This window comes from Periophthalmus magnuspinnatus, chromosome 7, assembly GCF_009829125.3.
Source record: "Periophthalmus magnuspinnatus isolate fPerMag1 chromosome 7, fPerMag1.2.pri, whole genome shotgun sequence".
Taxonomy (NCBI): Eukaryota; Metazoa; Chordata; class Actinopteri; order Gobiiformes; family Gobiidae; genus Periophthalmus; species Periophthalmus magnuspinnatus.
Genome location: NC_047132.1, coordinates 12,786,973 through 12,847,920, shown reverse-complemented (window position 1 = coordinate 12,847,920; position 60,948 = coordinate 12,786,973). Strand labels below are relative to the sequence as shown.

Sequence of the window (60,948 nt, the reverse complement as noted above, 5' to 3'; positions counted from 1 at the left end):
CGCACAGGACGCTCCTCACGTGATTTAAACCTTAAAACCTCGTAGCGCGTTTGGAGGTGGCGCGGGGCCTCAGTCCTCCTCCTGTACATGTTTATAAAGTGTAAACACGGACGTACGGCCCGGGCCCGTGCAGCCGTGAGACCCGCGCGCCTGCAAAAAAAAAAAAAAAACTTTGTGAAAGTGTGACGTCACTCTCCCACAATGCTCACCGCCCAGAAGTGCGCCGCAGCCTGAGCTCCGCAGGCCCCGACCGAGAAGAGACCCAAAAGAACCGAGAAAAGCCCCCGAACCACCCCCGGGACATACGCCGCGGGCCCCGGGAGTCACACGGCCTGTCCCCCCGCGGAGCAACCGGGCCAGAGCGGGACCATCCGGGACAGATCCGGGACAGATCCGCGCGGAGAGGCTCATGCGGCGCTGGAAACTTTTCGGTTGGTAACTGCTGCTTTTCTGGGCTCGTCGTGTCGCTGCAGTGGCTCCGCTGCATGTGGGGCTGCGCTGGTCTGCTCTGCCCGGGTTTGGTGCTCTGTCCTCGGCCTCGCGGCTCCTCTCGCCCCGGGGCCACTCCGCGCGTTATGAATGTGTCGTTACCGAAGTGGGTCGGTGTGTGCGTAACTGTGCGAGTTTGTGGAAGTTTGTGGACGTTTAAAGCATGCGTTCACCGTCCACGCTCGTGCTTTTGTCGCGCTGTTTGTTGTTTTGGCTCGGCTAAAGTGGTCGGTTAAAGTCGGTGAACGTGGAGCTGCGGTCCCGGGCCTCGCGCACCGTGACACCGCGTGTTTGTGAGTTTACGTTGAGGGGATGATTTTGGAGAGATTATTTATCAAAGGCTGTGCGGCAGTGGAGAGGGAGATAGAGAGAGAGGGGGAGAGAGGGGAGCAGATAGAGAGAGGGAGAGAGAGAGGGGGAGGAAAAGAGGGGGGTAGAGGGAAGAGAGGGGATGAGAGGAGAGGGAGAGAGGGGAGATAAAGGGAGAAAGAGAGAGGGGGGGGGGGGGGGGATAAAAGTTTGTGTAACTCCCCGCGCTGTGAGCGAGCTGTGGCCGGGACAGAGGGCACATTTTCGGGCTCATTTTCGGACACGGCTCGCTTCTGTCCCACTGTCTCTGGTTCTATCCGCGGAGCTCGTGCCGTGTTTTGAGCTCGCGGATGTTTTGTACGCGTGCGTGTGGGTGCGCGCGCTTGTGACATAAGTGCGTAAAAAACACTAGGACCCTCCGCAGACCTGAGCGCGCGGGAGGGGGCGGGGGCAGGGGGGACTTGTTGTTGAAGCTTCGCCTTGTTTTTGTCACGAGCACGTGGGCCGCATATATTAGGCCCGGACCAGGCCTTTTACTCCGCACCGTCCCGCGGACGCGCAAAGGCTTTGGACCGAAGGAATGTAGAGAAATGTACACACAGAAAATACAGTACTGAAGGAGTGAAGTACTGCAGTACTGTAGGAGTGGGGATTGAGGTACTGAATATTTAATTCCAGAAAATTTAATGCTGCATTAAAATGTATTTTGTAAAGTATTCTGTAACATGGGCCAATCAGAGTACTGCATTCTGAATACTTTGAATACTTTTACACAGAGTCATAGTTTATTATAGTGTAAAAACATGACATTTCATTACAAACTGATTTATTTTTGTTAGTTTTTTTTGTTATACAGTAATTTCTGTCTAATTAGAGACAAAAGTCAAATGTACACACACATGCACAAAATAAATAAATATCAAAATAAATAAATAAATAAATGCAGCACTTGAGCAGTGAGTTTGTGTTTGTAATGAGCCACAGGAGTTTATTATCGAGTTTGTCAAATTTATAATTGAGTTTATCAAGTTTATTATCAACTTTGTCATTGACTTAATCGAGTTCATAATTGAGTTTGTCATGGAGTTTATCATTGAGTTTATCATTAAATTTATAATTTATCATTGAGTTACCGAATTTATCATTGAGTTTATTATTTAGTTTATAATAGAATTTTTGGCAAGGAAAGGCAAGTTTATTTGTAGAGCACAATTCATACACAAGGTAATTCAAAGAGCTTTACAAAATAAAAAAGACATTAAAATCACAATACAACAAATCAAAACATAAATAATCACAAATAATCATCATAAAATGAACATTAAAGGAGAAAAGTGCAGAATAAAAACCTTTCAGTCATATGCACAGCTGAACAAAAGTGTTTTGAGTCTGGATCTAAACATTGTCAAAGTAGAGGCCTGTCTCACATCTTCAGGAAGACTATTCCAGGTTTTAGCTGCACAAAACTGAAATGCTGATCCCCCATGTTTCATTCTGACTCTGGGCACCAGCAGGAGGCCGGTCCCTGAAGTCCTCAAAGTGTGAGATGGTTCATATGGCACTAACATGTGGGAGATGTACTTTCGTGCTGGTCCATGGAGAGACTTGTTCACAAGCAGAGCTGCTTTAAAGTCTATTCTCTGAGCCACAGGAGCCAGTGCAGAGACCTGAGAACAGGACATGTGCTCGTACTTCCTGGTTCTAGTCAGGACCCGAGCAGCAGTGTTCTGGATGTACTGCAGCTGTGTTAAGGCTCGTTTGGAGAGGCCAGTGAGCAGGACGTTACAGTAGACTAACCTACTGGAGACAAATGCATGGATAAGTCTGAGTCCATTATTACCCCTAGATTTCTAGCCTAATTTGAAAGTTTTAGAGAGAGAGACTGGAGGTGACTGCTGACACTTTCTCCATGTTTCTGTGGCCAAAGATGATGACTTCAGTCTTGTCTGAGTTTAGCAGAAGAAAGTTGTTTCACATCCACACACTGATCTGTTGGATGCAGTGGCAGAGTGAATCCACTGGTCCATATTCACCTGCTGCAGTGAGACATAGATCTGAGTGTCATCTGCACAGTTGTGTGTGACACATTATTGCTGTGTATTAACTGTCCTAACAGCAGCATGTAGAGACTGAACAACAGGGGTCCCAGGATTGAACCCTGGGGGACCCCACAGGTCAGGGACATTTTATTTCAGACACATTTTCCAATTTCAACAAAGACCTCCCTGTTTGTAGATAGGACTTGAGCCAGTTTAGTGCAGTACCACAGATGCCCTCCCAGTCCTCTAGTCTCTGTAAGAGGATCCCATGATCCACAGTGTCAAAGGCAGCACTCAGATCTAACAGGATCAAGACTGAGACTTTGCCTGCATCAGTGTTGAGGCAGATGTTATTTGTCACCTTGATAAGAGCAGTCTCAGTGCTGTGGTGGAGTCTAAAACCAGACTGGAAAAAATTTAAGGAGTTGTTCATGTAAAGAAAGTTAATAAGCTATCATCGCATTTATCATCGAGTTTATAATCGAGTTTATCATCAAGTTTATTATTAAGTTCATCATTGAGTTCATAATTGACTTTATCAAGTTCATCATCGAGTTTATCAATGAGTTTCTCTTAGATCAGAAAAATTAAAAAAATACTTCCCACTAGAGAAAAAGTCCCACGATAAACACTCACCCCAGAAACTACTGTTCCATCTGTTATGTGATCGATATAGTGATGATCGCTACAGTGCTGATTGATACAGTGCTGATTGATACGGTGATGATGGATACAGTGATGATCGATACAGTGATGATGAATTTAATGATAATCGACATAGTGTCAGAGGCAGAGTAGTGGAGAGAGAGAAAGAAGGAGGAAACAAACGGGAGAATGGAGGAATATAAGGTGGAGTGGAGGAGGAGAGAAAGTGAGAGTGAGAGAAGAGGAGGAGGGGAGGAAGCAGTGATAAGATCTGTTGCCATGACGCCACTGTGAGTGTGTGCAGGTGGAGATCAGCCACATGAGGAACTCCAGAGGAAACAGAATTTAGATTATGAGTATGTGAAAGTACTGCACTGTACTACTGTGTGTACTGCAGTGTAGTGTGTATACTGTGTGTACTGCATGAGCTGCTGATACAGACGGCACTGGTCTAATTACTGGAGTTTTATTTGAGACTAAAGGCCTGAGTCACATTAACTCTACATTTTAGAAGTAAACTCAGGATTGAACAGTTACTTCAGACATGTTTTGAGCAGTAAAGTTGGACTGGATTGTACCTGATATGGTCCTGGTTTTAAATCCTGGCTTAGTTCTACTAAACAGCTTTAGTCCTGGTTCAGTCTTGGTTTAGTCCTGGTTTAGTCCTAGTTTAGTCTCGGTTTAGTCCTGGTTCAGTCTCGGTTTAGTCCTGGTTCAGTCTTGGTTTAGTCCTGGTTTAGTCCTGGTTTATTCCTGGTTTATTCCTGGTTTAGTCCTGGTTTAGTCCTGGTTTAGTCCTGGTTTAGTCCTGGTTTAGTCCTACTTTACTTCAGCTTTACTCCTGGTTCAGTCCTGGTTTAGTCCTGGTTGTTGACTGTAGTCACCTGAATTAGGAGGTTTTGGTTTGAGCCAATCAGAGCTCTGTTTACTGAAGCGAGACCAGGTCTGCCTCAGGCCTCATAACATGGGAGGGCATCTGAGTGAAACAAGGACAAAGGCTCCTGTCCATCTGCAAGTCCGGACACATGGAAGTCCATTTATCCAACCACAACATCTGCAGGTTACCACAGACATCCGACCTGCCCCCATCTCAGTCTGACACACAGGGAGGGCATCTGACACTCATACATATTAAAGACACTCTGTAACTTTTTCTATGAAGCTTGTCTCTATGGTGATGACAAGCTAGTGACTCCAACAGAGTCACAGATCAGATCTGTGGAGAGACGAGTTCACTCATAGCTGTGTTTCAGGGTGTTGATTTTACCAGTAGCACTTAATAAATGCAAAATAGATCTGTTTGAATGCCATATTTGGAACATTCCAGGCATCGTAATAACAGCTCCATAGAAACAAGAAGGTGATGTATCCTTCATCAGAAAAGTTACACAGTGCAGCTTTAAAGGTCCTATATTACACAAAACTGACCCCAGTGAGCTTTATTCCATGTTCTAAAGCTGTTTCCTCCTCAAAAACAGATCTGGAGTTGTGTTTTGTTTCATTCACACATGTTTGAGTAACACTTTATTATTAGTCTGTTCATCTCCAAAGCTCAAAATGCTCCGTTCCACCTTGTGATGTCATGAAGTGGTAGTTTTCAAGTTAACAGCTCCTTTTACCTTTAGTTCAGTAGAGATTGGCAAATTCCAGGACTGAAATGATCCAAATGATTCTAGTGAAGGTGTGTGGAGTTTAAAAACACAGTGGAGCACTCCCTGTTTTACCACTTAATGACATCATAAGGTGTAACACAAGTGTTTTTTGTTTGAGAGAAGAACTCAGCCTAAATATGCAGGATTTGTGTGTTAAACATGTGAATGAAACAAAACACAACTTCAGGTCTGTTTGTGATGAGGAAACAACATTAGAGCAGAGATCAGAGAATAGTATGGGACCTTTAAGTAACTGTACTTTTACTTGAGTATTTGTCTCCTGTGTGCTTGTGTTATTTTCAGAATGTTGGATTTGAGTAAGTGTACTTTTACTTGAGTATTTGTGTCTGTGTGTTATTTTCAGAGTGTTGGTTTTGGGTCAGAGACAGAGCCTGAGAACCTCATTATGATCGTGTTGTGTACTCTGTGTGTACTTCACTCATGTACTTACACAGACACAGACACATGTTTGGCCTTTGCTGCTTCTCTCATGTTAAAGTGTTTGTTTTATTCTTCAGATTTTGAACATGAGATTGTGGAGTGCTTGTCATCATTTGTGTACATATAGTTTTTGTTTATGTGTTCTCCTATAGAGTCACAGTTAAAATTACTTTTGTAGTATGAAGTAGGAATTTTAATCAAAACTTTGAGAGATTGGGATCAGGCATGTTTAATCGTCAACTGATTGCTGCGGTCAGAGCATAGACTGTTTATATAAATCGACACGGCTAACCTACTAGCCATCGTGTTCCAAACAGGAAGTGATCATGGCCGCACTTCCAGCTCCATCAGCTCACCCCTCTCTCTGTAACTGCTGCTGTCAGACTCGTCATTTTGGTCTTAAAATGTTCACGTTAACCCGCTCTATGTGATCCTGGGGATTTTATTTCACTATTGTGTCTGTAAATCAAGATATGAACATTAATAACAGACAAATCAGGCACCTTCTTTCTCCGAGGTCACTCCCGATAGCGTTAGCAACAGGTTTAATTGATTGCATTGCTAAGCAGCCACTCCCTGCTAAACCAGCGGTGTGAAGGGGCGTTACCTTCAACAGCCTCGCTCCTGATTAGCTCTTTGGTTGCTATGATACTCTCATCTCGTACAGATTATGAAGGCGTTTTAAACAAAACTCGTACAGATTATAAAGACGTTTTAAACACAACGCATGCAGATTATAAAGGCATTTTAAACACGACTTGTACAGATTATGAAGGCATTTTAAACACAGCCCTGATATAAACCACATGTGATTCACAGTTTCTTTATGACTCAGATACAGCTCCTGATTACAGCCCTGCCCCTCCATCCCTCTGTTTTTATGAATGAACCTCTCTCCATCCTCTCTCCCTCTCTCTTCTCTCTCTCCCTGTCTCTCTGTGTCTGTCTCTCCCTCTCTCTTCTCCCCTCTGTCTCCCTCTCTCTCTATCTCTCCCTTTCTCTCCTACTCTCTCTCTCTCTTTCTCCTACATCTCCGTCCTGAGTCATCCTGAGTCGGCCACAGCAGTCCAAAAACGCTCGAAAATGTCTCTCATTTCCTCCAAAGTCCAAATCGCAAACTTTCACTTTTACCTTTAAAGTCTCTGTACCTGATTTTTACATCTTAAAAACATAATTCAAAAAACAGAACTGGTTCATTTTAAACAGTTTGGTCCAAAGTTCCTCCTCCTTATGGATTCAGAACATTCTAATGACTCACCATGATGAGTTTATAAGCACTTTTCACAACTCTCAGAGATCAGAGTGGAGTTTTACTGTGACTAACAACAAAGCTAATAGCAACTAGCATGCTAACTGCAGACTTACTCTTTCCTGGACAATACAACACTTTATAATTAGAAGCAGATAGCACACAGATGACTTATTTTGACCTCAAGAGCCCTCTTCTGGTGGAGTAGACGTTGTCTTGTGATTTTATTTATTATTTATATTTTAATAAGAACTGACAAACTGACTGGCACAGGGAGGGCATCTGACACACAGGGAGGAAATGACAGAACGTCAAAACGTTTGTGATTTTGGTTGTGATGAGTCTTTCAGACCTGTTTTGTTCTTGTTATAGATAGAAGTTTGTTTGTGTTTGTTTGCTGCAATTTGTGCTCTGACCTCACGTGACCTCTGACCTCTGACCTCTGACATGCTGTTGGACTCGTTCTGCAGATCAAACCAGAACATTAGTTTGTTATTGATACTTTGCAGCTGATGTCATCTAACATTCCCTGGGGGTGTAACGCTAACTGGAGGCTCTGTTCTGTCTGAAGCGTTTTGTCTTGAGATCTTAAATCTTTTCTGGCTGTGTTTGCTAATGTGTGCATTCTGTCGCCATGGTAACTGCTGAACATTCCACCATAGACATACATTTAGATGTGAAATGAAAGCAGAGATATGTTTTTATTTGGAGCTTTATGATGATTTTGTCTGAAAAGTAATTGTTTAATCAGCCATGTTTTTGCCCTGAATTTGCCCTCTCTCTTCCCTCTTTCCCTCCCCTTCTCCTCTCTCTCTCTCTCTTTCTTTCTTACCTCTCCTTCCTCTCTCTCTCTCTTACCTCCCTCCTCCTCTCTTCTTCTCCGTCCCTCTTCTCCATCTCTTTTCCCTCTCCTTTTTCTGTCTTTCTCCCTCTCCTCTATTTCCCTTACCTCCCTCTTCTTCTCCTCCTCTCCTTCCCTCCCTCTCCTCTCTCTCTCTTTTCATCTGTTTTTCTCTCTCTCCCCCTCTTCTCTCTCACGTTCCTCCTCCTCCTTCCCTCCCCCTCTCTCTTTGAACACTTCATTCATTCACTTATGTCATTCTTTCCTCGAGTGTCGTTCTTCTCACCATTCTTCTCTCTGTGCTTTGAATTTGTCTTTTCGGATTTCCTTTTTTCTAGTTTCTCCTCCGCCTCTCCCTTGCTGCCGCCCTCCTCTTTCACTCTCTCCCTTTCAACCCCCTCTCTCTCCACCCCTCCACCCCTCCCTCCCTCTGTCACTCTTCACACTCTCTCCAAAACATTCCAAAACACTGCAAAAAATGGATATACAAATTTTCCTGTTGTTTAGTTGATAATACTAGAACATGCTCTCTCTCTCCCTCTTCCTCCCTCCCTCCTTTCCTTCCCCTCCTCTTCCCTCCTCCCCCTACCTCTCCTCTTCTCCTCCCTCCCCCCTCTCCTCTCCTCCGTCCCCCTCCTTTTCCCTTTCCTTCCTCCCCCTCTTCTCTCCTCTGTGAGTGGTGTGAAAGCTGCTCCTCCCTCTCCCTGTCCTCCTCTCTGTCTCCCTCTCTCCTTCTCTCTATCCTCTTCCCTCGTTCCACTTTCCTCTCCTGTTCTCCCCTCCTCCCTCTCTCCTCATCTCCTCTCTTCCTCTGTCCTCTCTTCTTTTCTGAGTGGTGTGAAAGCTGCTCCTCCTCCCTCTCTCCTCTCTCCTCCCTTTCTCCCCCCTCCTCTCCTCCCTCTCTCTCTCCTCTCCTCCTCCATCTCTCCTCTCTCCCTCCTCCTCTCCTTCTCCCTCTCTCCCTCTCTCCTCCTCCCTCTCTCCTCTCTTCTTTTCTGAGTCGTGTGAAAGCTACTCCTCCTCCCTCTCTCCCTCCTTTCCTCCCTTTCTCCTCTCTCCATCCTCCTCCTCCCTCTCTCCTCTCTTCTTTTCTGAGTTGTGTGAAAGCTGCTCCTAATTGAATGATAAAGTGAAGAGTTCTGAATAGATCACAATGAACCCACTGTGTGTGGTAAAGAGCGAGAGAAGAGAAGAGGAGGAGGAGAGAGGGGTTGCAGAGAGAGAGAAGAGGGGAGGAGGAGGGGGAGAGTGGGGGGCAGAGAGAGAGAGAGAAGAGGGAAGGAGGGAGAGGAGGAGGAAAGTGAGGGGGGCATGGAGAGAGAAGAGGAGGAGGTGGAGGACAGGGGGGAAATAGGAGGAGGAGAGGGTGAAGAGAAATTAGGAGGGAGAGGGGGGCTAGAGAGAGAGAAAAGAGGAGCAGGAGGAGGAGGAGAGAGAATGGACAGAGCGAGAGAAGAGGGAGAGAGAGAGAGGAGTGAGGCAGACAGAAGAGGAGGAGAGAGAGGGAGAGAGACAGGTAAAAAGAGCCGAGAGAAAAGAGAAGAAGGAAGAGAGGGGCAGAGAGAGAGACGAGGGGAGGAGAGAAAGGGGAAAGGAGGGGGTAAAGAGAGAGAAGAGGAAGGGAGAGAGAGATAGAAATGGGGTTTTGAGAGAGAGTGAGAGGGAGAAAGGCAAAGAATGGGTAGAGGATGAGAGGGTGAAAGGATGGAACAAAGGAGGGAGAGATGTAGAGAAAAAGGGGAGGAAGAAAGAAGCGAGGGGGAGACTGAAAGAGGAAGAGAGTGATCGAATAAGATTGCCTTAAAAGAGAGAGAGAAGAGGAGGAGGGTGTTGGAGAGAGGGAGTATGTTTAGTTTGTAAATATGTCCGTTTGTGATCAGTGTTGCATTGATCTGTCCTGTATTTCTTTCTGCTTTTTCTCACATCTTTGGCTCTTATTTCCTTGTGTGTCAGATGCCCTCCCATTCTCCCATGTCCCTGTAGACTTTAAAGAGGGTGTTATGCAGGATCAAGTTTTTTTATTTTATCTTTTTCCCATGTTCAATGTCAACACTCTTCCCTCATCAAAAACATGTCTGAAGAGGTTTGGATGTCATCAATGCCTGTACGAGGCTCCGCCCACAAGCCTATGTCACCCACACCCAAATCTCCATAAATATACAAAAAACATGATATAAAACTACACTACAACTTGACAAACCTGATGTGATGTGCAGTAGTTTCATTAGTGGGAGGCAGCTGATTGTGTTTTGTTAGTGCTCTGAAGGGGGAGGGAGTTAGAGTGGAGAGCAAAGGGAGGAGAGACTCAAGACGTTAATACGTTGTTTTGCATGAATATAGCATTTTCAAAACAATAAAAGGAAACATGGTGATCTAAATATTACAGTTAATACCCCAGAGAAGTAAAATAGCCCCTCTTTAACTGAGATGGGGACAGGCTAAATGTCTGTATGTAATCTGCAGATGTTGTGCTGTGTCAGATGCCCTCCCAGATGTCGTGCTGTGGTTGTCTCTGAGCCTCTTTTTCTCTTTGTGGAGTTTTGTTTTGATTCTGGAGCCTCTCAATCTGTGAACTATTTTAGCCTCGTCTGAAACCAAACCTCAGCTTTCTAAAAACTGCTCCCCTCCTCCCTCTCTTTACTCCTCTTTCACTCTCCCTCCTCCCTCTCGTTACCCCTCTTTCACTCTCCCTCCTCCCTCTCTTTACTCCTCTTTCACTCTCCCTCCTCCCTCTCGTTACCCCTCTTTCACTCTCCCTCCTCCCTCTCTTTACTCCTCTTTCACTCTCCCTCCTCCCTCTCGTTACCCCTCTTTCACTCTCCCTCCTCCCTCTCTTTACCCCTCTTTCACTCTCCCTCCTCCCTCTCGTTACCCCTCTTTCACTCTCCCTCCTCCCTCTCGTTACCCCTCTTTCACTCTCCGTCCTCCCTCTCTTTACCCCTCTTTCACTCTCCGTCCTCCCTCTCTTTACCCCTCTTTCACTCTCCCTCCTCCCTCTCTTTACCCCTCTTTCCCTCTCCCTCCTCCCTCTCTTTACCCCTCTTTTACTCTCCCTCCTCCCTCTCTTTTGCCCTCTTTCGCTCTCCCTCCTCCCACCCTCGCTCCTTTTACCCCTTCTCTATCCTTCTCTCTTTTTCTTTTCTTCTTTCTTTCTCTCTCCTCTCTTTGTCTCTCATTCTTCCTTTCTTCTCTTTTTTCCTTCTCCCTCTTCCTCTCCCCTCTTCTCTCTCGCATTTTCTCATACTAGTTTTCTACCCTCTGCTCTCTCCCTCTCTCTCCTCTCTCCGCCATCTCTCGACCTCCCTCTCATCCCCCCTCCCTCCCTCCGTCTCATCCTCTCTCTTTCTCTCACTCTTTTGAGGAGCATGCATACGTAGTGAGCTGGAAGACCACCCTCCGACTTTCATTCATCTGTTTTTAGGTTTTTGAAGAAGAGAAAGGCAGAGAGGGGGAGGAGGGGACGAAGAGAGAGAAGAGCAGGAGTAGAGAGTGGGGGAGGAGTAGAGACAAGGTGAGGAGAGGTGGAAGAGCAAGAGAGAGAGAAGAGGGAGAGGAGAAGAAAACAGTATCAAACATATTAGTGCATTATGTTTGTCTCCTGTTCTCTTGACAGTTTTGTCACAAATTCACTTTAAAATAATAATAATAATAATAATAATAAATACATAGATTTTGAGTCTTAATTTTGTGAATCAAGCTGAGCTGCTGAACCCAAACAGACTCTAGATGTCTTGAGGTGATGTTTGGATCATTCTGGACTTTTGATTCTTTTTGTCTGAAGTTTGAATCTGTGACGTTAAACAAAAATCCTGCATTTTTATCCCAAAATCATCAGAGATTTAAGGAAAAACATCAACAGTCAGTTTTGTTTTGGTGTTTTGGCGTTCTGTCCTCTCTCCATCCCTCTTCTTCTCTCTCTTCTTTCTTTTTCCTCTCTCTCCCCTCTCTCTATCCCTCTTTGTTTCTGCCCTCCTCTCTCCTCTTCCAATCTCCTCTTCTCTCTCTCTTCTTTCTCCTCTATCTCCTTCCCTCTCTCCCTTTTCTTCACTCTTTCTCCTCCGTCTTACCCCTTTCTTTCCTCCCTTCCCCTTTCTCTCCGTCCTCTTGCTTCTCTTCCTCTCCCCCTTTTTCTCCAGCTCTCCAACTTTACCCGAGAATCAAACACCAAACGATTCCTCCAAAACCCCAACTTTACCTAAGAATCGAACGCCAAACGATTCCTCCAAAACATCAAATTTACCCGAGAATCGAACACCAAACGATTCTTCCTCAACACCAACTTTACCTGAGAATCGAACGCCAAACGATTCCTCCAGAACCCCAACATTACCCGAGAATCAAGCACTAAACGATTCCTCCAAAACACCATCTCGACCTGAGAATCAAACACCATATCTGTCCCTGATCATTTCTATTTTTATCTATTTATCCAACCACAACAGGGAGGGCATCTGACACACCACCACATCTGCAAAGGAGAGCAGGAACATCTCTTCTTCTGTCCCTCTCTTCCTCCTCCTCCTCGCTCTCTTCCCCCTCTCTCTCCTCACCCTCTCTCCTCCCTCCTCTTCTCTTCTCCATCCTCCTCCTCTCCTCCTCTCCCCCCTCTTCCTCTTCCCTCTCCTCCTCCTCCCCCTCCTCCTCTCTTCTCTCTCTCCTCCTCTCACCCCTCCTCCCCTTCTCTCTCCTCCTTCCCTCCTCTCCCCCTCTTCCTCTTCTCTCTCCTCCTCCTCCCCCTCCTCCCCTCTTCTCTCTCCTCCTCTCTCTCCTCCACTTCTCTCTCTTCTTTTTCTCTGCCCCCCCTCTCCTCTTTTCTCCCTCCTCCTCCTCTCTTCTCCATCTTCCTCTCTCTCTTCCTTTCCCTCCTCCTCTCTGCTCTATCCTTCTCCTCCCCTCCTCTTTTCTCTTTCTCCTCCTCCCCTCCTCTCCCCCCTCTTCTCTCTCCTCCTCCTCCCCCCTCCTCCTCTCTTCTCTCTCCTCCTCCTCCCCCCTCCTCCTCTCTTCTCTCTCCTCCACTTCTCTCTATTCCTCTTCTGTCTCCTCCTCTCCTCTCCCTCTTCCTCTCCTCCTCTTCTCTTCCTCCTCTTGTGCGGTTTTTCCTGTGATTTTCAGAACGTGCTCATGTTTCAGAAATATTTGTGGAATGTGTCCTGCCCACTGCGTTTGTCCAGACTCAGTTTAGTCTGAGATATTTTTACAGCTCCCCCTCGGTCCCGGAAATCCTCCAAAACGACTCTCCAAAACACCAACTTTACACGACAGTCGAAAATCAACCGATTCCTCCAAAACACCAACTTTACCCGAGAATCGAACATCAACCGATTCCTCCAAAACACCAAATTTACCCACGAATCGAACGCCAAACGATTCCTCCAAAACACCAAATTTACCCGAGAATCGAACGCCAAACGATTCCTCCAAAACCCCAACTTTACCCAAGAATCGAATGCCAAACGATTCCTCCAAAACACCAACATTACCCGAGAATCAAACACCAACCGATTCTTCCAAAACACCAAATTTACCCGAGAATCGAATGCCAAACGATTCCTCCAAAACACTAACATTACCCAAGAATCAAGCACCAAACGATTCCTCCAAAACCCCAACTTTACCCAAGAATCGAACGCCAAACGATTCCTCCAAAACACCAACTTTACCCAAGAATCAAACGGCAAACGATTCCTCCAAAACACCAGGTTTACCCGAGAATCGAACACCAAACGATTCTTCCAAAACCCCAACTTTACCTGAGAATCAAACACCAACCGATTCTTCCAAAACACCAAATTTACCCGAGAATCGAATGCCAAACGATTCCTCCAAAACACTAACATTACCCAAGAATCAAGCACCAAACGATTCCTCCAAAACCCCAACTTTACCCAAGAATCGAACGCCAAACGATTCCACCAAAACACCAAATTTACCCGAGAATCGAACACCAAACGATTCTTCCTCAACACCAACTTGCCCGAGAATCAAGCACCAAACGATTCCTCCAAAACACCAAATTTACCCGAGAATCGAACGCCAAACGATTCCTCCAAAACCCCAACTTTACCCAAGAATCGAATGCCAAACGATTCCTCCAAAACACCAAATTTACCCGAGAATCGAACGCCAAACGATTCCTCCAAAACCCCAACTTTACCCGAGAATCGAACATCAACCGATTCCTCCAAAACACTAACTTTACCTGAGAATCAAACACCAACCGATTCCTCCAGAACCCCAACTTTACCCACGAATCGAACGCCAAACGATTCCTCCAAAACACCAACTTTACCCGAGAATCGAGCGCCAAACGATTCCTCCAAAACCCCAACTTTACCCGAGAATCAAACGCCAAACGATTCCTCCAAAACACCAAATTTACCCGAGAATCGAACACCAAACGATTCTTCCAAAACCCCAACATTACCTGAGAATCAAACACCAACCGATTCTTCCAAAACACCAAATTTACCCGAGAATCGAATGCCAAACGATTCCTCCAAAACACTAACATTACCCAAGAATCAAGCACCAAACGATTCCTCCAAAACCCCAACTTTACCCAAGAATCGAACGCCAAACGATTCCTCCAAAACACCAAATTTTCCCGAGAATCGAGCGCCAAACGATTCCTCCAAAACCCCAACTTTACCCAAGAATCAAACGGCCAACGATTCCTCCAAAACACCAGGTTTACCCGAGAATCGAACACTAAACGATTCTTCCAAAACCCCAACTTTACCTGAGAATCAAACACCAACCGATTCTTCCAAAACACCAAATTTACCCGAGAATCGAATGCCAAACGATTCCTCCAAAACACTAACATTACCCAAGAATCAAGCACCAAACGATTCCTCCAAAACCCCAACTTTACCCAAGAATCGAACGCCAAACGATTCCACCAAAACACCAAATTTACCCGAGAATCGAACACCAAACGATTCTTCCTCAACACCAACTTTACCTGAGAATCGAACGCCAAACGATTCCTCCAAAACACCATCTCGACCTGAGAATCAAACACCATATCTGTCCCTGATCATTTCTATTTTTATCTATTTATCCAACCACAACAGGGAGGGCATCTGACACACCACCACATCTGCAGATTAACTAGACACATTTGACCTGCCCCCATCTCAGCGAACAGTACAGGAGGATGGGAGGGCATCTGACACACAGGGTGACAGGATGGGAGGGCATCTGACACACAGGGTGACAGGAGGATGGGAGGGCATCTGATGTCTTTTGTAGAGAGAACAATGGCTGTTTTTTTAGCCTCAGCTGACTGTGCCAAAGTTTGAGATGGTTTGTTGCTGACGCCATGAAACAGAGAGAGAGAGAGAGAGAGAGAGAGATGAGGGAGGGAGAGAGGGATGAAAGGGAGAGGGAGTGGGGTTAGAGGGAAGAGGGAAAGAAGGGGAAGAGAGAGGGATGACGGGGGAGAGAAAGGGGTGAGAGAGGAAGAGGGGAGAGAGAGGTTGTGAGAGAGGAAGAGGGAGGGAAGGGGGAGGGAGAGGGAGGGGGGAGAGAGAGAAAGAGGGAGAGTGAGGACAGAGGACAATATAAAATGAATTGTGTTCTATCGACCAAACCTCTGTCAAGCCTGAGAATATGACTGCAGACCTCCACCCTGACGACCCAACTCCACACCCCCGCCCAGAGGACCCTACCCTCCTACCCTACACCCCCACCCAGAGGACCTTACCCTACACCCTTACCTAGAGGACCCTACCCTACACCCCCACCCAGGGGACCCTACCCTCCTACCCTACACCCCCACCCAGGGGACCTTACCCTACACCCTTACCTAGAGGACCCTACCCTACACCCCCACCCAGAGGACCCTTGAATTGTCCCTGTGTCAGATGCCCTCCCTGTGTCAGATGCCCTCCCTGTGTGTCAGATGCCCTCCCTGTGTCAGATGCCCTCCCTGTGTGTCAGATGCCCTCCCTGTGTCAGATGCCCTCCCTGTGTGTCAGATGCCCTCCCTGTGTCAGATGCCCTCCCTGTGTGTCAGATGCCCTCCCTGTGTCAGATGCCCTCCCTGTGTGTCAGATGCCCTCCCTGTGTCAGATGCCCTCCCTGTGTGTCAGATGCCCTCCCTGTGTCAGATGCCCTCCCTGTGTGTCAGATGCCCTCCCTGTGTGTCAGATGCCCTCCCTGTGTCAGATTCCCTCCCTGAGTGTCAGATGCTCTCTCTGTGTGTCAGATGCCCTCCCTGTGTGTCAGATGCCCTCCCTGTAGTTTAACTCTGTTCTGATGTGATTCTTGTTTTATTTTGTCATTTCTCCAGTTTAAAATTGTTCCTTTTTTGTTCCACTTGTGTAAAAGTCTTTTACTCCTTTGCACTGCGCCCTGTGGGATCCTCCTTTTTGTTTTTATCATAACCAAACAGAAGGTTTATCTGAGCGTGAGCGGCTCCTTCTGACGTGCACGGCTCCTTGTGACGTGTACGCTCACGGCTCTCACGTGCGCGCCCACGGCTCAGTGGACAGGCCCAATAATTACAACAACACACCCTCAACACATCCTCAGCCTGACAGTTACACAGAGAACACCACCTGAGGATCCTGACCTCTGACCTCTGACCTCCAGCTCAGGTTAAACTAGAGAGATTCTACAGTGTGCTGAAGTCATGTGACCTCAAACTAGAGAGAGAGAGAAAGAGAGAGGTAGAGAGACTGGAGGATCATAGAGGAGAGAAAGGTGTAGGGAGAAACGGAAGAGGGTATGTAGTTTGGCTCTGGTCCCTTTTGTCAGAAAGAGAGAAAGAGAAGCAGAGAGAAGGAGAGAGAGAGTAGAGATAGATATACAGAGAGAAAGGAGAGAGGGTCTGTAGTCTGGCTCTGGTCCCTTTGGCAGAGAGCCACATCTGGGCTGCTGCCAGAAGGGCTTCCCCCGACACACCTCCGCTCTGTCACTCTCTCTCTTTACACACCTCCACTCTGTCACTCTCTCTCTCTCTCACACACACACACTCCCTCTTTCTTTATCTATATCTCTCACTCACTGTCTTTATCTCTATCTATCTCTCTCTCTTTATCTATATATCTCACACCTTCACAAGCAGCTCTACTACTGTCTCTTTCTCCCCTCTCTCTCTTTGTCTTTCTCTCTCTCCCTCTCTCTCACACACACCACAAGCACACTGTACTCTCCTCTTTCTCTCCCTCTTTATCTCTCACTTACTGTCTTTCTCTCTTTATCTCTCACTCTGTCTCACACACACACATATAACATGCTCTCTCTTTCTCTTCTCTTTCTCTTCTCTCTTTTATCTTCTCTCTTTCTCTTCTCTCTCTTTTATCTCCTCTCTTTCTCTTCTCTCTGCTTCTCTTCTCTCTCTTTTCTCTTTCTCTTCTCTCTCTTTTATCTCCTCTCTTTCTCTTCTCTCTGTTTCTCTTCTCTCTCTTTTCTCTTTCTCTTCTCTCTCTTTTCTCTTCTCTCTTTTCTCTTCTCTCTCTTTCTCTTGCTTTTCTTCTTCAGATGTGCAGAATAATCCCTCTTTTACCTGTACGTCTGTGTCACATTCCATCATCTTGACTCTGATCCTCTGAAACCTTTTCTACCTTAAAGCAACACTGTGGAACCTTCTGGATGTGGCATGGTCACCTGCATGACTCCATGATATCCTCCTCTATGTCAAGTAAGAGTCAGGTTTGTGGAGATGCGAGCCTGTGCACAGAAGGGGCGCAGGTTTTTCAGTGCAATAAAAACAACATGCTGTTATTTTAGTCTATTTTCCGATTTAAAAGTTTCATACTGAGGCTTTAACTTCAAATTATAAATCAGATGTTACGTCCAGACAGTTACTTGTACTTAAGTAATTTTCCCAAATACTTTTTCTTGAATAATTTCTTGGGCCGTTGTACTTGAGTACTATTGTTTTGAAGTACTGCTGTCGTGCGTCTCCACACGTCCGCTCCAGTCTGTTTCTGTTTCAGTGTAATTTTTGTCTCTCAGGGTTAAGTGAGGAGATGTGACAGTTAGATGAACTCTCTCTCCCTCTCTCCCCCTGTTCTCTCTTCCTCCTCACTCTCTCTCTCCCTCCCTTTGTTTCTGTCTCTCTTCTCTCTCCCCCCATTCTCTCCCTCCCTTCCTCTTGCTCTTCTCCCTCTCCCTCCCTCCCGCTCAGATCACACTGGTTTATCTTTAGCTCAGACCAAACCAAACAGTCGTTGGTCAGGCCACTTCCTCCCCACACACACACAACACACAACACACACACACACACCCACACACACACACACACACTACAAACTACACACTACATACGCGCGCCATCTTGTGACATCATCAGGTGGTGGTCCAGAAATGCTCCTCTGTGTTTTTAAAGTGCAGTCTCAGCAGACTCATTTCAGTTTAAGTTTTATTGGCGCTGTATTAGCTCTAGTTAGTTACTTCATTTTTGGGTCCCAGACTCACCTGCGCAGACAGACCCAGACTCACCTGCGCAGACAGACCCAGACTCACCTGCGCAGACAGACCCAGACTCACCTGCGCAGACAGACCCAGACCCACCTTCAGCTGAGGTCCGTTCTTCTTCTACATTAAACAGTGTAGATATAAGTCAGTGCTGCACTAACACAGTTTAAACATGAACAACACTGGAGCTGAGTGAATGAGGCTTGATAAATGTGAACTTGGTCTTTTCCTCTCTCTTCCTTCATCCCCCCTTCCTCTTACTATTGTCCTCAAATCAACTCTCTCTCTCCTCTTCCTATCCCCCCTCCTCTCTTTCTCTCTCCTCTCTCCTTCGCCCCCCCCTCCCTCTCCCCTTCTACTTCTTCTATCCCCCTCCTTACCTCTCTATCCCTCTTAACCTCACTCCTCCTCTCTACTCTTTCCATCCTTCTCTTGTTTCCTCTCTCCCTATCTCCTCTCCTCCCCTCTCTCTCCTCTCCTCCATCTTCTCCTTCTGTCTCACTTTTCTTCTCTCCTCATTCCCTCATCTCTCATTTCCTCTCCCCTCTCTCCTCTCCTCCCCTCTCTCCCTCTCTCCCCTCTACTCCTTCTGTCCCCCTCCCTACCTCTCCCTCTCTCCTCCCCCTCTTCTCTCTCTCCACTCAGGTTTTTCTATATTTAGTGTGTCGTTCAGTTTGCTCAGTCGCTGTGGAGCCGTGCGGTCCATACACTCTAAAAACATCGACACCAGTTTCACTGTAAAAACTCTCCTTTACTACAGACACGCTTAAAGCTACAGTGTGTAACTTTCTGGGGATGTCATGTCACCTGTAGGATTCCATGGAAACACAAAGTAAAAGCCAGACTTTGGAACTTTTTCCATGGAGAGAGATATGTTATATGTCATGTGGGATATTATAATATATTATTTCCATGGAAACAAGCACTTAATAATAAAGAGTCAGGTTTATGGAGATGCGAGCCAGCGTAGAGTGAGACTGCGTGTTTTTCACCACAATAAACACAACCAAAAAATACATGCTTTTATTGTTTCTATTTTTTTGACTAAAAAGTTTACATAATGTGGCTTTAAGTTGAGCTCAGAGAAGCATCATTTTATTCATGAATCAGTCATGACTTCACTTTTTAAACTGGCAGATTTTGTCATTAAAGAGGAGGTATTATACAAAATAGATTTTTTGGATCTTCCTGTCATGTTCTAACACTGTTCCCTCATCAAAACGCATCTGAAGAGGTTTTAGATGTCATCCATGCATGTTGTGATAGTGCTCTGAAGGGGGAGTGACTTAGCACAGAAAGCAAATGGACGGGAGACTCAGAGCTTAAAAAACAAAAGTGAAACTTATAAAACGTGTAAACATGTTGTTTTGGGTGAATATAGCATTTTCAGAACAATAAAAGGAAACATGGTGATCTAAATATGTTACAGTTAGTACCCCGTGGAAGTAAAGTACCCCCTCTTTAATACCCCATGGAAGTAAAGTACCCCCTCTTTAATACCCCGTGGAAGTAAAGTACCCCCTCTTTAATACCCCATGGAAGTAAAGTACCCCCTCTTTAATACCCCATGGAAGTAAAGTACCCCCTCTTTAATACCCCGTGGAAGTAAAGTACCCCCTCTTTAATACCCCGTGGAAGTAAAGTACCCCCTTTTTAAAAAGTAAGCGAAAACTAATTTAAAGCGATTTCAATGCATTTTAATTTAATTTCACTATCAAATGATGTGTCTGTTTTATTTCAAAGTAGTTTGATTAATCTTAATAAAACTAAAATACTTAAAATAGATACGAGAAGCTGACTTTTGCAGTGTGTCAGTGTGTGTGTCGTGCAGTGAAGGGGTTAACAGCGTCACTCGGCAGGCGGCAGTGAGGGGGGGGGGGGGTGACCTTTGACCCTACAGGAAAGGAATGTGGAAGCTCTTTCATCCCGACTGAAAGCCCAGGCCCAGAGGCACGCGGGCGCTGGGGGTGCGAGGTAGATCCCCCCACCCCCCGTTTGGGATCAGAGCCGTGGACCATCTGCCATTTTGGCCTGAAGTTCCCTGAGCTCCGCCTCTGCTCCAAGAATACGGCACAAACTCGACGACAACACGCTAAAAACACGGCAAAAACACGCACTGTGGACTTTAGTCACATGAGGTTCTGAAAAAGCTCTGAAATACTTTGAACACACAAGAAAAATGGAAACTAATATTTAAAGAGAAAACTAAATTAACTTTCTAAATGTACTTTAAAAACACAACAACACAGAACAACAAACCTCTGTGTTCAAAATGTGTACATGATTATTTTTGTAGTTGTCCAAAATGACTTCTCACTGACGTTATACATTCTGAACATTCTAAGTACTCACCGTGATGAGTTTAAAAGTACTTTCTACAACTCTCAGAGACAGAGCGGAGTTTTGCTGTCAAGCTAACAACAGATATCTTGCTAAGGCGGACTTCCTGATTATCGGAAATATATAAATGGACATAACTAACCTGCTAGCTGTTGCGTTCAAAAAGGAAGTGCTTATGGGCGCACATCAGGCTCCATCGACTCTGGCTCCAATTCACTTTATATTAAAAAACTGTCTTAAAATGTTCGTATTAACCTGCTCTACATGATCCTGGGTTTTTAGTTTTGCTCCGTAGCTCAAAATATGAACATTAATAACAGACAAATCAGATGCCTTCTTTCCCTGAGGTCACTCTTGCTGGAGTTAGCAACAGGTTTGAGGTTTGCTAAGCTCCTGTTTCCTGTTAAACCAATTGTGTGGGCAGGAAGGGGCGTTACCTTCAACAGCCTTACTCCTGATTGGCTCTTTGGTTGCTATGATACTGGTCGGAATTCTAAATATGGAACTTGGCTCCAAATTGTCCCTATAACTGCTCTAGCCTCAATGAGTTTCATGTGGCTGGAGCCGAACGCTGTGAGTAACGTCACACTCACTTAGTCACTTCTTTACAGTCTGTGGGTTAGACGCAGTGATGACAGCACACAAATTTATTTAAAAACTAATTTCAATCTATGATTATCCATTTCAAGTGTCAAAAGTCCAAATGTCTTAAAAAGTGTATTAACTTGGCAACAGTAACCTGAAGCTCTCCAACACTGTTGTTGTTGTGTCCTTGAGCAAGACTCTTGTCCCGTTTTGCTCGTGTGACCATCTAAGCCTGACTGTGGTTACGTGATGGCTCATTATTTGTCTGGGATCGGTTCCACAAACTTGTCCTTTCAACTGACAACAATCACGTCTTTGGGGTTGGATATTGGCTCCACTTTCTGAAGCGATTGTGCAAAAATAATTTCACTTTTGTTCATTTAAACTGACAGAGAAGATGATGAACTTTGTGCCAGTTTTTGTGTCATGGGGATAAGCGCAGAAATTACAGAGACATTAACCATAAACCAGTTCAACACATCTGCATCTGTTTAAACAGACCTGGAGTTGTGTTTTGTTTCATTCACACATGTTTAACACACAAACCTGTATATTTAGACTGAGTTTTTCTCTCAAACTGAAAACACTCTGTTCCACCTTATGATGTCATGTGGTAATACAGGAAGTGCTCCACTGTGTTTTAAACTCCACACACCTTCACTAGAATCATTTGGATGATTTCAGCCTTGGAATTACCAATCTCTACTGAACTAAAGGTAAAAGGAGCTGTGAACTTGAAAACTACCACCTCACCTCATGACATCACAAGGTGAAACAGCATTTTGAGCTTTGGAGATGTAGACAGACTAATAATACAGTGTTACTCTAATATGTGCGAATGAAACAAAACACAACTCCAGGTTTGTTTTTGAGGAGGTACATTATAACATGGCTTAAAGTTACAAGAGTCAGTTTTGTGTCATATAGGATCTTTAAGTGATGCAGTAGCTCCCTCGCTCCTCTAGGAGGTGCTGTTTGAGCCGTGTTTGGCTCTAGTTGGTGCTGTGTGAACTCTGTCCTTTATGTCCAAATCTGACGCCATGGACCACCTCATTGTACTGTAGAGAGAGCGGCGCCTTTGGGATAAAAGAGAGAGGGGAGGGGGAAAGAGTGAGGGGAGAGAGAGAGGAAGAGAGAGAGGAGGGTGAGAGGAGGAGAGAGCACAGTGCCTTTGATAAAAGAGAGAGGGGGAGGAGGAGGGACAGAAAGGCAGGGAGATGAAGGAGGGTGAGAGAGGGGAGAGTGAAGCACTTTTGTAATAAAAGAGGGGGGAGAAGTAGAGTGAGAAAGAGAGGGAGACAGGAGGAGAGAGGGGAGAGAGAAGAAGGGTGAGAGAAAGATAGAGGGAGGAGGAAGGGCAAGAGTAAGAGAGAGGGGAGAGCCTTTGGGATAAAAGAGTGAGAAAGAGGGAGGGAGGAGGAGGGTGAGGAGGAGGAGAGAGATAGAAAGGGACTGATGCCACATGGAGCTGTGTGCGCTGCTAAAACTAACATTTAGACTCTTGATGGTCTTTTGGCTAATTTAAAGATACAGTGTGTCATGGAAATAGAAAGTTAAAGCCATATTTCGGAACATTCTCCATTTTGAAATAGATACTTTTTGCCTTCAGGCCAAGTTAGAGTCAGGTTTGTGGAAATGGAAGCTTGTTCACGGTCAAGACCCGTGCTTTTTGGAGTGACAAAAACTTTTTTAGTCTATTGTGTGGCTAAAAAGGTACGTAGTGGGGCTTTAAATGAAGTAAATTTATACATTCTAGATTTTTGGATGAAAATAGTGGGTTGTTATTTTTTTTGTTTTGTTTTTCCAAGCAATAATTATTTGTCAGTAGTGAAAGAAAAATGAACTTGAAATGAGATCGTGTCTGCCCCCTTCAGAAACAAAACCATATTGAAAACGAGTGATAAATCAAACGAACGAGTGCGATGGAGTGATGGGGATGAGTGAGTAAATCAGAGTTTGGTGAATGCAATGCCACAGAGAGAGGTCCACACAGGAATGTGTCACACAAAAGACTCGGCTTGGAGTGTGCGAGCCCGTTTTTAGCACATCACAGGGACCAAAATACACACACACTCACATCGCGGGGACGTGCCGCTCTGATGGGGACAAAAAAGGCCCATGAGGTTTATTATTAGATCAACAACAGGGTTTAAAGTTCAGATCTGAGTTAAAATGGGTTAAATAGGAGGTATTTTACTTCTATGGGGTATTAACTGTAACACATTTACATATTTAGATCACCATATTTCCTTTTATTGTTTTGAAAATGCTATATTCACCCAAAAACAATGTATTATCACACACAATCAGCTGCATCCCACTAATGAAACCACTGCACATCACATCAGGTTTGTTGTGTAATGTTTTGTATCATGTTTTAGTATATTTATGGAGAATTGCCGTGTGGGAGCATGACGTAGGATTGTGGGCGGAGCCTTGTACAGAATATTATAGCTAACCATAAGGAGGCTTCAAAAAGTGCCTGGGAGAGATTGCTAGATTACTCAAACATGCATGGATGACATCTAAAACCTCTTCAGACATGTTTTTGATGAGGAACAGTGTTAGAACATGGGAGAAAGCTCCAAAAAAATCGATTTTGCAGAATATCTCCTCCTTTACAGTTAGTGAGGGTAGTTTAAGCGCCTCATTTATAATTTAAAATATAATTTATAAATTTGACATGGAATTCTTACTAACTAAACACAAACTTCCCTTTGTCTCATTTCTCTGAACATCTGAGCTCAAAGTTCTGAGCTTTTGGACCAAACTGCTTTTGTTCATGCACGCGCTTTATAAATGAGACGCCAGGAAGTGAATGGAAGTCAGTGCAGTGTCCCCAAGAGGCATGGACACCCAACTTGTGCGTATGTGTTGTTTGTATGTGTGTGTATGTCCCCCCCCCCCGCTCCCCTCTTCCTCCCTCCTCCCCCTTCCTCCTCCCCCACTGTGTCATGGCCGCCTCACTGCCACACAGCTGTCAGCTCCTCTCCATCACCACTGTACTCTCACACATCCCTGTAGTGATGTTTACACTACTGAACCAGATGAACTCAAATATAAACTAAGTATTTCAAAGATTTAGATGTTTCATTTTCAACTGTTGGCTAATGCTAATGCTAGCTTGTGACTGTAATGTTGTTTGAGATGGACTTGTTTAACTCCTGTTGTAGCCCCAACTAAGTCACTTCTTTGTGGTCAGATTATGTTGAAACTATAGACTGGATATATAAATGGACATAGGTAACCTGCTCCAATTCACTTTATATTGAAAAAACAAGACCTCTCTCTGTAACTGCTGCTGTCAGACTCGTCATTTTGGTCTTAAAATGTTCGTATTAACCCACTTTACATGACCCTGGGTTTTTATTTCACTATTGTGTCTGTAAATCAAGATATGAACATTAATAACAGACAAATCAGGCGGCTTATTTTCCCGAGGTCGGTCCCGCTAGCATTAGCAAACAGGTTTGATTGACAGGACTGTTAAGCACCCACCCCTTGTCAAAAACAGTGCGTTGCATTCAACAGCCTCGCTCCAGATTGGCTCTTTGGTTGCTATGATACTCTAACTTGAGTAAGCTAAAGTAAGCTTTAGACAGACAAGTGCATCCTGTTAGCTTCACCTCCCAGGGAATGTTGACGATGAGAAAGCTTAAACAAAGCATTTAATTTATTTACTAATGGAAAGACAGGTGTGATTTAATACATTTTCTAAGTCTTACTCCTTTTCGAGCTTAATTAAGAAAAAATCTGTGAAATGTGCATTAAGTGAAATGGATCCGTGCGTTCATGAATCTGCTCAAAATAAATAAATAAAATTAAATAATGATCAGCGGCAAAGTATGAAATTGAGAACTGCATCTGCACCTTATCTTAGAGTTTTTGTTGTGTGTGTGCTACTCTTTTTCCTGTTAACTGAAGGAACCAAAAAGTTTAGGTTTGAGACAAAGCTCCGCCCCCTACACAGCGTCTTCATCTCCTTCTCACTGATAAGGACACTGGGGTGGATCTTTTGTCCATGTCCACATTTCACAGCTGTGTAGTGAATCCCTGTGCTCTGACCTGGGGCCTGTTTACTGCACATAAACCCACTGACCCCAAGGACACCAGCCTTAACAGGGTCTGAGGACACAACCAAGAACACAAAGCTCCTCTGCACTGGAACTGCTCAGACTAAAGCCTTTTTAGTGTAGGTCCATGGACAAACACGATATTACGAAGACCTGTTACGATGACGCTTACATGGACCGTTCAGTTCATGAGAGACTGAGCAAGAATGCTTAGAGGAGTCAATGTTTATGATGAGTTATTTTTGTTTATACAAGTGGAGACTTTTGATTTTTCTGTTCTATACAAGATCTGAGCTGTGGAGGGTTGAGTAAACAACTATGGCACACACTAAATACTAAAGTGTTCATTTTTCTATTTAATAAGATTGTACATTTAGAATAGCTTGTTTGGGACTCTGGTCTTTCTAATTCAAAACAGAGAAATGTGTTTTATATATAAATATTAAAGTTGATGAAGATAGATGGTACTGACTTAAGTGGTAAGTTACATTTAACACAAAACTAGTCTTTATTTCTTTCTCAAGTCTGAAATCTCAAATCTCTGCTGCATTAGAAATACCCAAGCTGAGAAATTCATCTGTGATCTGTTCATCAGCATTAGTAGTGCTGCAAGATTAACCCGAATCTAATCAAAATTGAAATTTGAATGGACAAAATGAGCAAATCAAGGCACGGCTACAATTTTTAAAGTAATAATAACAACAACAACAATAATAATACATTTTATTTATAATGCTCTTTACTTTTGAAGACAAATCTCAAAGTGCTACAGTAAAAGAACAACATTATAAAAACATCAATAGACAAATTATAACTAGTGGGGATTAGGGATGGGACAATATTAAATTTTAGACTCACGATTATCGTGGCCAAAATAATCGCGATTAACAATATTATCGTGATAATTATTAACCTGTTAACGTTCCGACGGCCCGGGCCTACTTTACAACTTTACAGCAATGTACATACACTTCTGCGTCACCCGCACAAACAATCTACACATCAAATGAAAGCTGCGGCGCTCGTCTTTCTGGATATGCAAACCATTTTCACCTGCAATCACCACAGTGCTGACAGGAAAGACGTTTTTACAGAGAAGTCACAAAGTGTGAATCTGGACTTCACATTGAGCGCTCTGGTTCTGTCAAACATCAACATATTCACACAAAGTTGGTCTCATTTGTTCCGTAAAGGTCCAGAGAATATAATCCAGTCAAGAAATTATGTCCACAAAGGAAGTTAGAGCCTCCATGTCCAATCTGCTGCAGGAAAGTACTCCAAATATGAAATCTGCTCTGTCACTTCTTTGCCTTTCTTTTGTCGATTTCAGGCATAATAAACTTCTGACAGCACCATCTTTCTTCCTCAGTGCTAAACACACGTGTCAGCTTGTGATTGACAGCAGTGTTGGCCAATAAGGTGGGGGTTGTGGGTTACTGAGGCCGCAGACAGTGAATCAGTGCTACAGATGACTGAAAGTTTACGCCCCACTCTTCCCCTTGTAGAATCAACCAATTACATCACACACATTTAGTGACGTTTTCCCCTTACAGCCAATGAGCAGCAGGACAGGATGATGTATCACATGCCATGGTTTTCCATAAACAGATGTACCCGGAAGAAAATGCGTACTCCTCAATGCCATGTTGTCGAAATGGACCAGTCCTTGTCGCGCCGGTAGTGACTCAAGTGCCCGTTGATGAACACTTAGAACGATGCATTTAAGGCGCTTTGGCGAATTGGGAAACAGCCAAAGCCGAGTGGATGCAGAAATCTGTGCATAATGGCGCATTTTACACACTGTTGTTTTGCGTTTTAAACAACGGAACGGACAAAACAAAGGGAGTACATGATCGAGGACACTGTGGATGTTTGTACAAGTTAAACTAGAGGCATCTCTGACCTGGAGCGGTTCATGGCAAAGAGTAAAGATCCCACAGTGGACTCAGGAGTAAAGGACCTTATTTTTTGATGGATTGGATGCTGTTCTCGATCGGTAAGCGTGGTTTATTCTGCTATTGACTTAATTGTACGTAAAATATACCGTGTGTAATCGTTAGCTTTGCTTCTGTGCACATAGTGAGCATTCGGACCATGCGCTCTGGCACATTTGTGTTCAGCTGTATGAATTAGACTTAATTTGTCTAAAAGGTGTTGTTTTATTCTGCAGTTTGCATTATTGTAGGTAAAAATCTAAGATGTGCACACATTAGCATCTCATCTGTGCAAACGGGTGAGGCGCGCACTGGCACGTTCCTGTGGAGCGTTAAGGATCAGACTTTGTTTATTGTTGATATCTGGCAGAATATACCGTAAAATTTTTTAAGCCGTGACTTTTTCCCCACGCTTTGAATTCTGCGGCCTATACAGCAGTGCAGCTTATTTATAGAATTTTACTGGATAACGGCCCCTGGGGGGCGCTCTCTAGCTGTAAACGTAAAAGTGAGACAGACGTGGGGAAAGATTCTGCTCTGAAGAATTCACTAGTTTTGATTTTGAACGATCATTTTGCGCATCATGAAATGGATATGATGCAGTTTTTAAGATAAAGAAGGAAATAGAGCAGGGGTCGACCTTTAACAAGCAAAGAGCCATTTGGACCCACTTTCCACGTAAAATAAAACAGTGGGAGCCGCAAATACTTTTTGACATCTAAAATGAAGATAACACTGTGTATAATAATAATAATGTAACGGAATAATGTAGGTTTTATTTTCACGGACAAGCCTTCTACACATGGCAGATAAATATGGCAAAAACAACTTAAGTGCATTAAAAAAATACAACTCACCAAACCGCTGCATCAGTGTGAGCTCTGCACTGATTATGTGATTATGTCTACTCTGCTCCGCAGTTTCTTTCAAAAAAAAAAAAATCCAAAGGCATATCGGTTAATCCCAGGTGTTTATTCTCCATGTGCCAAAGCAGTTTTGAAGGTTTCATTGCCTCATTTGCTTTTCCCGCATATTACACAGAGCGGACTCTGCACGTGAGACTCACCTGTAGCGACAAACCCAGATTTTAAGTAGGCATTGTCTGTTAAATTGATCTTTCTTTTTCTTGGAGGTCGTAGTCTCCTCTTCTGGCTCCTCAGTTGTCCTTTTCCCCTTTGTTAAAATCTCTCCAAAGACTTTTGTTTTGGCTCATTTTCACTCACTTGTGGCTCTACTTTTGTGCGTCGTGTGTTATACGTGAAACGTCATCGCGGAGACAAGAGCAGATAATAAACTTGCTACTACATCAAATAGATTTCTGTGGCGATTTCCAGCAGGATTTTCATGATACATCTACGGACGAGCTTATTAGTGTGTCATGTCTGAAAATCAGGGCTCTTTACGCAGCACTGTGAGCTGTGTCTGTGAGACGTGAGCGGTGTTTGTTTTTAGCATTGTTCCGCGAGTGTGACGCTTATTTTGAGCAACGAAAAATAAGAAAATATAATTTTATTTTAAGATCATAATAATCTTCCAATTTAAACTACAACAAAAACGAGCTAACACAAATAAAATACACTTCAATTAAATACTTACAATTTATTTTCCCAAGCCACGCAGAGCCGCAGTATAAGGCTGAAAGAGGCGCATGGGGGTTGCCGACCCCTGAAATAGAGCCACTGCACGTGAGCTCGGCATCAATGAATCCAACTTGGTCAATGTAAAAAGACGACAAAAGTTTTCAGAGGAAATAAAAGCAGATTTTCCGTGTTGGTGCAGCTTTATTTTCTAAACCTGCAGATGTGTTCATCCCGTGTTGTTGTCGTGTTGGTGCCAATTTTCAGGCACAGTTTAAAAAAAAGCGTGTACCATCTTTCTGTGTAAATATCTCATGTTACAATATGAAAACCTGTGGCTTATATTCAGGAGCGGCTTATATATGTACAAAATTGATTTTCTTTTCAAATTTAGCTGGTGCGGCTTATATTGAGGTGCGCTCTATAGTCCAAAATTTACGGTAGTTCAGACAGAGATAATCACAGAAGCTACAAGTGTCATTGCTATGTCAGAGTGGGCAAACACCAGAACTAACATCTAAACATTGTATTGGAACTGGAAACATGAGGCAGTGTGGTGCCGTAAAGGCGATTATAATCGTGCGTGATGATCGTGATTATTAAAAAATGCCACGAACGATTAATTGCGGACCTTTTTTTATCACGATTAACGATATTATCGTATATCGTCCCATCCCTAGTGGGGATATGCTAGTATCATAATTTACTCCAAAAATGACAAAAACTTTTGTCTTATTCTGCATAAAAACTGCCAGCCCTGTAGTTTAGATCTGTACAAACATGTTCTGAAGTGTCCCTGTGTGCCAGATGCCCTCCCTGTGTCTCAGATGCTCTCCTTTGTGTCAGATGCCCTCCCTGTAGTTCAGATCTGTACAAACATGTTCTGATGTGATTCTTGGTTAGTTTGTCAGTAAATTCTTCTGGAGGTGTTTAAATTGTGTACTTTGAACAGAATCCCATTATTAAAACATCGCAAATCGTTCAGCCCTAACAATTAAATTAAAATTTGAGTAACCTTGTGTTTTGATGAACCTGATAAACCTGAGTATGTTTGGCTGTTTGGCTGTTTTACTGTTTTGTTTTTGGTCATGCTAAATTGAGCTCCCCTACACATGACAGGAGCCTGAAAAGCTACAATGTGATCGCTAACTTTGGACTAAGCCTGCGTTAGCCAGCAGGGGTCGCGGGGTCACGGAGGGTAAATAAGGGAATGCAGACATGACAGAGAGAGTCGAGACGGTCGCTTAGGAACAAACTTAACTTGTGATCCAAGAAGATGAGCTAAAAAATAAAACTGTCCACTGCATTGTGAGGGAGAGTTGATCCAAGATGGCAGGTAATGGCTCCAATCATATCAGGATTATCCTGGTCATGATTTAAACTGAATTTGAAGTTAAAATGTTTTCCTAATTCTGACTTGGTTTGGTGGGGTAGAACCTGTGTTAAATATTTATATAATTTTGCATTTATAAGTGGCAGTTTGTGGGGAAAAATTTAGAAGAAGTTTACAAAAATACAGGAAGTAGCTCTGAGTTCTTAAACAGTCATCACCACAGAGTCACACTTTAAACATTGAGTTAACAAAATGAAGGTGTTATATTTTATTTTATTAGACTAATCATAACTTATGTCATTTAGACAGGTTTTGGCTCTTGTAAACATTATGGTTGCTACATAACAGCTATGGGATTACCTCCACCTATGCCACATCTGCTGCTCCTGTCCATTCAGGAAGTGAAATTATAAACTTCACCAACAGTACAAAACTGGAAACAACTAGGCAAGATTTTATGACATAATCTCACTATGTTTTAGAGAAATTAGTAGTAGTAGTGGTGAAGTTTTTGTGGTAATAGTGGTAATAGTAGTGGTAGTAGTAGTAATAGTAGTAGTTGTAGTTGCAGCGGTAGTAGCAGTAGTTGTAGTAATATTATGCACATAAGTATGCTGCCATATGCACTTTAAGTTTATGTCCATACCTTTAGCTGTTTTTCCTTTTTTTCTTTTGCTTTGGATTTTCAATGAAACATTTAGGAGAGGTCAAGGCTGTTGATCTGTAATGAAAGAATGTACATCTGTCCCTCTGTGTTTATACCATCAGCTCCAGTTCATTCCTGAGCAAAGGATCAAGAGTTTTATTAAAGAGTGAAGGGGTCAAAGAACACCCCTGTCACGTTCCCCTAAAAATGAACCCATATTTACCAGTTTATTTATAAAAGATAATAATTAATATGTGATTTTTCTTTTCAGGACTGTGAAGATGAAGAACAGTATTTCCCACTCCCCGCCCTCTGTGGCAGTTGGGACCGGGTGAGGATCAGCGGAGAGAAAAGAGAGAGAGAAGAGGTAGAAGAGAGAAAGGGACTGAACTTTAGGAGAGAGGTATAACAACTATTCTTTCTTTTAGGACTTTAGAATAACTACACCTTAATTAGCCTTAACAAAGCATGAACAAAGACTTTCAAGTCATAATCTTTCAAGACGTTACCTTGTTAATAGATACGTGCTGTTACTCAGTTGGTACAAATGTCCACCCACTAACCGGAAGAATGGAAGTTTGAGTCTCTCTTATGCCATTTTCTAATACCATTGTTTGTGATTATTTCGATTTCACGTGGCAAGTAAATATAAAGTTGTTTTTGTGTCCATGGGCAATGCACTTCAGCCCTTGACTGTTTGATTTGTGTGTTTGGTAGTCGGAGAGAATATGTTTCCAACACTTAGGACAAACTTATAATTTACTTCTTTACTCTGGTTCTGTGAAGATAAATCTATGTGTACATTTGTGAATTACTTATATCACATTTATTTTATACTTTTTATTCTTATTTGCTCTTAAAATAAAGTCAAAGTCAAATTTACTATAAAATATATATTTTTTTATCCAATTATTATCTCCTAACTGTTCATGTACCCACTGGGATTCCCGTATCTCTGGTTTGGAAACACTGACTTGAACTCACAGGGCAATTGTAGAAGCAGACTGCACCTCCAAAGTAAAAGGTGTTTTCATATATTTTTATTTGTCAAAAAAAATGTCTCTGTACATGTTTTGGTACATAGGATAAAAGCTATGGCCCTTTCCAACCAAGAAATAAAAATTTAAACCTAAAAAAATGGCCAAACAGGGAAAAAAGTGTTTCTTAAATGTGAAATCTTAAATGTAACAATGTTTTAGTGAAATGACTAACGCGTTGTAATGTCTCATCTTCAGATAGTGGATGGTGGACGGGGGGGCGGAGCTCTGAGCCACAGCGCCTCCCAGTGACAGGCCTGGACGGCGCGGCGAGACTCACTCGTGCTGATGGCTGCGGCGCTCTGAGGCTGCCATGGCAGCTGCTGCCGCCGATGCACCAAAACGTTTCACCGCACTGAAAACGGAGGAAGAGGGACGAAGCAGGCTGTACGGGACCGGCCCAGCTCAAACACGGACCGAACGAGAGCGAGAGAGGGGGATAGAGAGGGAGAGAGAGAGGGGGATAGAGAGAGAGAGGGAGAGAGAGAAGGAGAGAGAGAGGGAGAGAGAGAAGAGGGACGGAGGAGGAGAGGTGGGGAGAGCGAGCGAGTGCTTGGTGTGCGGGGCTTTGTTTTCTTCTCAGGACAAACTTCGGCTTCACGCTCTGAGCCACAGCGGTGATAAACCGTTCCATTGCTCACAGCCCCTCTGCCCCAAGGCCTTCAGCTCCAAGTACAAGCTCTTCAGGTCTGTGTCACCACAGTCCATTTTATATTAATTTATTATAAACTATCTTATTGTAACCATGGAAACTTACTAACTATATTAAATGTTGTCCACTCAGGCATATGGCCACACACTCCCCACAGAAGTCCCATCAGTGCACGTTCTGTGAGAAGATGTTCCACCGTAAAGACCACCTGAAGAACCACCTGCAGACCCATGATCCAAACAAAGAGGCCTTTAAGTGTGAGGAGTGTGGAAAGCACTACAACACCAAGCTGGGCTACAAGCGGCACGTGGCCATGCACTCGGCCACCTCTGGAGATCTGACGTGTAAAGTGTGTCTCCAGAGCTACGAAAGCACGCCCGTGCTGTTGGAGCATCTCAAGAGCCACTCGGGGAAGTCCTCCGGAGGAACCAAGGAGAAGAAGCACCCATGTGACCACTGCGACCGCCGCTTTTACACGCGCAAGGACGTGCGCCGCCACATGGTGGTGCACACAGGCCGCAAGGACTTTCTGTGTCAGTATTGCGCCCAGCGGTTCGGCCGCAAAGACCACCTGACCCGACACGTGAAGAAGAGCCACTCTCAGGAGCTGCTAAAGATCAAGAGTGAACCGCCGGACATGCTAGGCCTGCTGGCCTCAGCGTCGCCCCCTTGTGCCGTGAAGGAGGAGCTCAGCCCCATGATGTGCGCCATGGGCCCGAACAAAGACCCTCTGATGGGGAAGCCCTTCCCCAGCACCGCACCCTTCTCTATGGGCATGTATAACCCCCACCTCCAGGCCATGTCCGGGCCTGCTGTGGCCCACCCCCCCCTCATGTCCATGGGCATGGGCTGCCATGAGACAGGGCCCCTGCACCCACACTCCCACCACCACCATCACCATCATCACCATCATCACCACCACCACTCCCCCCCGGGACCCCCTCACCACCAGCCCCAACCTCCCCAGCCCCCCGCGCCCAAGTACCCTCTGGGATCTACCTCATACCTGCTGGACAAGCCGCTAAAGGTGGAGATGGAGAGCTTCCTGATGGATCTGCAGAGCGGGCTGGGCCCCCTGCCGGAGCCTCACGCTGCTGCGGAGCCCCCGAAGGAGGAGGCGTCGTCTGGGATGAGCGAGGAGCTCGACCCCCTCCTGTCCAAGAGCCCTGCGGTCATTGCAGAGTCTCTGTGTGCTGCTAACATGGACTTCTCCCACCTGCTGGGCTTCCTGCCTCTCAACCTGCCTCCCTACAGTGCCCCCATGAGCTCGGGTGGGCTGGTGATGGGCTACACCACCGGCCCCTCCTCTTCCTCGTCCTCTTCCTCGTCTCTGCACGCGGCAGACCCTCACGCCGCTGTTACCTCTGTGCAACCGCAACCTCAGGAGCCCAGCGCACTCACACTGCCCCCGGTGTTTAGCTCCGGGATCAGCTCCACCACTCTGCCGCGCTTCCACCAGGCCTTCCAGTGACAGCTCAGCCTAACAACACGCGCACAGAACAAGAGCAAAGAGAGAGGCTTGGCTTTGTCTATCCTACAAATATAATGAGTATAACGACATATTAACCCTTTATTACCTCCTGTTTACCCCGCATTATTTAGTCTCATAGAGCAGCATCAGTAGGCCTAAAGGCGTGGTACTGCGAACCTTCTAAAGTAATAATATAACAAAAAAAATCAAAGATAATTTTAGTGCAGATTATCGTTTTGTTGTGGCCCAGAAAATATAGTTTGAAGTGGATATTTTGTTAAATTTTTTTTTCCTTTTCCAAATGTAAAAATATGCTAGAACGTGCCTCATCCTATGTTCTCTAAAACTAAGATTAGGGAACAGGTGCAGATTGCGTTTTAATCCTCTCAGTGGCTAAAGGCTAACGCTAGCACAGCCACCGCCTTTAAGAAGTGCTCTTCAAAACAAACCCAAAAATGTCCCTGATTTTGTTGCCACTTTTTGCTCATAGAGTGAATCTGGCGCCCCCTAAAGTCACAATGTAAGCCGCGGCATTTGTCCACAGGTCCAACGATTTAAAATGTTCATGCTGGTTTTTTACTTTTCCTTAAGAGAAGCACTTTTTTAGCTAAGGCACTTCACCTTTTAGTACTTTCTTTAGTAAAACCTGCTCTCATTGGTAGTTTTCAGAGGCTGTCATGCAATCTTCACTGGATGGTACGTTTCCATGGCAACACTGGAGGCACGGCTCTGTCTGAAGCGCTGTTAAACCAGATGCCCACACACTGCACGATTTTGTCAGAAATGAAAGATTACTGACCTTGGGTCGTAGCTCAAAACGCCTGGCCAGTCCAGACTGCTGTTTGTCTGTATTTTTACACAGAGGGACATCAGTCTGGTCACCACACATCGATCGTCCAATCAGATTAGTTTATATCAGTGATGCATGTGAAACATAAGGAGCTCATTAGTCACCTATCATTTCCTTGTAAGCAGACATATTTGTTTTGATACGGATCAACATGCTTGTCCTTGATTGGCTAATCCATCTGTCAATCACACCCATCTAAACTCGGGGAGATTCACCGGTGACCAGACTCACATCTTCAGAAAGTATAGAAGAAGTGGTGTGTATTCTGGATCCAAAAACGTGAAACAGTGAAACAAGGACGAATATTAGATTAAAAACCCTAAAAACTGTCTATATCTCAAACTTTGTCTCACTGCGTCTATAAACAAACTTTCAAACTGCATAACCACAGCTCCTCTTTGTTTAATTCCAATGTATCATCCACAAACCAGGAACTTTATCTTAGTTCAATTAGCTTGCTTGTAGCACTGAAGACCAAACTCCGCTCTGGCCTCTGAAACTTGAAAAGCACTTATAAACTCATCACTGTGAATAATTTGAATGTTCATAATGCATTAGTTACAGGTGTGAACCGCTGTAAACTGTCAAAATTAACTGGGTTTCATGTTTTTAAAATTCAGAAAAATCTCCATTGGTTTAGGCTAACTTTTTCTTGAGTTATTTGACCGTCTAAAATCGTATGAGGTAATGTTTCCTAATGTGTGTCACCATGGTAACCGTGCCATCCATCGCAATGCAAAATGACATCACCGAAAGCTATCAGTATTTTCGTTTAATGAGTTTTGTTTGTTTTTTTTCCCTCTCAGGCCATGAATGGGTCTGATCTAGAGACACATTAGCTCCTCTCAAACTTGGCAAGAATCTTTTTATCGCAGCTGTTTTTTGCCGCTGCTCCGATACTGTAAATCTTCATTAAACTCCATAAAACTTAAAAATGTTCAAATATAGAGCGCTCTGGTCATGCTAAACCCTGACAGATGTGAAACTCGAAACAAACGAGCAATAGTTGTGCTAAAGAATGTTATTGCAGTGTACGAACTATCTCAAAATGACTATATTTGCTTTTATCTCAGTAAAAAGTGTATTTTTTAGGTATAGGTGATATTTTTGATGTATAGCAGGTTTACATTTGTACCTTGCTTTTTTTTCAAATGATGGATGAAGTATTATTAGCTTTTTGTGTCATATCCAGTCTTTGTACCTTCTTATGTTAGCTTAGCAGAATCAAAACTGTGGATGGGAAAGCGATATAGGGCTGTTAGCGGCTAATAATCAGTTAGCATGTGAGCTAGGAGAGTTAGCGTCATAGGAAAAAGGATAGCGAGTGTATCCTATTGGACTTTTTATGGACTTTTTTTGAACTTGTCACCAGCAGCCTTTTCGATACCTGAGCCCAAAGCTAACCGAAACCTCAACTAACACGTGTCCACCGTCAACATTCACGATAAAATGAAAACAAAACAAAAAAAAGTGAAAAAAAAACTAAACCTAGCACATAAAATTTAATGAAATAGTTGCTGCTTTTTGCTACGGTTGCCGACGGATACCAACTGTAGACCACTAGAACATTTCAATTTGTCATTCTTCCATGTTGGACAGTGTTTCTTCCTCGTGCTGTAAGAAAAAAAAAAAAAAAACATCTACATGAGTTTAAACAACTTGAATTCAGAATTTGAACTTAGTGGTTTCAACATGTTGAGATTTTTTTCCAAATAAATTCTGCTAATTTGTCCACTGACTTCCATTGAAATACAGAGTAGGTCTAAAATCAACACTTTTACTCCACTGGCAAGAAACAATAGAACCTACAGAACCTACAGAAGCATTGGTGAGTTTAAGACGACGTCACAACATTCTATAGGCCAATAATATTATCTACAGATAGGGGACAGTATTTTTGTTCTAATACAGTGAGTTCTTGGGTCTAATCACAAACAGATATGACCAGGTTCAACATTTGTTCAGATATTTCCTGCCAAATTACTACAATCAATAGGGAAAAGGGACTCTTGCGCCCCCTTCTGGGAACACCAGTTTCTACAGACAATTTTCGGAGTATTTCAGTACATGTGGAAGTTGAAAAAAAAATTAAATTTAAATCTGTTCAAATATGTTAAGTTCAAAAATAATTGGTGGTTTTCAGATTGTTGAATGTGAGGATGTTGTACTGCCAGATGGGGGCGCAAGAGGCAGGACCATGACTAGTCTAAGATCTGGAGATGGGTCCTGATGAGGTGTTGCAGTGGCGTTAAGTAATTTCACAAAACTTCTACAAAAACAAAAAAAACGTTCTAAAATATACGCTCAGAAATACCTAAAAATGTGTAGAGTATCTCAGGTTTATAAGTGAATAAACCTAAACTAGTCCAAATTGCTCAAATCCAGATTGTGAATTGTAGTTGTTTAAGTTCCTGTAGATGTTGTTTTTTTACAGTGCGCTCTCTCAGCTGCTTTAGTGTCAAGGAAAAGTGTGGGAAAAGACGGCGCTCGGAGGTGCCTTTAGACTTTGTTTTGTTTATTGTCATATTATGATATTATTATTTTCTGTTTGTAAAAAAACAGGACCTCAAAAACAACACAACACATCACCTCATTTTTATTTTATTTTTTTTTTCTTACCAAACCTGGGGAGAAGAAACTACACTTTTGCACAATGGCTTCTTTTAATGAGGTTTATTTACGATATTTTATTGTTTTATCGTTTTAATAATAACCAAATCCTACCCCATATATTATCTTTAGTATTTACTAGGGTTGTCAAAAGTATCGAAAGTCTGATACTAATCGATACCAAAACTAGTATCGAAACTAGATACTCTAGAACAAGTATCGATACTCAAAAGTATTACTCAAATAGGTCTTATACTAGCTTTATCAAAACTAGCATAAGACAACATGCTAATTGTTATTATTTTGTTTTGAAAATGACATTATATTGCCTAAAAGGGCATTATTATTATCATTGAGGTATCGAAATCCCAACTGAGTACTGAGCCAGTTCCTTAGTAGGGTTGCGCAGATACTGAGAAATTTGCTGAATCAGAACATAGTATCGAAATCAGTATCGGATCTGAAAAAGCAGGATCGATGCGTCCCGATTCCACAGTATTGAAATGGAGTATCGTGACAACACAGGTATTTACTATCCCAATGTGTCAATCAAACTCAAACCTAAACAGAAGTGAGGTTCAAATCACTATAATGAGACATATGTCACTAGTCGACCCCTTGAACGCCATTATTTCAGTAATGGCCCATTTTGATCAATAGTTTTGTTGATCCTAAATTTCTTGTCTGCACCTTTTTGGAATTTCTCACAAAATATTAAAAGGAAAAAAAAAGACAAAATTTGAAAATTTGATGATCTTTTAAAAAAGGTAATCTCTGAGGCTTAAGCCTAATTTGTAGCAATCAAATCGAGCAATTATTTTTTTGTTTATTCTTCAAAAGTCCTAAAAAAAAATAATTAAAAATGATAAAAAATGAAAGCTGTTGAGAGGGATCTGGCTGCAGACCTCCACCCAGAGGACCCTCACGTGACGTACCTCCACCCACACGTCCCTGAAGTGAACAAACAGCGTCATGCCAAAACACGAGCCCAAGTCGAATCTACAGCAACACATCCACGGACAAACTACATAATAATCCTATGTCAGTGTGTCCCATTAATAGAGAAGACGATGGTGCCTCCCATAGTCAAATTTTTGCCCCCATATACAAATGCTTCCAAGTGAACTCCAAATATGGAACTCGGCTCCAAATTGGCCCCTACAATTGCCCTCGCCTCAATGAGCTCCATTTGACTGGAGCTGAACGCTGTAGGTAACGTCACACTGACTTTGTCCACTTTTTTATTCAGTCTATGGCAACAAAAAAGATAAAAAAGCTTCATCCAATAGCTTATAAACAGTAAAACAAACCGTGGACATGGTGGGGGACGTGTGGCTGGGGGTGGAGTCAGACTCTCTCGAAGCTGTTTGCATGTTTCCAGTTTGTCCTCCCTGGGTTTCAGTGAGCTAATCTGAATTCTAGCACTTTCGACAAGAGTATTTCTTTAAGTTTTCAGCTGTTTAAATTTTGTATTTGATCCTGTATATGAACGTGCCATTAGTTTGATGTGTAGAACTTTATCGACTGTTGTGTATTTGCTTCTTTGGAATAACAGTATTTTTGATAAACTTCCTTCACTAATATTCTCCTTTGAAACTCTCCCCTGTTTTTCCTGGAGGAGGCGCTATTCTCTCTTCTCCTAAATTTATATCATGATTTTTTTTTTGCAGCCAGGTGCTAATGCTAACAGGCTAACAGGGCTACATGTTGCTAACAGAGGAGCATGTGCGCAGTATGCTAATGTTTCCACAAAGCGCTTACACCTTACAATATGGAATATGGATTTTTTTGCCAATACAAAAAAACCCTCTATATTTTTACCTCATTGCTTTTTTATTTGTCAAACTTCCGTGACAAAACCTGATGGAATGAACAGGGGAAGCGTCTGGGGAGCGGGAGACCTCCCAAAATGAAAGTACTTAAAACTTAACGCACTGATTAATGTATTTTTAGCACTTGGTACAACCCTGGTTTAGTTCTGGTTTAGTCCTGGTTTAGTTCTGGTTTAGTCCTGGTTTAGTCCTTGTTTGGTCCCTGGTTTAGTTCTGGTTTAGTCCTGGTTTAGTCCTGGTTTAGTCCTGGTTTAGTTCTGGTTTAGTCCTGGTTTGGTCCTGGTTTGGTCCTGGTTTAGTCCTGGTTTAGTCCTGGTTTGGGCCTGTTTAGTCCTGGTTTAGTCCTGGTTAAGTCCTGGTTTAGTCCTGGTTTGGTCCTGGTTTAGTCCTGGTTTAGTCCTGGTTAAGTCCTGGTTTAGTCCTGGTTTGGTCCTGGTTTAGTCCTGGTTTAGTCCTGGTTTAGTTCTGGTTTGGTCCTGGTTTAGTCCTGGTTTAGTCCTGGTTTAGTCCTGGTTTAGTTCTAGTTTGGTCCTGGTTTAGTCCTGGTTTAGTCCTGGTTTAGTCCTGGTTTAGTCCTGGTTTAGTCCTGGTTTAGTCCTGGTTTAGTCCTGGTTTAGTTCTAGTTTGGTCCTGGTTTAGTCCTGGTTTAGTCCTGGTTTAGTCCTGGTTTAGTCCTGGTTTGGTCCTGGTTTAGTCCTGGTTTAGTCCTGGTTTAGTCCATGCATCACAGCTGGAGAACTGCACTCATATTTGCCATAACCACATTTGTGCCAATCAAACTGTTTTATCCAATGATAACGCTCTGCTCCTGTCACATGACCTTTGACCTCCGAACATGGCCCTGTCACATGACCTCTAACCTCTGACCATGGCGGCCCTGTGGCTCTGTGTAGCGCCCCCTGGCTGCGGCTCCGATACCTCGCTGCACCTGCCAGACTTACGCACTTATCCTGATCTTTCCTCTACACTGGCAGGTGCAGAAATCGCTCATTTATTTTAAGGGAATTTTGTTTTGAATTTGCCTGAGAACTTTGATTTTAATATTTTCATCCCTTTGTCCTTCACTGCAGAAACAAACGTCTATAATGTTGGTTAAAATGGCTTGAAATGTGTCAATTTTTTTAGATCTTTTGTAAAAAAAATTTTATCTATTTTTTGGTGTTTGGAAATGTCAAAACTGTCATCATGATTTTTATAAAGCAAACGCCAAATTTTGATTTATTTCATATTGTTTAATATCCCAAAGATTTCATTACAAGTTAAAATATGGTGACACCAAATTTCAAGAAGAAAAAAAAAGTTTTTTCTAGAGAAAGGGCAGGACGACTACAACATGGCAGACAACCAGTGCCGACCATAGACTGTGTATGTAAATGGACGTAGCTAACCTGTTAGCCGCCGCGTTACAAATAGGAAATGATCATGGGTGCACTTCCAGCTCCATCGACTCTGGCTCCAGTTCACTTAGTATTGAGAAACTGTGGCCCCTCTCTCTGTAACTGCTGCTGTCAGACTCATCATTTTGGTCTTAAAATGTTCGTATTAACTCACTCTACATGATCCTGAGGCTTTTATTTCACTATTGTGTTTGTAAATCAAGATATGAACATTAATAACAGACAAATCCGGCGCCTTCTTTCCCCGAGGTCACTCCCACTAGCGTTAGCAACCGGGCAAACATCTGCTCTCTGCTAAACCAGCGGTGTGGGCGGGAAGGGGCGTTACCTTCAACAGCCTCGCTCCATATTGGCTCTTTGGTTGCTATGATACTTCGGAATTTCAAATATGGAACCCTGCTCCAAATTGGCCCCTATAACTGAGCTTCATTTGACTGGAACACTGTGGGTGACGTCACATTCACTTAGTCCTCTTCTTTATACAGTCTATGGTGCTGAAATGAAGTGAAGCGGTTGAAGTGTCTTGCCAAAAGACACAACAACAGTAGGGACTGGTTAGTATAATTGATCAAAGTTAAAGTGCACTGCGTAACTTGTCAGCATACACTCCTGGATTGTCTGATGCAGATATTATTGCTTTGTTTGGGCTAGTTTTGTCAAGTATGTTCCAGAGTATGGCATTAAACGTGCCTATCTTAAACTTATTTTTATTACAGAAAATGTTATTGGTCAAGACTACGTTTAACTTGTCTCCATGGAGATACAGAAGTTTAATGCCAGATTGTGGAACATTCAGACAAAGCAATAACATTACCATGGATACAAGCAGATCTATGCTCCACCAGAAAAGCTACGCAGTGAACCTTTTTTCTCAGATTATAAAATGGGATTTCTACTACCACATTTTTAATTACAGGATGACCACTCTGCCCAAAACAAATTATTCAAATTTTGTGCCCGTGGAGATAGATACGTTTAATAATGCCAGACTATGGAACATTCTAGACAAAGTAATAACATCTCCACGACAAGTAGTTGATGGCAGCCCCTCCACCAACAGTTTTAACCCTTTTACAATCTTAGCTACAAATGCCGCAAAACATGAATGAATCAGAACAAATTATCAAAATTTTAAATCAAAAATTTTAATTCTCAAGTCATTTTTCCGCAGACGTAGACATTGTTTTTGCAGTGCCTTCTCTTCGATGCTTTTAGTGCAGACTGGGTACTCCTGGCGTAGTTGAAATATTTTTAGCTTAAACGTTGTGCATTCCATCTGTTTATCCTTATAGCTGTGTCCGTGTACCGCTCTGCTCCACCGGCTCCTGGGATCCACAAACGGCTCCTGGGATCCACAAACACAGTCACATTCAAGCTGCAAACACATGGGATTTACAGGCTCTGTATCTGTGACCGAGATTCGGGAGTCTTGTGTTTGGAGGAGACGTGGGAGCGCTCTCGTGAGATTTGGCGGTTAGCTTTCTTCTTCTTCTTCTCCAGGGTCTGTGTAGTTGAGAAAGACTCGAGGACATTGGTTGATCCAAAGACGCAGGCTCGAATCTGATTGGACGAGACGTGTCAAATGTTTCTGTGATTAAAGAGAAAGCAGCCGTTCATCTCTCTGGCTCCGTTTGTTTATTATGATCAGACATTATGGGTTTGGGGTTTTTAGTGTTAAACAGGTGGAGTTGCCAAAAGTGTATTCGTGTAAGAGTAACGCTACTTCAAAATAACATTACTCAAGTAGAAGTACAAAGTAGTGGTCCAAGAAATTACTTAAGAGTAACGATACTTCAAAATACTGTGTCCAGCAACAGAAAGTTAGAAAATCAACAATGAAACAGAAAGATACATAAAAATTAATCAACAGGAAACAAGCAAATGGAGAAGTGTCCCAGAGCGCCCCCTGTCCTTACACCTTCTTTCTCAGCAAGGAAAAACTCAAAATTGATAAGACATATAAAATGTATTTATAAGATAAATAAATTGTAAAGAGACTTTATGAACACTATATAATATTACTCAAGTAAAAGTACAGTAGTGTGTTCCAAGAAATTACTCGAGCAGGAGTACTGTTACTTCACTAAAAATATTACTGAAGCATGAGTAAAAATATGTTGCTAGAAAAGTACTAAAAAGTTACTCTAGTAAATGTAACTGAGTACTGCCTTTGGAAACTATAACAAACATGATGATTTTACATGTTTTAAATTGTAAACTATAATATTGATCTAAATGTCTTTTGAACAGTTAAAAGTCCTCAAAATGTCGCCTATAAACAGGAAACTGAAACATGCAGGTGCAGTGGGACATGTTCATGATGGTCCAGAAACAGTAAAGGTCCATAATGCACTATGTCCTCATCACAAACAGACCTGGAGTTGTGTTTTGTTTCATTCACACATGTTTGAGTAACACTTTATTATTAGTCTGTAACATCTCCAAAGCTCAAAATGCTCTGATCCACCTTGTGATGTCATGTGGTTATACAGGAAGTGCTCCACTGGGTTTTTAAACTCCACACACCTTCACTAGAAACATCTGGATGACTTCAGCCCTGGAATTTCCAGTCTCTACTGAACTAAAGGTAAAAGGAGCTGTGAACTTGAAAACTACCACTTCATGACATCACAAGGTGGAACAGAGCATTTTGAGCTTTGGAGATGTAACAGACTAATAATAAAGTGTTACTCAAACATGTGTGAATGAAACAAAACACAACTCCAGGTCTGTTTTTGAGAAGGGAACAGCATTAGAACATGGATTAAAGCTCCAGAGTCCATTTTGTGTCATATAGAAGCTTTAAAGCTCAAGATTTTTCAAAACATTGTGGTTTTGCAGTTTTGAAGAAAAGCAGTTATTGTACCACCTTTTTGTCCAATAGACATGAAGACAAAAGTGAATATTTATTACTATACCACACAACATAAATGTGCAGCAGCTCCAGCGGAAAGGACAACCAAACGTCTCAATGTAAAGTGGGATTTTAAATGAACTTTACTTCAGATTAACATAATTAGACACAAAATTTAAACCATTGAAACAGGCCAAATACATTAAGTGAATAAATCAACTTCAAACTAATCAAGAAAATACGTTTTTTTTGCAGTGTTGTTTTGACATTTTCATCTCAAGGAAGTCAACTTTGAGTCTCTCCTTCCTCCCCCTCCTCCCTTCACCCCTCCTCTCTCTGCCATCCTTCTCTCTCACCTTTTCCCCCTCCCTCTCTTTCCTTTTCTCTTTACCCATCCCCCGCTTTCACTTTGTCGCTATTTCCATCTCTCTCTTATCCTCCCTCACCTTTTCTCTTCCTCTCTTTTTCCCCTCCCTTGCCCCCCACATCCTCTCTCTTTTCATGTCCCCCTCTCTCCCCTCCTCCTCCCCTCTCTCTTCCTCCCTCCTCCCATGTCTCCTCCTCCTCTCCTCCTGCCCTTTCTCTTTTCCTCTCTCCCTCATTTCTTTCTCATTTCATCTCTCTTTCACTCTATCTCCTCCTGTCCTCTCTTCCTCTCCCTGTATCCTCTCCTCCTGCTCCCCTCCTCCTTCTCTCCCCTTCTGTTTCTCCCTGCTCCCCCCTCTTTTCCTCCCTTTCGCTGTGAGTTGTGGCTCTTTTTCTCCATCTTTTTGTTATCTCCTCTCCTCCTCTTTTCCTCTCTCTCTCTGTGAGTTGTGGCTCTTCTCTCTATCTTTCTTATCTCCTCCTCTCCTCCTCTCCTCTGTTCCTCCGTCTCTTTGTTACCCCCCTCCTCCTCTATTCCTCCCTCTGTTTGTTATCGCCTCCCTCCCCTCCTCCTCTACTCCTCTCCTCTGTTCCTCCCTCTCTTTGTTATCTCCTCCCTCCCCTCCTCCTCTACTCCTCTGTTCCTCCCTCTCTTTGTCATCTCCTCCTCTCCTCCTCTGTTCCTCCCTCTCGTTGTCATCTCCTCCTCTCCTCCTCTGTTCCTCCCTCTCTTTGTTATCTCCTCCTCTCCTCCTTTGTTCCTCCCTCTCTTTGTCATCTCCTCCTCTCCTCCTCTGTTCCTCCCTCTCTTTGTCATCTCCTCCTCTGTTCCTCCCTCTCTTTGTCATCTCCTCCTCTCCTCCTCTGTTCCTCCCTCTCTTTGTTATCTCCTCTGTCATCTGTGACAAAAGGAGCCGGTGCGGTTGTTTGAGCGGCGCGCTGCAGCTGTCGGAGCCCAAAGAGGCGACACAAAAGCCGCATTGGTTTAGACGAGCCCCGCTGCTCCGGAGGATGTGGAGGAGGCGGGGAACGGTGTCCTCCTCCGCGCACCGCAAAATACACAACAACAACTCGTTTTAAGTCGTTTAAAAGTCCATTTAGACACAGAACTCTTACAAAACAAACATAAAATGAAAAGCTGTGAAATTTGAGAGAAATAAAAGGATAAATACGAGCGACTAAAAGTTAAAGCTACAGTATGTAACTTTTTGGAGGTCATGGCACCTGTACGATTCCATGGAAATAGAAAGTTAAAGCCACCCTTCTCTGATGGTGGTGGACCCGCCATCAGAAAGGGGCACAGTGCGCCTTTAATGCACAAACTTTAGGACATGAAGCTGGTCACTGTGGGTCAAATGGATTCATAGTTATAAACAGTAGGATTTGTTCTGGAAATAGAAAGTTAAAGCTATACTTCGGAACATCCTCCATGAAAATAGAGTTTATGCCATAGCCTACTGTGGAATATTATAACCAAAATAACAACATTACCATAGAAATGAGCCTCAACATCCCTCCTCCAGACTAAATACGAGTCATGTTTGTGGAGGTGCAAGCCCATGCACAGCAAGGACTTTGACAAAAATGTATAAATGTGCTTTTTTTTTTTTTTGCTATAAAGTTATGTACTGCGGCTTTAAAAGTGCATGGGGTTCCCATCTGCTCGTCTCCATGGAGATTCTTGTGCCTGGGATTTCACGCTGTAGTATGGCATTAAAACACTGTCACGTCAGTATCAAAGTAGTCGCGTCAGTATCAAAGTAGTCGCGTCAGTATCAAAGTAGTCACGTCAGTATCAAAGTAGTCACGTCAGTATCAAAGTATTCACGTCAGTATCGAAGTAGTCACGTCAGTATCGAAGTAGTCACGTCAGTATCGAAGTAGTCACGTCAGTATCAAAGTAGTCACGTCAGTATCAAAGTAGTCACGTCAGTATCGAAGTAGTCACGTCAGTATCAAAGTAGTCACGTCAGTATCAAAGTAGTCACGTCAGTATCAAAGTAGTCACTCAGGTGTATTCAACATGCTCCTCTGCACAACTGACCCCAGATCACTTTATTGCCAGACTGAGGAACATTCTTGACAAAACAATAACATCTCCATGGAGACAAGCACGTGGTGGAAGCCATTAGAAAGGTTACATAGTGCACCTTTAATAGTAGTAAAGTTTAGCATTTGAAGCTAGGCTAATATTTGATGCTAAATAAAAGTTAAACCCAAGTGCGCCTGTCATTGCGCACTCCGCTCCAGCAGAGGGCGACGCACAGCCAAACTTCGCTCCCAAAGCATGCTGGGAGAGGTTTGACCCACAATGGCGGACAGTAGAGCCGTGTTTCACTCCCTCACGCTCAGAATTACACTTTTCTGCAGTTTTTTGCACTTTAGCTGGACTTTAGCGCAAGGATTACAATGGGATGAGAGCGGATATGTGCTGTACTGCCCCTGCATGGGTAACGTTCATTTAGAGTCATTTTAATTTGCAGATTTTGTGAGTTATAGTGGAAGAATAGCTCCTAAAAGTAACATAAGTCATTTGTTTAAAGCTTGAGCGTAAATAAACGTGGAAACTGGTGATGTTTGTTTAATGTTCCACGGTCTGGCATTAAACTTACTACTATCTCCATGGAGTTTATGGTGTATTTACTGGTTTATCTACTGTCTGTCTCCGTGGAGACCAGCAGGCAATGCCACCAGGCCAAGTTACAGGTCAGATCTGTAGAGAGGCGAGCCCGTTCACAGTAAGAATGCATGTTTTTTACGGGTGTTTTACGCAATGAAAACACATACAATTTACTAAATAGAAATAAATAAATAATGCTGTACCATCTCCATGGAGATGATCAGTGGCAAACCCTCAAGCAGAAAAGTTACATAGCACACTTTTAAGAATGAGGTCACTAGATCAAGTTTAAGCATGTCAACAAGTGTTTTGCTGCCTGTTGTTGTCACATGAGCTGACAGTGGCTCATTTTGTAGAGCGTTTGCTCACTGATCTCAAAGTTGTCGGTTCAGGTCTTTGTTTGAGTGATGAGTTCTGCTGATCCACAGGTTGGCGCTGTGGTTCCAGCTCCCAGAGATAAATACTGCAGTTTTGTCTTTTAACAAGACCCACTTCGTTTGATTGAGTGGGAAGGGGCGTTATCTTCACCAGCCTTGTTCCAGATTGAATCTTTGGTTGCTATGATACTCGCAGTCGGAATTCCAAATATGGATCTCAGCCCCAAATCTGCCTCAATAACTACTCTAGCCTTGATGAGCTTCATTTAGCTGGAGCTGAATACTCTGGGTGACGTCACTAGGCATGGGACAATATAGAAATTTTGTGTAACAATCATCATGGCCAAAATAATTGGTTTGTGTTATGGATATGAATCCTAATTTTAATATTATGAATATTTTCCATATATAAACAACTGGTATAGTGTTGTACTTTGTTATCAGTGAAAACAACTACACTTTAGCGGAGATTTAGCAGAGGATAAGCAGGGCCCGGGGCAAGGAGCCCCTCATAGCTCCCACTCTAATACAAATTAATAGGAAGAGGCTCCAATTCTGTCAATTCGATATTATTGTTCATTGTCAGATCTCTAGACATCACACTCACTTAGTCCACTTCTTTATACAGTCTATGGTCCAAACACACTCACAGCTTCATTACATAACTCCTCATGTCTCTGTCGTATCACAGACTGTTAAACCTTGTATCTGTTGTGTACTATCCACAGGGCGCTTTGGGAACCAGGCCGACCACTTCCTCGGGGCTCTGGCTTTTGCAAAAATGTTGAACCGAACTTTGGCTGTCCCACCGTGGATCGTGTACCGCCACCACTCACCCCCCTACACCAACGTGAGTGTTTAAGATGCTAAGTGCTCATGGGTTGTGTTACAGGCGCCATTTTGAGTACTTTTAACGTGAATATGTAGTTTTAAATTATGAATTGGTTTGTGGCAGTGGTTCACTTTAAAACCTATTGAAACATAACATAGAGAAAAGGGGTTGGCCATGTTGATCATAAACATAAACATATTCATTCAACTTGCCTGAAATTGTCTGAAATATACTTGGGTATGGTTCAATATTATTATTTTTATCTATACAATGTAGCGTCAATTTCTGACTACACCTGAATATAAGCCACACCAGCTAAATTTTCAATGAAAATAAATATTGTACATATATTGGCCATGCTCGAATATAAGGTGAATGTTACAAATATGTTTTAACATGAGGTATTTACACAGAAACACGGTACACAGAGGTTTTTTGAGTTTTAATTTAAGATATTCTTTTTTTTCAAACTGTGCCTGAAAATTGGCACCAACACGTCATCAACACGGGATGAACATACCTGCGTGTTTAGAAAATTAATCCATCTGCTTTTATTTCCTCTGAAAGCTTTTGTTGTCTTTTTACATTGACTAAGTTCTTCCCGCTGTCTCACTTTTGCATTTCCTGGTAGAGAGTGCGCCCCGGTGCCGCACCCGGGCCATGGGGTTTAAAGCGCGGGAAAAAAGTAGTGGCTTATAGTCCGAAATTTATGGCAGTATTTCCTCATTTAAAACAAATGAATGTGGCTTTTAATAAATAGCTTCATGAACCTAGACACAATGGAGTTTTTATTTAAATCTCATCTTGAACAAGTTTGAAATATTCCCCCATTTCCCCTGTGTTTGAGTAAAATATGTCTCACCCCAGCATAGAATATATCACATCTTGAGTTCAAAGTAAGTCCACTGTGTGCTGTCTGCAACTAATTATAAAGTGCTTTATAGTCAGAATCAGGAAGCGTGCTGTTACCATGCTAGTTATTGTTAGCTTTACTGTCACAGCAAAATGCTATGGAGAGTTGTGAAAAGCGCTTATAAACTCATCATGGTGAGTAATCAGGATGTTCTGAATGCATTAGGTCAGTGAGGAATAACGTTGGACCACTGCAAACTGTTTAAAATTAACTAGTTCTGTTTTTCATGTTTTTAAGATGGTAAAGCCCTAATTTAAAGTATCACTGTGGAACTTTTCAGGTGCATGTGCCGTACAGTGAGTTCTTTCGCCTGGAGGCTCTGTCTGAGTATCACCGTGTTGTCAGTTTGGAGGCATTTATGGAGCAACTGGCCCCAAAGCACTGGCCCCCGGGGCAGAGGAAGGCCTACTGCTACGAGACCGCAGCCCAGAGGAGTCCAGACAAGAAGACCTGTCCCATGAAGGTGTGTCAGATGCCCTCCCACCCTCCTCTACCTGTGTGTCAGATGCCCTCCCTGTGTGTCAGATGCCATCCTCTGCATTTGACCCGTCCTTCAGTGTCTCTGGGTTAAACCTGTCATGAGCAGTAGATCAGATCTGAGCCGGAATCCTGGTCTAGATTACCTAGCTCAAGGATTATTGTGCCTGTTTTAGGAGGAGAGTCACCCAGACACAGGGGGAACATGCAAACGCCACATAAAAATCGGTTTCTAAACTAATTTTCTCATGTTTTCCTGTTCCAGGACGGGAATCCTTTCGGACCGTTCTGGGATCACGTGGGGGTGGCGTTTGATGAGTCAGTTTTGTTTGGAGGCATTTCCTACAGCTCCTATCACCAACAGCTGTGGATGAACAAGTAAGACCATCAAAATGTACCTACAGAACCGCTGTTTCAGATGGAGGGCACCGTGTTCTTCTTTAAAGAGGGAGTATTTTGTCTGTATGTATTATTATTCTTTTTTTTGCTTTTCCCCTGTTCTAATGCTGTTTTGTCATTCAAAACATGTCAGAAGAGGTTTTAGATGTCATCCATACATGTTTGAGTCTAGCAATCTCTCCTTATGGTTAGCTGTAAGATTCTGTACAAGGCTCCGCCCATGAGTCTACGTCGCCCATGCTCCCACATGACAAATCCCCATAAATATACAAAAAGATGATACAAAACTGTACACAGCAACTTGACAAACCTGGTGTGATGTGCAGTAGTTTCATTAGTGGGATGCAGCTGATTGCGTTGTGATATTGCTCTGAAGGAGGAGTGACTTAGCACAGAGAGCAAAGGAAAGAGAAACATGTTAATACATTGTTTTGTGTGAATATAGCATTTTCAAAACAATAAAAGGAAACATGGTGACTAAATATGTTATGTGTTAGTTAATACCCCATAGAAGTAAAATACCTCTTTAAAGATACAAGGTTTGCTTTTACCTTGACCTGCCTCATCTGACTGCTGTGAGTTGTCACTGATCAACTGATCTCCCAAATTGGACAGTTTGAACTACCTGACAGGTCTGCCTGACTGGCCACACCCCTCCACTTGGGGACCCCCGCACAAAATTAAATCACCAAACTTTGGGTCCACAAATGTTGAACTTTCTCATTAGTCTGGGATCGGCTCCACAAACCTGTCGTATTAATCTCATGCCTTAAAGTCCATTCAGCTGACAATTAAAACCTTTGACAGTTTGATTAGTTTAAATTCTCACTGATCCCACATGACCCGCCCCTCCTCCTTCTCCTCCTCCTCTCTCCTGGTGCAGATTCCCTCCCTCGTCTCACCCGGTCCTGGCTCTTCCCGGTGCTCCGGCTCCATTCCCAGTGTCCCAGGAGCACGTGAAGCTGCAGAGGTTTGTGGTGTGGTCTCAGAAGATGGAGGAGGAGGGAGAGAGGACCATCCAAAAACATCTGACCAGGCCTTATGTGGGAATACATCTGAGGATAGGCTCGGACTGGGTAAGAAATGCTTTTGCTTCCTTATGTAAAGAGTCCTGAAATGGCGTCCATAACATGATAGAAAGCTCAAAAAAGTTGTTTTTTGCATAACACCCCCCCTTTAACATTCTCCTCTCTGTATTTGTCCCTCCTGCAGCAGAATGCGTGTAAGCTCTTGGACAGTGAGGACGCTGGCCCACACTTCATGGCGTCTCCACAGTGTGTGGGTTATGACAAGCAGAGGGCGCTGCCGCTCACCTCCTCCATGTGTCTGCCTCCTCTGAGCGAGATCCGCCGCGCAGTCAAACTGTGGGTGAAGAAGAGCGGGGCACGGTCCATTTACATCGCCACAGACTCGGAGTCGCACAGCCGTGACATCGAGAAGACCTTTAAAGGGAAGGTATGGGTCAAATACATGAGATCAACCCATCAACTCAACCGGAACAGTTTAAAGAGGCGGTATTATGGCAAAATCTTTTTTTTTCCTACCATGTTGTAATGTTAATCCCTAATCCCTCATCAAAAACATACCTGAAGAGGTTTTAGATGTCATCTGTAATTTAGCAAGCTTTTACGGTACATTTACTTGAGCCACTTTTTAAAGAAATTGTACTTTTGCAATGTAATTGTACTCTAGCAGCATATTTTTACTCCTACTAATATTTTTATAGAAGTAACAGTAATATACACTCACCTAAAGGATTATTAGGAACACCTGTTTAATTTCTCTTTAATGCAATTATCTAATCAACCAATCACATGGCAGTTGCTTCAGTGCATTTAGGGGTGTGGTCCTGGTCAAGACAATAAATGCCACGGGCTACCTGAACATTGTTTCTGACCATGTCCATCCCTTCATGACCACCATGTACCCATCCTCTGATGCTACTTCCAGCAGGATAATGCACCATGTCATAAAGCTCCAATCATTTCAAATTGGTTTCTTGAACATGACAATGAGTTCACTGTACTACAATGGCCCCCACAGTCACCAGATCTCAACCCGATAGAGCATCTTTGGGATGTGATGGAACGGGAGCTTAGTGCCCTGGATGTGCATCCCACAAATCTCCATCAACTGCAAGATGCTCCTATCAATATGGGCCAACATTTCTAAAGAATGAATCAGCACATTGTTGAATCAATGCCACGTAGAATTAAGGCAGTTCTGAAGGTGAAAGGGGGTCAAACACCGTATTAGTATGGTGTTCCTAATAATCCTTCAGGTGAGTGTATAGTGCAGTGTAATAGTACTTTTACGTGAGTAAAAGTCATGGTCCCGCTTCCCACTCTGAGTCTAAAGTGACTTGAGCTTTATGTAGCAATATGAAATTATTTGAACTTTTGTGTTTCTGGCTCCTTCAGATGTGATTTAGTTTGGCTGGATTTGGTGGTTCTTTGAAAATACCACATTTTGTGACTTATTTCATGTTTTGTCACATTCACCAAAATTATAAATCAGATGTGACGTCCCGACAGTTACTCTTTAATTTACTCTTACTTCAGTAGTACTTTTCACAAATACTTTTATACTTGTGTTTCTTGGAGCACTACTTTGTACTTCTGCTTGAGTAATATTATTTTGAAGTAACATTACTCTTACTTGAGTACATTTTTGGCTACTCCACCCCTTTTCTCTGTTCCTTCTTCTCAGGTGAAGGTTGTGTCTCTTCAGCCCGACTTGGCTCAGTTGGACCTGTACATTCTGGGGCGGGCGGATCATTTCATCGGGAATTGCGTCTCTTCCTTCACAGCGTTCGTAAAGAGACACAGGGACGTGCACGGGCTCCCCTCCTCCTTTTTCGGAATGGACAAACCTGGAAAAGATGAGCTCTGAGCAACGGGAAAATGATCAGTAAAACATAAAGGAGACTCTAGCTGACCAATGCGTGGACCATGTGGAGAGGATTAAAGACGCCGTACCTAATTTTTACTGTGTTAAAAACATCAAAAACAGAACTGGTTAATTTTAAACTGTTTGGTCCAAAGTTATTCCTCACTTACCTTATGCATTCCGAACATCCTAATTACTCATCACAATGAGTTTATACCAGGCCTTTAACTGTTTAACTGTTGTTTTAAACTAGACTTGGGCACTTTAAACACTTTCATTACAATTAGTGCCAGTTTACACCAGTTTTCACAGTTATTTTCTCTGTTCGACAAAGTGCAAAATTACTGATCTTCTGCATAATTCTTCTGCAGGTTGCACTGTTTTACACTACGAAATGTTAAATATTGGTATAGTTATTTTTGATCAATAAAATGAAGTTATATTTTTACACTAACGGCGTTCTGTGTATCCATGGGCTCCAGAATGATGAGAATCTAGGACCATAGCGATCAACATTTTGAAATAATATTTTATTTTAACAAGATATAATATTTTATCTCTTTTGAATGGAGAAAAAGGCCTCAAAATGTTGCACAGAAAAGGAAGCTGACACCCATGAATTGCTGGGTATCTAGAGATGAATAATATTTCATACAGATGGGACAGTTGTTGGCCAATGTTTTTAGACTATAGCTCTTCTGTCTAGTTAAAACAAATACTAGTATCCATTATTCATAATTTTAAGTATTTTTATGAGAGAATAGAACAAATGATGGTATGATATATACATTAAAAGGGTGGATAGAAATGATAATGAAAAATCTGAGTCATGATCCGACCTTAGAGTAAAGAAGTTCATCTGTGAGTACTGCAGGATCAGCTGATCACTAATCTGCGCTGGACAGGTTTGAAGCGGGTTGCCAGATTGTAACTTCACTCTTTAATCCCTAACAATTAACTAACAATTTACAGTCAAATATACGCGCAAAACACAGTGAGATAGAAGTAGTTATAGCTTCCACATATTCTTTTCTAAACGGTTTGTTAACACGCGTTCGTAATAAGACATATTACATGATTTAATTTAGCCTTTAGTCGTTTTGCATGTGAGGGATTTTGATTGAGTATCTGGCATCCGCAGTGTTACCGTTGTGGATGATCGGCTAACACCGGACCCGAGTTTTGGATTAGCGTCACATTTTTTCACTTTTAAACAATTTAACGATGTAACTCGGAATAAAAAAATTCTTAACGATGTATGTGTGGCGTTGAGTCGTCCATGGCGTGTAAGTATCTTTTGATAAACTGGTCTTTTATTGAAAAAAATGTATGAAAATCCCGCACGATCTGCAACGTTAGCTGCTATGCTATCAGACTTGTAGCTAAGGTAACCGGTGTGTTTGCTGTTGCTAGGCCGATTTTGAGCTCTCTTTTCGGACTGGAATTTGCTTTTTTAGACGTTTTTTATGGGACGGAGGTAATACTGGAAGGTAATGGGAATATTTAGTAGTAATATAGGAAAGGTGAGGCTGTTGTCTTTGTGGTTGTCATGGTACAATTTATGCAAAAGCTAAAAATAGTGCCACTAACAAATGTTGAGCAATGACTAATTAAACTGCTGTGAACATTGCAGGCTTGTCTTTCCTTTGGCAGTTTTACATTAAGATATAACACTGTATTTTTCAGTTAATCAATGTGTCTACTCTGTATTTCTATATCAGTGGGCTGTGGTCTTTTTCATTCATTTGTTGTGCAGCTCTGGGCCATGGTGAGTTTGCTTGTTCTTCCTGTATCTGGGAAGTAGGGCTGGGAATAAGATGATGAAGGTGACTCTACCAACTAACTAATGGCAGTAAATCTGAAACAGACTTGAAGCAAAGGGCCACAGACAGAGCTGCCACACCTTTAATAAGGCTTGAAACATTCACATGAGGTCTGAATTACAATGCAATGTGATGTTATTTGTAGAATTACTTATTTACTATTTTCCTTAAAAAGTATTGCCCATGATCAATTGGGTCAGTTGAGTAGAAGGTTTGAGGACCAATAAAAACTGGTCTGAAGGCCACATTTGAACACTCCTGCTTTAGAACATTCAAGGCAAAGCAATAACTTTATTCTTGAGACCAGTTAAACACCATTAAACACAACTCTTATTGTGTCAGTGTAACACATAGTGACATCTGTGCAGTGAAAGACCAATCCAATTTTCTTCTTCTCATACGTCTCATATAATTAGTATAATGGGGCTGTCAACTAAAGATATTCTTGATCAACTGTAAACGTGCTTTGTGCATCAGTTGTTTTGACTAAAGAGAGCTAGCTCGTTCCTAGCTCTCACAAATCCTTTGGCACATCTCATGCATTTTTTCAGGTGAGTCAAGAGTGAAGCAGGGTCGACCACAGTCAATCAGACTATGTCCTAAAGAGTCATAGAGTGACTCACATGGCTCTTTCTTTTTGCAAATGTCTTCAGATTTGATTAAAACAACATGTAGTGGTCTGATGTTTGTCACAAAGTTCTGCTTTACCATTCACTTTCTGTGAGAAAAAACGGCTTTTTCATATTTATGAGAAAAAAAGTTTTTGTAACTGGGCTTTAAACAGTATCTTCAGGACAGGGGCTGAGTGGCTAGAACTCTCGTCTCACAGCAAGAACGTTCCGGGTTCAATCCCCGGGTCACCCAAGCCTTTCTGTGTGGAGTTTGCATGTTCTCCCTGTGTCTCTGTTGGCTTCCTTTGTTTTCTCCCATCAACCCAAAAAATGCACAATACATCAAATCCTCCAGCCAAGGTCCTGACCGAGACTAACATCTGGAGATGGATCACTGTATGCAACAGTGCAGTACATAGTGGTCATTGAAGGATGGGTCAAATACAGAGGACAAATTTCCCTTCAGGGGCAATCAAGGCTAACCTTAACCTTACTCTCAGTCTGGTCTGAGGGCAATGCTTGCTCTTTCTGATGTCTATATAAATCTATTTAAATCTATAAATCAGTTTAATTGTAAAATAGTCGAATAATAAGGTATTTGGTTGACTAAGAGTCAGTTGACCATTTAATCCACTGAACGCCTATAGGCCTCCTACCCAATAACAGGCTGTATCTTTACCATGTTCTGTCTGTACTAACTGGTCTCTTCTTTTAGGTCTGATGTGGCCGTGTCTCTGTTGATCTGCTCGTGTGGAGACTTTGGCCACACACGTTTCCAAAATGTCCAAAACCCGGAATGCAGAGACGGTGAAGGTGGTGGTGCGATGCCGGCCAATGAACGAGAAGGAGCGTGCTGCAAAATACGAGCGTGTTGTTTCTGTTGACGTGAAATTAGGTCAAATCATTGTCAAAAACCCTCGGGACGTAGCCAACCATGACGTGCCCAAAATCTTCACCTTTGACTCTGTTTATGACTGGAACTCAAAGCAAATAGATCTGTATGATGAAACGTTTAGACCCCTCGTGGACTCTGTACTGCTTGGATTTAATGGGACTATTTTTGCATATGGACAAACTGGGACTGGGAAAACATACACTATGGAAGGAGTTAGAAATGACCCAGAAAGGAGAGGCGTCATCCCCAACTCGTTTGAACACATTTTTACTCAAATTTCACGAACACAAAATCAACAATACTTAGTCCGAGCTTCATATTTGGAGATTTATCAAGAAGAAATCCGAGATCTGCTTTCAAAGGACCAGTCGCGGCGTTTGGAGCTGAGAGAGAGGACGGATGTCGGCGTTTACGTGAAGGACTTATTGTCTTTCGTGACCAAAAGCGTCAAAGAGCTTGAGCACGTCATGAACGTTGGAAACCAGAATCGATCGGTGGGCGCGACCAACATGAACGAACACAGCTCGCGGTCGCACGCCATCTTTGTCATCACCGTGGAGTGCAGCGAGGTGGGTTTGGACGGAGAGAGCCACATCCGCATGGGGAAGCTAAACCTGGTGGATTTGGCGGGAAGCGAGAGGCAGGCTAAGACGGGAGCACAGGGGGAGAGGCTAAAGGAAGCGACGAAGATAAACCTATCGCTGTCGGCTCTCGGGAACGTCATATCGGCTCTGGTGGACGGACGCAGCAGCCACATCCCGTACAGAGACTCCAAACTCACACGACTTCTGCAGGTATCAACACGGCTCAGTGTGTGGTTCTGGGGTCATTAGAAGAATTAAAGGGCCTATAGTATGCTATTTTCTGATCTCTGTTCTAATGTTGTTTCCTCATCACAAACAGACCTGGAGTTGTGTTTTGTTTCATTCACACATGTTTAACACACAAACCCTGCATATTTAGGCTGAGTTTCACCTTGTGACATCACGTGGTAATACAGGGAGTGCTCCACAGTGTTTTTAAACTCCATACACCTTCACTAGACTCATGTGGATAATTTCAGCTCTGGAATTGCCAATCTCTACTGAGGTAAAGGTAAAAGGAGCTGCTAACTTGAAAACTACCACTTCATGACATCACAAGGTGGAACAGAGGATTTTGAGATTTGGAGATGTACCCCCAAGTAAGAACAGCTTTGTATAAATAAAAGTTTAAACATTATGAGACTTTCTGGTCCGACGATGACCAGTAAGTCCCATCTTCAACATCTGTGAACTGTCAAATTCCAGGTAAATGTTGTTGCTTCTAAACTTCTTGCACTCATCCTACTACACATTTATGATCTGCATCGACTGAAAAATGAACTGTTGACATTGCTCTTGTCAGGACTCTCTCGGGGGAAACGCTCGCACCGTGATGGTGGCAAACATTGGCCCCGCCTCTTATAATGTGGAGGAGACGCTAACGACGTTACGGTATGCTAACCGAGCTAAAAACATCAAGAACAAACCGCGCATCAACGAGGATCCCAAAGACGCTCGGCTACGAGAGTTTCAGGAAGAGATTGCCCGCCTCAAAGCCCAACTGCAGAAACGCTCAGGGAAGAAGAAGAGGAGGAAGGGCCAGCGACGAGACCAGGGGTGAGTACAGGAATATACCATTGGATTATGCAAAAACAATTAGACTTAAAATGACACTGAAAAACACCACATAAAATAAAATTTAAAAACAGTTTGAGGATTTTTTTTTAATGAAAATGTATCTAGAATCTTCTTGTTGAAGGTTAAGACATGTTCTAATGCTGTTAGCTCCTCTAAAACATACCTGGAGTTGTGTTTTGTCTCATTTACACGTTTGAGTAACCCTTTATTATTAGTCATTAGTTCCCATTTTCACTTCCACCGGTACATGCCCACTGTGAGGTACACACTTCCTTCTCCAGTTTTATTTTCTTAATCGGTGATACTCGCAGGATTCGTCAGCGTCGCGTAGTCATTTTGGTACAAATGAAAAAAATGGGCTGCTTGCTAGTGTGATGTGCAGCTGTCCATAGGGGGCGCCGACAGCTTGTGACGATTTGTTTTGATGACATTTATGGCACAATAGGACCGCTTTAAATACTTCAGATTAAGCAGCTAATCTCGGTCCATATCTAAACTAATAACAGATTTCATATTGAAGTATTTTTAAGTTAAGTAATGTTAATATTAAATTATTTCATGAGTTACCGAATAAAATGTAACTAATGTCTCCTCTTTAGTGTCAGCGATGGAGTGGATGGTGAGGACGGGGAGACAGAGGAGGACGACGAAGAGGGGGAGGAGAGGGGTGATTATTGGGGGGACCAACAGGACAAACTGGAGAGAGAGAGAAGAGCCATCATGGAGGACCACAGCCTCGTGGCTGAAGAGAAACAACGGCTCCTGCGAGAGAAGGAACGCAAGATGGAGGATCTGAGGAGGGAGAGGGAGGCCGGAGAGATGCTCGCCGCTAAAGTGAAGGTGGGGGGGGGGGGGGTACGATAGGAGAGAAGTATCTGAGTTGAGAGAAGGAGGAGGGAAAAAGAGAAGGAGAAGCTTGGCTGGCTGCTCTAATTATATTATCGTGTTAATAAATGAGCAACTTGACCTCTTATGATCAACTTACATTAGTTTTCTATCTGGTTCTAAAGTTTGTGACTGGTGATGCTGCTTTTAACTCTGTTTTAATGCTCTGTTTTTAGGAGATGGAGAGCAAACTTCTGGTGGGAGGGAAGAATATTGTGGACCACACGAATGAACAACAGAAGATGCTGGAAGTGAAGAGGCAGGAGATCGCTGAGCAGGTACAGTGAGAGACGAAAAGCATGTGCAGATAAATGTCCATTTAAGCCATACTCTGTGTAAAGAAGTGGACTAAGTGAGTGTGACATCACCCATAGTGTTCAACTCCAGTCAAACAAAGCCAGTTGACGCTAGCACAGACATGGGCAAACGACGGCCCGGAGGCCACACATGGCCCTTTGGGCTTATTAATCGGGCCCCCCTGCTGTTTCTGCTGTGTTTATTTAACTGAAATTTTAATAAATTAATTATTAATTTGATTAATGCATTTGGAAAACAATTTGTACAATGAGCCTTGTATATTCATGTTTTGCTACATGTTACAGGCCAAGTCTCTAATGTAATATATACATATATATATTCTGGCCCCGCCCCTCTGTCAAATTTTAGAACCCACTGTGGCCTGTGTGTCAAAAAGTTTGCCCACCCCTGGGCTAGCAGGTAAAGGGGCCAATTTGGAGCCAAGACCCACATTTGGAAATCTAGGCGCTCTATTAAAGAGCAAATCAGGAGCAAGGCCAGACAAATCAGTGGTAAGAGCGCTTAGCAATGCCTGTCCATCAAAAATGCTTAATGTTCATAGCGAAATAAAAGTTCAAGATCATGTAGAGTCATTTAGGGTTAGTATGAACGTTTAAGACCAAAATGATGAGCCTGACAGCAGTAGTTTCAGAGAGAGGGGCAATGTAGAAAGGGAATTGGAGTCGATGGAGCGAGAAGTACGCCCATGATTACTTCCTGTTTGGAATGCGGTGGCTAGCAGGTTAGTTATGTGCATTTATATATACAGTCTATGGTCTGAACATTGACTGTTAGCTTAGCCTCACTTTTTGTATCTGTTCTAAACGGCAGTCCATTATAACTTCTGTTTGTGTTTTTTCAGAAACGTCGCGAGCGAGAGATGCAGCAGCAGATGGAGAGCAGAGACGAGGAGACACTGGAGCTAAAGGAGACCTACAGCTCTCTGCAACAGGAAGTGGACATCAAGACCAAGAAACTCAACAAGGTGAAGCTCAAAAATACAATCAGAAACAAAACCCAAGAAGGTGCCAAACTGCTTCTGTTTGGTCTGTTTTGGTCCAGTTTGGTCTGTTTTGGTCTGTTTTGGTCCAGTTTGGTCTGTTTTGGTCCAGTTTGGTCTGTTTTGGTCCAGTTTGGTCTGTTTTGGTCACCTGTTCTAAATGAGGTCAGTATAACAGAAGAAATACATTTGGTATCTGCTGCTCGCTGCTCGCTAGTGTGATGTGCAGCTATTCTTTGGGGACACTGACAGCATGCAGCACTTTGTTGAGATAAAGTTTATGGCGATGTCAGCTCCCGTTGGGCACCGTTTTCTAACGAGGAAGTCAGTGAACTTGTTTCTTTTATTAAGTCTTTTTAGCTTAATACTGTGATTGAAAATGTCCAAATTCTAACATAGTTATTCATAGGCATCAGAAATTATAGCTATAGAGACACAAGCATAATATGCCTGCTTTAGATACCAGTTAATCTGGGTCCAAAATGAGGCAGTGCGACAGAAAAAATACATTTGGTAGAACGCCTGAGATGTGAAATAATTACCGAAATAAATCGTAGAGCAGTAAACAACAAGTAAAAGAACGTAACCATAGAGATAAATGCCAACTTCACTCTCTGACAAGACTAAATCATATGAGACTGTCCTAAACCCTACACTGCGTAGTGCTTGTGTTTACAATAGAAGCAGCTAACGTTGCTAAGCAGTGCTGGCAGTTCTTTGCTTGTCCAGGTTTGTTCATTTATTTTGATTGTAAAAATGTCTGCAGTGCAGGATCAGACCTTTTAAAAGCATTTTGTCATGTCCACAGTGTGGTGCAGGGGGAGTTATTACCCTCTGCTCCTCTCCTGAAATTTTCCTGTCCTCTTTCTGATCTTCTTTCTCGTGTTTCTGTGCTGTAGCTGTTTGCGAAGTTGCAGGCGGTGAAGGAGGAGATCCACGACATCCAAGAGCTCCACATCGGTGAGAGACAAGAGCTGGAGCAGACACAGAACGAGCTCACCAGAGACCTCAAACTCAAGTAAGTGCGACTCACTCAAAACACACTATTATTAATGACATATTTTGTACATTATTCACTCCACAGTCGGTGGTGGTAATCAACCTTTAACCAACAGAAGTGAGACTGCCAATCTGTGCCATTGGCTTCTCCCACCACCACTAACACTCACACACACTACATTCATACTGGGCAATGTGGGTGATGTGCCTATGGACACAACAGCAGTGTGCACCGGTCTGAGCGGGAACTGAACCCCACATTTGAGTTTGTGGGTGATCATCCTATTCATTTGTACAAAATGATTGTTTTTGTTTGTTATATTTTCCTTACGTAGTGACGATAACAGTGTACTATAGACTAAGCATATATCTGTTTAACCTGTTCCTTTCGGTCTGTGTTATAGGCAGCTTATCATCGAGAACTTTATTCCTCTGGAGGAGAAGAACAAGATTGAGAACCGAGCATACTGCGACGAAGACGAGTACTGGAAGCTCCGCCCCATCACCCGCCTCGAAGAGTAAGACCCAAGACAAGACCTGTTTAAAGGGGAACTAATCACATCATGTTCTTAGTTCTTTTTTGGCTATATAAGGGCAGACTAGGAAATCTAAGTGTGTGC

General features: G+C 43.0%; 3 protein-coding genes across 3 annotated transcripts in view; all 3 read left to right on the top strand.

Moving 5' to 3' along the window:
• Window positions 1-230: 230 nt before the first annotated feature.
• Window positions 231-36,297, top strand: plagl2 (pleiomorphic adenoma gene-like 2). Its single transcript, XM_033970021.2, has 4 exons — window positions 231-431; window positions 30,853-30,984; window positions 31,817-32,305; window positions 32,403-36,297. The coding sequence occupies exons 3-4, from the start codon at window positions 31,932-31,934 to the stop codon at window positions 33,739-33,741; spliced, it is 1,713 nt and encodes a 570-aa protein (XP_033825912.1). The 5' UTR covers window positions 231-431; window positions 30,853-30,984; window positions 31,817-31,931; the 3' UTR covers window positions 33,742-36,297.
• Window positions 36,298-45,935: 9,638 nt separating this feature from the next.
• Window positions 45,936-52,604, top strand: pofut1 (protein O-fucosyltransferase 1). Its single transcript, XM_033969616.2, has 7 exons — window positions 45,936-46,100; window positions 47,376-47,497; window positions 48,673-48,855; window positions 49,135-49,247; window positions 50,152-50,344; window positions 50,481-50,723; window positions 51,978-52,604. Exons 1-7 carry the CDS (start codon window positions 45,962-45,964, stop codon window positions 52,158-52,160), a joined length of 1,176 nt encoding a protein of 391 aa, XP_033825507.1. The 5' UTR covers window positions 45,936-45,961; the 3' UTR covers window positions 52,161-52,604.
• Window positions 52,605-53,296: 692 nt separating this feature from the next.
• The window catches only part of kif3b (kinesin family member 3B), an 11,432-nt gene continuing 3,780 nt past the window's right edge, over window positions 53,297-60,948 (top strand). Inside the window, exons 1-8 of the mRNA XM_033970221.2 lie at window positions 53,297-53,443; window positions 55,307-56,280; window positions 56,873-57,126; window positions 57,747-57,987; window positions 58,209-58,310; window positions 59,192-59,314; window positions 60,229-60,347; window positions 60,733-60,846. Coding sequence (XP_033826112.1) covers window positions 55,372-56,280; window positions 56,873-57,126; window positions 57,747-57,987; window positions 58,209-58,310; window positions 59,192-59,314; window positions 60,229-60,347; window positions 60,733-60,846 — 1,862 coding nt within the window. The 5' untranslated portion in view covers window positions 53,297-53,443; window positions 55,307-55,371. The remainder of the gene's footprint in view (window positions 53,444-55,306; window positions 56,281-56,872; window positions 57,127-57,746; window positions 57,988-58,208; window positions 58,311-59,191; window positions 59,315-60,228; window positions 60,348-60,732; window positions 60,847-60,948) is intronic.

Excerpts from the sequence above, each read along its gene's own strand:
- plagl2 (XM_033970021.2), top strand. The coding sequence starts at position 31,932 with ATGGCAGCTGCTGCCGCCGATGCACCAAAACGTTTCACCGCACTGAAA. Across the intron at positions 32,306-32,402 it reads TCCAAGTACAAGCTCTTCAG|GCATATGGCCACACACTCCC; the intron begins GTCTGTGTCACC and ends TTGTCCACTCAG.
- pofut1 (XM_033969616.2), top strand. The coding sequence starts at position 45,962 with ATGGCGGACAGTAGAGCCGTGTTTCACTCCCTCACGCTCAGAATTACA. Across the intron at positions 49,248-50,151 it reads CAACAGCTGTGGATGAACAA|ATTCCCTCCCTCGTCTCACC; the intron begins GTAAGACCATCA and ends CTCCTGGTGCAG. Across the intron at positions 50,724-51,977 it reads AGAAGACCTTTAAAGGGAAG|GTGAAGGTTGTGTCTCTTCA; the intron begins GTATGGGTCAAA and ends CCTTCTTCTCAG.